The following is a 63,365-nucleotide window of genomic DNA, read 5'->3' on the forward strand; positions in this document are numbered from 1 at the left end:
TAGCAAAAAAAGGGACTATTTCACTTCAACTAAATTATCATGTCAGAGCTGGAGAGATGGCTCAGCATGTAAGAGTACTGGCTGTTCTTCCAGAGGTCCTGAGGTCAATTCTTAGCACTCACATGGCAGCATAAAACCACCTATAGCTATAGTCAAAGGGGACCCAATGCCCTCTTTTAGTGTGCATATGTACATACAGACAAAACACCCATATACAGAAAATCTATAAACTTTAATCAAATCATTGTAATATTTAAAAGTGTTTTCTTAATTTCCAGTTGATGCCTTATACATGCTATAGAGTTGTTAAACTGTAGCAGCAAAGAAAGACATCATAGCCTAAAAGACATAAAGGAAAGTCAGCTTTCCTGAAGAGGTTTGAAACCCCATAAGAACAACAATATTAACCAACCAGACCCCCTAGAGCTCCCAGGGACTAAACCACAAACCAAACATTACACATGGAGGGACCCATGGCTCCAGTTGCATATGTAGCAGAGGATGGCATAATCTGGCATCAATAGGAGGAGAAGCCTTTGGTCCTGTGAAAGCGATTCCCAGTGTAGAAGAATGCCAAGGCGGTGAGGTGGAAGTGGGTGGGTGGAAAGGGGAACAGGGGAAGGGGTACAGGAGAGGGAGGAACTGGGAAATGGAATAACATTTGAAATGTAAATATATAAAATATTCAAATTTTTAAAAGCTCTCAGCAAATTCATTTAACCCATTTTATTGCACTTAAGAATTTTACCAATTACCATTATCAAGAACATACCATCTTTTGCACCTAGTCTATCAATTAAAAGCCTAATCCCTATAGGTTTTTTGCCCCCAAAGAGTTATGGTGCTGGTTAATTTCTCTAGGCATATGTGGGAAGTGTGCTATCCCATGTCGTTCTGTTGACCTCTGTCCTCTGGGTGGTCTTAGAATCATTTTCAGATGGAAAATGTCATGTGAAAAGTGTTATGTGGTCATATGATCTCTGCCGTTTTGTTTAGGCCATTGATGGTCTACAACTGATGAATTAAAAACCACCATACTGCCTACAAAATCAAGAGTTCCTTCCTGAACTGAAAAGGGAGGGTGCCTTGGTCTGTTAGCAGTAACAGGACTCAGACACTTGTCTCTTGATCTGAAGAACCCCACACTAAGCTCTTGGAAGCATGAGTAACCCTTGAGAAGAAGCATGGAAACAGCATTTGATGTCTAATGCTTACGAAAGGGCAAACCAGGCATGTTGACACAGGCCTCCAATCTCAGCGCTCAGGAGGCAGGAGCTGGCAGACCAAGGGCAGCCTAGTCTGCAGAGCCAGAGAGCTACGCAGAGGAGCAGTGTCTCAAAAAGTAAACAGCAACAACAAAAAGTCATGTTAGAGAATCAATCGGAAATAATTAAAATCTTAAACATTAGCCTTTATTGAAAATAGCTGGGCTGGAGAGATGTCTCAGTGGTTAAGAGCACAGACTGCCCTTCCAGAGGTCCTGAGTTCAATTCCCAGCAACCGCATGGTGGCTCACAACCATCTGTAATGAGATCTGATGCCCTCTTCTGGTGTGTCTGAAGACAGCTGCAGTGCACTTATATATAATAAATAAGTAAATCTTTTTTAAAAGAAAAAAAGACAGCTAGAGCCAGGCATGGTGAAAGATTTTCATGTCAGCACTTGAGAGGTAGGGAGATCTGTGAGTTCAAGGACAACAGTTTCTGGACAGAGAGATCCTGTCTCGAACAGTTGGGGGACAGACATACAGACGTACAGAGAGATGGTTCAAGATGTCTATTGAGGAGGGGAAATGGCCCAAGTTCAAAGAACAGATGTAAGATGTATAGTAAATTAACAGAACATAAATACCTTCTCAGTAAGCACAGCTGTCAACTACAGTCTTCCACATTTTAAAAGTATATGTCATTTTAATATATACGTGTGCATAATGAGCCTGGCGATCGCCAAATTTGTATTGGCAAAGAAACCAATGAAAAAGACTGGAAAGAGACAGAAACCAGGATCTGTAGAGGGTGACGGGATGGCAGGGCCAAATCCAGAAAGGAGTCAGTGCAAGGGACAGAAGTGTTTAGGGTCTGGCAGTCAGTCTGGTGGCCTGGGAAAGAACTAGTTCTGTGGATTGTTAGAGGAAAAGGCAGCTTACAGCAGGCCGAGCTGAGGGCTCTACGGGGACCTGTCAGCCATCATGAATCTCGGTGTACCGAGAGGCTGGCTGCATGTTTCCTGGTGGGAAAAGGGAAATTTTTCAACCCTTCCCATCATCGCCAAGTGCTGAGTTTTTGGTGAACAAAAGTGTTCAGTGCTGCAGTGTTTGCGTGTGTGTGTGTGTGTGTGTGTGTGTGTGTGTGTGTGTGTGTGTGTTCATTTCCACTGAACTCCCCATAGCATGTGAATGAGGAGCCCGAGGTCATGTGGACATTTCTGTGGGGTCAAACTGTATTCTTTCGAAATGAAAGTCCTTCCACTTTGAGTGCCGGCTCTGAACTCCACTCGCAATATCTTCCACAACGAAGCTCTCGATTTTTATGACTGGAATCTCAAATGTCTTGTATCTCACGAAGATGCCCCAATCGTGGCTGCAGTTCTTTTTGGCACAGAATATCTTTGCTTTCTTCTCAAAATTATCATAGATCTTTGGTTTAGGGTGTGGCTTACACACAAAGTTCTCCTTAAAAGCATTTCCAAGCACAGTGTAGTGGGATGTCTAGGAGGAAGAGATGGAACACAGTGTTAGAAACAGCGAAAATGACGGAAAAGCCGAGGGTGAGGAATGCGTAGAATCTCATTCAGTTTACAGTTGGCAGAAAGACCGTAGACAGCAGCTCCACGGGCCAATTAGGATTCATTTACCCAGTTTTCCAACTCGGAAACAGAGAATGTCACATACAGAGTGAAAGTTCCCCAGAGGCCAGAAAGGCCAGATCCAAAGCACAGGGTGGAACACCCAAGTGTCACCAGGTGTGTGTGTGGAGAGGCCCAGGAGCCATACTGCCCACAAACCCACCTAGACTTGACTTAAGACACAAATGCAGACCCAGGGTCCACTCCTCCAGGGAAATGGTTTAAAGGGACCACTGTGAACAAGAAGCCATTAAAATTGGAGCTGAAAGGACCTTTTACATCTAAAGAGTCAGAACATAGATGTCTCTCATAATAAGTAATATACCCATCCCCTGACTAGTCCAGCCACCCCCACCCTCCACTGGTAGCAAGAATGACGACAGCAAGATTAGTGTCTGGAGGATTTTTGCCAACCTTTAGGTAAAAGTTTTAAGGGGACCAGGTGTACATGCCTTTATGTCCCAGCACCTGGGAGACAGAGGCAAGGAGATCTCTACATAGTGAGTTTCAAGATACCCAGTGCTATATAGAAAGATCTAGTCTCAAAAAACAAAGCGTTTATCATTTTTACTGGATATTCTTCAATGTATTGACATCTCAAATGTTATCCCCTTTCCCCTCTCTCCCATCCCCCTCCTTTTGCTTCCATGAAGATACTTCTTCTCCCACCTCATTGCCTTAGCATTCCTCTACATTCACAAAATGAGCCTTCAGTGGACCAAAAGCCTTTCCTCCCATTGATGACAGACAACGCTGTCCTCTGCTACATATGCAGCTGGAGCCATGGGTCTCTCCTTGTGTGCTCATTGGTTGGTGTTTTAGTCCCTGGGAACTTTGAGGGGAGGGGTGGTTGATAATGTTGTTCTTCTCATGGGGTTCCTTTCAGCTCCTTCAGTCCTTTCTCTAGTTCATCCATTGGGGTCCCTGTACGCAATTCAATAGTTAGCTGCAGGCATCCACATCTGTATCAGTATGGCTCTGAGCCTCTGAGGAGGCATCCATATCAGGCTCCTGCCAGTAAGTACTTCTTGGCATCAGCAATAGTGTGTGGGTTTGGTGGCTGCATATGGAATGGATCCCCAGGTGAGGTGGTCCTGGATGATCTTTTCTTCAGTCCCTGCTCCACTATTTGTTCCTGTATTTCCTCCCATGAGTATTTTGTTCTCCATTCTAATAAGGACTGAAGCATCCACATTTTGGTGCTCCTTCTTTTGAGCTTCATAAAGTCTGTGAATTGCTTCTTGGGTATTCCAAGCTTTTGGGCTAATATTCAGATATAAGTGAGTGCATACCATGTGTGTTCTTTTGTGGTTGAGTTACCTCACTCAGGATGATAGCTTCTAGCTCCCATCCATTTGTCTAAGAATTTCATGTAGTCATTGTTTTTAATAGCTGAGTAGTACACCATTGTGTAAACATACCACAATTTCTGTATCCATTCCTCAGTTGAAGGACATCTGGGTTCTTTCCAGCTTCTGACTATTGTAAATAAGGCTGCTAATGAACATGGTGGAGCATGTGTCTTGTTATATGTTGGAGCTTCTTTTGGGTATATGCCCAGGAGTGGTATAGCTGGGTCCTCAGTTAGTACTATGTCCAATTTTCTGAAGAACTGCCAGACTGGTTTTGAGATTGGTTGTACCAGCTTGCAATCCCACCAAAAGTGGAGGAGTGTTCCTCTTTCTCCACATCCTCACCAGCATCTACTGTCATCTGAGTTTTTGATCTTAGCCATTCTGATAGGTGTGAAGTGGAATCTCAGAGTTTTTTATTTGAATTTCCCTGATGACCAAGGATATTGGACATTTCTTTAGGTGCTTCTCGATCATTAGGAATTCCTCAGTTGAGAAGTCTTTGTATAGCTCTGTCCCCTATTTTTTAATACTATTATTTGATTCTCTGGAGTCTAACTTCTTGAGTTCTTTGTATATATTAGATATTAGTCCTGTATCAGATGTAGGGTTGGTAAAGATCTTTTCCCAATCTGTTGGTTGCTGGTTTGTCGTATTGACAGTGTCCTTTGCCTTGCAGAAGCTTTGCAATTTCATGTGGTCCCATTTGTTGATTCTTGATCTTAGAGCCTAAGCCATTGATGTTCTGTTCAGAAAATTTCCCCTGTGCCCATGTGTTCAAGGCTCTTTCGCACTTTCTCTATTAGTTTCAGTGTACCTTGTTTTATTCGGAGATCTTTGATCCACTGCCAGTAGATCCAGCAACATTTATTGAAGAGGCTGTCCTTTTCCATTGAATGTTTTCAGCTCCTTTGTCAAAGATCAAGTGACCATAAGTATGTGGGTTCATTTCTGGGTCTTTAATTCTCTTCAGTTGATCTACCTGCCTGTCTCTGTATCAGTACCATGCAGTTTTTATCATGATTGATTTGTTATACAGCTTAAGGTCAGGGATGTTGATCCCCCCAGAAGTTCTGTAATTGTTGAGAATCATTTTAGATATCCTGGATTTTTTGTTATTCCAAAAATTTCTCTTTCTAACTCTACAAAAAATTGAGTTGGAATTTTGATGGGGATGGCTTTGAATCTGTGCATTGCTTTTGGCAAAATGGCCATGTTTACTATATTAATCCTGCCAGTCCATGAGCATGAGAGATCTTTTCATCTTCTGAAATCTTCAATTTTTTTCTTCAGAGACTTGAAGTTCATGTCATATAGATCTTTCACTTGCTTGGTTAGGGCCACACCGATGTATTTTATGTCATTTATGACTATTGTGAAGGGTGTCGTTTCTCTAATTTCTTCTCAGCTTATGAATAGAGGAAGGCTACTGATTTGTTTGTGTTAATGTTATATTCAGCCACTTTGCTGAAGTTGTTTATCAGGTTTAGGAGTTTTATGGTGGAATTTTTGGAGATCCTGGATGGTTTTGTTCAATTCTTTCACATGTTTGGTTGTGTTTTCCTGCAGCTCTTTAAGGGATTTTTGTGTTTCCTCTTTAAAAGTTTCTACTTGTTTACCTGTGTTCTCCTGTATTTATTTAAGGGAGTTATTCTTGTCCTTCTTAAAGTCCTCTATCATCATCATGAGGTATAATTTTAAATGCAAATCTTGCTTTTCAGGTGTGTTGGGACATCCACTACTTGCTGTGGTAGGAGAACTGAGTTCTGATATTTTCTTGGTTTCTGTTGCTTAGGTTCTTGCCCTTGCCTCTTGCCATCTTGTTTTTTGTGATGTTGGTTGGTCTTGCTGTCTGTAATTGGAGCTTGTCCCTCCTGTGGGCCTGTGGGCCTGTGGCCTTAGGGGTGAGAGCGCTCCTGGGTGATCAGCTCTCTGTGGGCAGGTTATGGGTCCTGATAGCAGTGGGACTGCCCTAACTCTGGGCACAGATGGAGACCGGAAGGCAAAAAAAAAAAAAAAAAAAAAACCCCAAAATAAAATAAAAATAAACATTTTAAGGGGGAAAAGTAGAAAGCTAACCTCAAGTGTTGCATTTTTTAAAATGAGCTGTTTTGTTTTTATTATAAATGTGTTCTCTGTTCCAATAAAGATGTTTAGAAAACAAAATAAGAAGAGGGAATTTCACTACCAGAAAATATCATTTTGGTATATTTATAGCCTTTTTTCCCTTTTGACAAAGATGGACCTACACTGGTCATGACAGAGATATCGCTGCTTATGCTGCTGTGTATAGCCATAAGAAAAGCACCTTTATAATTTCATATTGAAGTTATCTTCCCACTTTACCATTAGTTTGCTGGCAGGTTTACACTATACCATGTATGCTTTAAGATCACAGCCTTAACATTTTCTTTGGTATAACCTTTGACAAAGCAAAGTTGCAGAGATGCCTCAAAAGATTTCTGAATGCCAGGTAAGCCAGTTCCATTTTACACACAGTCAAACATTTGTTAAAACTAAGAAATAAATTACAGATTTTTATGCCCAACCCTTATTTGTCCCTGGAAGCAATCATGGCATGGCCCTGTATCTAGCCTTCATTCCCTATACCTGCTTTTGAAGAAAAAAACTATTTCTTTGCAGAGAATGGGTAGCACATATCATTAGTCCCTGAACTGGGGAAGCAGAGACACAAGAGTCACAAGTTAAAGCAACACCTGGTCTACTCAATAAGACTATCTTTCAAAAAACACATAGTAGTCCTCACTTGGTGTGTGCAGTGTGGTAATCTAAGCATGCAGTGATCTCACCAGAGTAATTAGCATTGAAAGCTGCTCAGGCAGAAGGGAATGCTACTTTTCATTTATGAAGCTTGGAATTTCTCTCGTTTAATTCTTTGTAAGAGTTGTAATGAATGAAGGAAGCTGTGAGCAGTACTCAGCCTGCTGCTCTGTGGAACCCTAACCCTTACCCATCCTGCCTGACCATCTGAGGCAGCTGCACCTAGACCTCCCTCAGCAACACTGTTCTGTGTGTACTTCACTAACATCAGCCCTTCCGGCCCACACACAGAAGCAGGATTTTATTTCTTCCTGTAGGACCATGGCAAACCCTCGCAACCTCCACAGAAGAAATGCTGTTCTTGCTACAAACATTTCTCCAGGAGATTTGACTGGTGCCACGCACCTCAACCACTCGGATGTCAGCTGTGTAGCACGCAAACGTCTTGCATTTTCCACAGAGCAGTGTCTTGTTTTCTTTGTCAGGGACGGGTTGTGGTTTGTATTGACTGTCTCTGAGTAATTTCTCATCCAGCTGTATACGGTGAACCTACATGTCAAAAAAAGAGGTTTTTTTGAATGACCATAAATAGCACACAAATATAAGTAAATGCACATGGCCACAACACACACACACACACACACACACATTCACATGAAAATAATTTTCATGAGCACATTTTCATACAGCACCTACTTGTATCGGTTTGCTTGTGAAACTCAAATTTCTGGTTCCATTGGTTCTCCTGAGTCTTTAGTAATCAGTCCTTAAAATGCATCCTACATTAGTCTTTCAGTGGCCGACACAAACATGTCTATAAGAGAGTCACATGAGCTGTGCTTTCTACTTCAGTGGCTTGTGAAACGTTAGCAATCCTTCAAGATAGACTTATCATATGGACACTCCAGGCAGGAGCAAACGGAAGGAATCAAGGGGAGGGATAGTCCTTTCCCTCTGAGTCCTCCCCTCAAGCTCGACATGTACTGCTGAATCCCAGTCCAACACAAAGCCTGCATGATGCAGCTCTATTCTAACTCAAGTGTAGGCTCTGGCCAAGTACAGAAAGAATAGTGCAGTATAGACTAACCAAATAAAATAGTTCAAAGAGAAAGGAGAGGGCAGGCCAGCCAGAAAGAACTACTGGAATAGCGTGCTGGGTTCCCTGGACGTCCTTTACATCTGAAGTGTTCAGACTTGAAGCTAAAGCAGCTCACAGTCAGAAATGCCTATGGGCATAGGGAAAAAATGTCCCTCAGAAAAAGATCAGAAAAGGGGAGCCTAGCAAACAAAATCTTTAGAGCCGATACTTTGCCCTGTGGCCTAGCCTCTCCCTACCTGTGTCAAAGGAAAACTAAGATTTCTACTTTACAAAGTTGTAATTCGGCCCCAGTTATCATTATGCTTTTCACGGTTTTAATAAATTGGATAGGTACTATCACATGCAATGAACCTGATGTGGGTATCTTTTTAAATAAAGTTAAGGCATAGTTTTTCAGTCTTAGGTTAGAATTTATGAGAATTGGGATTTCGGTGTATCACCATTTGATAGGAACAGTGGCAATAAACTGATTGTTGAGTTTAAGATGTTTTTACGCAATGGTCAGAAGATTAGCATAAGGAGAGTATAGGGAACATGTGTTAGGAAATTAGTGTTACTATCAGAACTATTTATACTGGTCAGTTGTTGCAGTATGGGTCTATGTAAACTTGAAACCTCGATCTAGTCTTTGTATCATTTAAAGCAACATGAAGACATTTTGTCTGCAGTACCTAACTGTATACAGTTCAGATCCTGTGAAATGAGGTGTGGCTGTTATAGTCCAAAAGGTCAGCGGAACTGTGGGTAACAGAGTGGAAAACAAAACACTGGTTAAGAGGAAAATGCTCGTTAAGTGATTATTATGAGTTCATCCTTTTCACCTGATAGCTTGATAAAGATCCTTATAAAATAAATATGGAATTATTACTACTACTATTACTACTATACTACTATAGTATACTACTATAAAGCTATTACTAATATAGGTAAAACTTTAAGGCAAACAGTAGCAATTGGTGAAGATGGCCTGCCCCACCTGACTCTACACCTATGGTTGAAAAGAACTACACACACACACACACACACACACACACACACACACGTATGTATGTATGTATGTATGTATGTATGTATGTGTATGTATGTACTTATTTATCAAATAAAATTACCCCAATCAAACAACACAAAGAAAATAGACTGAAACAAAACAAAAGCCCAGACTCTTTGGGATGCATGGCTACTGAATATGTTCTTACAGCTGACATCACATCATCAGAGTCCAGAGGCAAAAGAGCAGGATTTGGAAAGTCAGAGGAATCACTGCTGAACAATTCTGAACTGTGAAGAGCAACACGATCACAGAGTCACAAAAGCCAAACAAGTGTCAAACAAGGTAAAGCAAAGACGTTCACCCAAAGGTGCTTATAATTAAACCTCTGGAAACACTTTCCTTGCAAAGGAAAAGCTGTCTGATAACTGGCCAGTCCCTGGAAGTCACACAGGCCAGAAGGAAGAGGCACATCATTTCCCAAATGCTAAATGAATGAATGGAGGAAAATGAAGGCATTCTCAGAAGAAAGAAAACTGAGGATTTGCTACCATGAATATAGGTTAGAAAACAGTCAGTGTGAGATACTCCTGCCTCCCAACCGCAGACTTTCCCAACTGAGCTTTGCCTTCTCTTTTGGTCTCACAGTGAGTTCCAAACTTACAGAGATCTGCCCCTTTCTTACGTGCTGTGGTTAAAGGCATTTCCTACCAGATTTTCTTGTTTTTGTAAATAAAATGGAGAGAGGACTGGAACTGAGTGTGGACACACAAAGCATCTAGGTCAAGAAGTAGGAGGGTCATTCTCACCTACACAGGGAGTTGAAAGTACCTGGGCTAAATGAGGTTCTATCAAAAAGAAAAGGAAAATAAAGAAAAGTGGGGGTTATGGTCCTGTTTTCAGAAAAAGTTTTCACTCCTGTGAAACCATTCCATGATATATACTTCCTTTTAACTCTATTATTAACTTTGGATGAATTTCTAGAAGAAAATTTAGGATTATATGATATATACATTTCTTTATGAACAATTTAAACTTTAATTTCCCCCTTTTGTTGTTATTTTGTTTTCTTTTTGTTTAAGATTTATTTATTTTATTTATATGAGTATACTGTTGCTGTCCTCAGACACACCAGAAGAGGGTATTGGATCCCATTACAGATGGTTGTGAGCCACCATGTGGTTGCTGGGAATTGAACTCAGGACCTCTGGAAGAGCAGTCAGTGCTCTTAATCTCTGAGTCATCTCTCCATCCTGTTATTTTGTTTTCTTGAGACAGGGTCTCTCCACATAGCCCTGGATAGCCTGGACCTCACTACGTAGACCAGTCCTTCTGCCTCCTCAATGCTGAGATCTAAAGTTATGTGCCACTCTGCCCAGATGTTAACTTCCTTTTTAAAGATACACGCCAAGATGAAAGAAGAATTGATTGCTCACTGGGTAAGAGCATTGGCTGCTCTCACCAGCTTTGATCCTAGCACCTACAGTGAAGCTCATAACCTCTGCAACTCCATATCCACGGGATCCAAAACCCTCCTCTGGCCTCTGAGAGCACTAGACATGAACACGGCACACGGACATGCATGTAGATAAAATGTTCATACATATAAAACATACAGATAGAAGATTAAGAGGTTTAGATCTACTCACTATCTCAGGCTGGCTGGAGCTCGGAGGCGTGTGGTAAAAGGAGTAAATACATAAGTGTCCCCTGGATACTCAATTGTCTTTTCATTGCTTATGTGTAATAGGTTTTCTAAAATTGCATAGTAAGACGTAACTAAATACTACTCGTCTCAGGTATCTTCATGGTACTGTTGGCAATTGTTCTTAATTCCAATGGGTTAAAACCATCATTACTATAGTTAAAACTTTAGGGCAAACAGTAGCTGCTGGTGAAGATGCCACCAAGGCCCTGCCCCACCTGACTCCACACACAGGCAGAATTGGTACCTTCCTCCCATATTGTCGTTTCCAAAGATCAAACTCAAGTCATCAAGCTTGGTAGCAAGCATTCCTATCCACTGAGAGTGGTGACTAAAGTTATTTTAAGTTTAAATTACTGTGCTTAGAAGCTCTATAAAACAGAAATGCCTCTAATCTATAAGCATCACTTGTCCAAGGATAGTTACCTTCCTGAAATACTGGTGGTTGTTGTTCTCATGTGATAGCAAGTCACTTGTTTTAGCTTCTGTGAACGAGCTTGGTTACCTCAAGTGCTCAGGATGTGCTTGATCACACATAGGTGGGATCACATATAGGCAGGAATTAAGTCAGGAGGTATACTTGTCCCCAAATGTATGAAGACAAGAATGTAGCCTGGTAGGCTTTGCCTCTATAAGCCTCTAATGAATGTAATTCAGCACCATATTCTGGAAATCCCAGGCATGGATCTGGCCAGTTCCCATTGTCCTGGACAGTATTTAATAAAGCTTGCTTCAAATTTGGCTTGAATATTTTGCTGATGGTCGCCATCCTCTACCCCTAGCCTCACCCACACAGGTGGAGAGCAGCTGTGCGCTTATACAACATCCTTTATTGAAAAGCAACACTCATGTCCTGTCTTGGCCCCAGGAGGAAGGGAAAACAGAATTCTTCGTGTAATTTCAAATTACACTTTATGACAGTTGCAACTAGAATGGCCCAATAATTTTTACCTCATTTCCTGAGTTACTTTCCTGTCCTGAAGCTATCACCATGGACATGAGTTCTTGGCTTGCCCTGGACTGGACATGTAAACCTATAAGGTAACCAAAGCATTCCCAACTGTTCTAATGATGGCGGACCAAACAACATCAACCTCCCAGCCAAGTGCTCTCAGGCCAGTTTTCAGGCTCAGCCCCAGCCCCAGAGGCCTCATTAAATACTACAAAAGGGAGTCTCATACCAAGAACTTTGGTATCGTTTGGTTTTCTTCCATGGTTTTCACAGAGCTGTCATGCCTTTCAAGTCATACTGCCCTTCTCACTTTGGCTGGTCCTCTCCCTTCTCCAATATGGCCTCCCTTTTATGTTATGTGATTTCCACCACTCTCCCTTTTATTTAATTCCAACCTTTGAGAAGTAGAGACTGGAGGATGAGAAGTTTAAGGTTACCTTCAGGGCCATAACAAGTTCAAGTTCAAGGCTAACCTGAGCTTCTTGGGACCCTCTCAAAAAAACCAACAGACACAGACAGACAGACAGACACACACACACACACTGGACCAACCACAGTCAATTGTTATTTCTAGTCATATGCCAGAAAAGCAACACAGAAAAAGAGACTTACCGTCTTTTCAAATTTCATTTCATCCCATGTCTGCAGTCTTAAAATAGATTCGTTCATTATTTTTTCCTTGACCATGTTCGCCTTTTCTTTTTCAATCACATCAGCACTGCTGGTCAGTAAGAAGCACTTGCTGTCTCGTGCTCTTCCTCTGCCTGCCAAAAAATGTTTTGTGTGTTAATGTGAAATTCTGATGTTCTGTGAAAGCAGATGTCAGCAGTATTTCTAGAATTCAACTTTGATTCACTGCATCCTACATTCACTGCATTTCTAGGGAAGCTGAAGTAGACTCAGAGGCAGGTTCCAGCCTGCATATTCAGCAGACAAATAAACCATGGTGGTTTTCATGCGTTCTCCAAAGACACACTTCTGACTGTACCACCATATGACCAGCAACACTGACTTACAGATAGTCGGTCATGAGCCCTCAGCCATGGCACCATGCATGGCCACCTGACCCTTCTGCAATGCGTGGAGAGGGTCATACCCCTGGAATGCAATTGTCTGTGCTGTGGCAGGGACAGACACAGAGTCACTTGAAGGAATGCTTATTCTAGCTGTCAGAAGTAGGCTATGTGATGGAGAGAACCAAACATGCAGAGGGGCAGTGTGTGAGAAACTGGACGAGCAGTAAACGGAGTCTAGCTGGCTCGGGTTCGAGTACAGGGAGCTACTCACAACAACCACCAAAGGTCTACGTGCCGACAGGCAAGGCTTCAGGCCTAGTGGATATGTTTTCCTGAATATGCCATTGGATGCTGGTCAAGTAAGCAGTACCATTGACGAGAGTCACAAAGGAGTAGAATTGGTAAAACCATAACCACCCAATCCTGACCCAGACTAATGCCAAGGTAAACTGTGCCATCAGCCACATAGTGCGGCTCAGGAAAGGACAAAAGCCAGAGGACAAACACAGCCAGCGGCCACATGAAACAGGAGCGGGGTGGGAGTGATGTCACTGCTGTCACCTCGGGTTTGGATCATCTTGATGACATTGCCCACATACTCATACAGGATGACGAGATTGCACTGAGCAATGTCAATGCCTTCATCAGCGACCGAAGTAGCAATCAGAATATTGTTATCTCCGCTGGCTCGGAATGCCTCCAGCACACACTTCTGTGCAGGGAGCGTCATTCCTGTGTGGGATAACGAGAACACTGTATTAATTATGAACCATTTACAACTGGAAAATATTTTTACAAAAAGGGCTCAGGCTTCCCCATTCATGTTAACCTATGAGCTGGGGACAACTACTATTTATTGTCCCATTTGACAGACAAAGAAAGTGAGGCATCGATGTTACAACATGCTTCACAAACTAGGAAGTAAAAATGCTACAGGTAAGGGAAACTGAAAATGTCCAAACACCAAGCAACCTGTAGCTTTTTGTAAAGGTTCACATTTTCCCCTAGGTTATAAAATGAGAAGGAATCATCCAGAAAACAACAATAGCAGCATCATCTTACCCCATCTATTCATTCATGCCACGCCCAGTCAGCCATTATGGGCTATGGCTGGGCAGAGAAGAGAATACAATGCATAAAGAATACATTTTTCTGTATCTATAAGAATGAGGAGCAGGAAGCCATGGTGGAGGAAGTGGGGAGAGATCTGTAAGATGGAAACATGGAGGGGGAGGGGCACCTCGGGTTTACAGGACAGCGATGGCTGCTCCACAGAAGGCTCTGCGATTGGTCTAACTACATGATGGACAGATGGATGCATGCACTTGTGGATGGCTGGGCGCAGGATGAGCAGACAAACTATCATCCAAGGCTCGATTTGTACGCCAGTAACAAAGTTTGAAAATCAAGTTAGATTCATGTTAGAGAGATGACAAAGAACTTTGAAATCCAGCCACATTCGGTAGTATTAGATGTGAAACCACACATTCAACACTTGAGTCCATTCTATGTTTATGAGATGGGGAAATTCCTCATTGGAGAAGGACAAGAGCAGTGCCTGAGGACAGAGAGCACAGGGGCAGAGACTCGCTCAGTCTAAACAACACCGGCAGGAAGAACAGCGAGGACGTGTCCCACAGTCATGGGGCATGATGTGGGACAAAGCTGTGATGAGAACTCGCCACATAGGGTTCTTCCAGGCGATGATACCTCCTCCCTCCCTAGACCATACCAGCTAGAGTTCAGGAGTACCTGGACTGTTTTTTAAAAACTATAAAATAGGCGGTAGATAGAAAAAAAAATCTACTGTGTAGAGAATAACGGTACAATAGACCCAGAATATTTTTATTTCCGGAATTTGAAGAAGAAAATAGTCTTAAGAAGTGCTGAGAAGGCAGCTCTGGCCTCGTTCCTGTCTGGAAGGAGATCGGGTAGCTGTGGGAATGTACTGGCTTCTGAGGCACTGCATGGCTCAGGTGGGGCTCCAGTTACAGCCGTTCAAGCAGGTGCTGCGTGAATGGAGTATCAGCCATGGTCAGCATGGAGTTAAATGAGGAGCGAGTTCATCTAAGTGGGCCTGACCTAGTCTCATGACCTTTTTGAAAGAGGGTTTGGGCCTTCCCTGAGTTCAGAGAACTAAACAGTCCATGGGTTCTAGTCCCTCTTGGTCTCCTACTCCTGACTAATCCCCTACAGGTTTCAGACTTGCACTCACAGCTTAATGTGTTTCATGTTCAAATCTCTGCTCTATACAGAGCTTGGCATGGTGGCATGCAGACATTTAATCCCAACACTCAGGAATCAGAGGTAGGTAGAGCTCTGTGAGTTGGAGGCCAGCCTGCTCTACAGAGTGAGTTCCAGGACAGCCAGGGCTACACAGAGAAATCTTGTCTCTAAGTACATGAATAAACAAACAATACACATACATACTTACATATATTCCACATATATAATTTAGTATTTACTTTTATTTCTCTGGTTGAGCTCTGACTGATATAAACACTAAAACAATGTAGTGGGCCACACATTTTATTTACTCAGTAAACTAAATCTAATTCACTAAACATAAATACCTGTTGCCTGGTTTGTTTTGCCACGTCCCGTCAATATGCCAGGCTTTAGAAAGCTCAGTGCAGGATTTTCTTCAATCCATTTCTTCAAGGCCTAAAAGTGAAAAGCATCGGCCAGTTGGACGCTTCTTGGAAACTTTAAGCCTTACACCAGTTCGATATGTTGAAGGTGTATGCAGAAAGAGAATTCAACGGCAGACACAGATTTCAGACTGACAAGCTCTAGATTCCAAGCAACAATCAATTCCAGTGATTCTGGCTCAAGGTGGTTTAACTTATAAGACATTTTAAGTGATTTTTAAAAACAAGCTTTAGACATAGAATAAGTGAATTTACCAAGACTTTAAGGGGAATGGTCAATATGTGTAAATTAATTCCACACCACATAGCAGCAGACAGCTGTGATGTGAAGATTTGTGTATTGTGTGGGGGTGTACATAGCTGATCATGTTGGTGAGGAGTGTGCATGTGTGTGCACATTCATGTGGAGGCCTGAGGTCAACCTCAGGTATCATTCCTGAAGAGCCGCCTACCTCAGTTCTGTCTGAATCTGAGTTAACTCCTTGGAACTTGGGCCTTGCCAGTTAGGCTAGGTGGCCTCTTGTCTCTGTCCCCAGGGCTGGAATTATAAGTATGCACTACTGTACTCAGCTTTTTTGCCAGGTTGTTGGAAGCCAGGTCCTGATGCCGGTACTTTAGACACCACTGAGATGTCTTCCCAGCCCATAATGAGAAGTATTTGAAAGAACAATTTCAGAATGACAACTCTAAAACTAATACCTAGGTGTGTATCTAACAAAATGTACACAGTGCCTCTATACCAAAAATGTCAAAATACTAATAAAACAGCAAAGGGGGGTAGAGAGGTGGCTCAGTGGTTAAGAGCTCTTCCAGAGGACCTGAGTTCAATTCTGAGCGCCTACATGGCAACTTACAACTGTATGTTTACTACACTTCCAGGGAAGGCCATCCTCCCTTCTAGACTCTGTGGGCACTGCATGCACATGGTATACAGACATACATGTAGTCAAAACATACGTTAAACCCACATACGCTTTAAAAAATGAAGGCCAGCACAGATCACATGACAAGCAGCCTTTAATGGATTCCACATCCTATGTTCTAAAAAGACTCTGGAGCTCATCTCTGAAATATGGGAGACGTGGTAGGATATCAGTTCCAGGATAGACTTTATAAAATGACAGTGTCTGTCTACTAGGCCCTCTTCGTCTCAGTCTCTCACTGCGCTCACTGTAGACAAGGGCAGCTGCCATGTAGGAAGCACATCTTTACAAGCCTGCCAACAAACCTGCAAAAGGAGCTCACAGGTCAGTCTTGAGTCTTGAGCTGACTGCAGCCTCATGAGATCTTGAGGCATAATTATCTGGTCGTTTCCAGATCCTGACCTATGAATTTCATAAAATATTAAAGCTGGAAATGTTCTGGCTCTGGCTTTGTAGGTCATTTACTACTCAGCAGAAATAACAAAGAAACACTATATAAACAGAGAACTCGGCTATGGCTATAGGCTCACGACTCAATGTTGTTAAGATTTCTTTCTCCCAATAGCCACAGATTCAGTGCAACTTCAAGAAAGACCCCAAGATATATTTCTTATAGATGTGGACAGTATGATTCCAAATATACACAGGACAATAAAATGGGGCTTTAAAAGCTTAGGAAAGAGTTAAAGTATTTACATTTTCCCATTTCAAGTTTATTAGAAAGCTAGAGTACTCATAAATATGGAATGGATTCAAGATTCAAGAATTAATGTTTAGATCAAAGCAACAGATGTATAAATCAATAAGAAATAGGAATAAGTCCATCTAAATATAGTCAAGTGATTTTTCTAGTTAGAAAAGTAACTCAACAAAGGACTGCCTTGTCAACAGCTAATAGGATGTAAAATCCAAAGGAAAAATGAAATCATTCAACTGTACCTCACACTAACATAAAAATTCAAAAACTTCTAGATGACAACAGAGAAAAATTGTGACCTTAAACATGAACCAAAAGAAAGGGCCAAAGCCATACAAATGGGCTTGAAACACTCAGTGCGCAGAGATGCTACTGTGATCATTAAAAAGCAGGCTGCGGGCCATCAGAAAAATACTTCAAATTGCCTGTCTCACACAGGACTATTGTTTGGCCAGCCTGCAAAAAGAAATCTTAAAAACTTAACAATAAGATGGTAGTCTATTTCTACCCAAACTGGGGGTTAAAGTCATGCATGCTAGGCAAGTGCGTGGCCTCTGAGCTGTATCTTCAGCCCACAGCCCAATTTTAAAACTGGTTTTTAAAGTCTGAACAGATAATTTTTAAAAGACGATATCAAAGATAACTTTGATATATATATAATATATCCAGGCACATCAATCATTAATCAAAATCTACAGGATGGCTGGAAGTAGAAGTTTTAAATTCTAAAAATGATGTGGTGGTTACTCTATAGTGCCAAGATTTATAACTGTGGTCAATAAAATATTGACAATTATTGTAATCTGTACACACACACACACACACACACACACACACACACACAGCTTACATCCACAAGTGCCCTTGTCTTCACGAAGAGAATGGTCTTGGTCTCAGGCTTTAAGTGATACTCTTCTTGTAAGATCAAGTACAGGTCTCTTAGTTTAGGATTCTCGTTGTTGGGATCCCTGGAAACTTTTTCTAGTTCCTCCAGTTTTTCTGCAAATAGAGCATTTTGCAAAAGGCTTACAAATGTTAAAGCTTTGGAACAAACTGTGGCTTATTTCTTTTACTTCTTTTTCTACTTCTAAACAGTTAACCCCTCCATTATTAGCCAAAAATCTGAGAACAGTAATTTCAACTAGTTTACCCCTTTAGAAAAGCAGCTTAGCAATATAACACTCACACATTCTTTGACACAGTAATCCACAGCTAGGAATTGGACTCAGTTTTATGTAGAAAACTCTGGAGAAGATTCTAAGGACAGTCAGTATTGAGACTATGAACTAAATCCAAACAAAAACAAAAACAAAAAACAAAACCAACCAAAACACTGAGTACTGGGAAGCAGTTCAACAGATCTCAGGCTACACAGCTGAGTAAATACACTGTTGCCATTAAAATTAAGGAGTTCTATATACCTGCTGATATGAAAACATCACAAACATATATTCTTTATTTGTGTTTGTTTGCATTTTTTTTTTTGACACAGTGTTTGAGTGGCCCTGGCCATCCTAGAACTTGTTCTGTAAACCAGGCTGGCCTTGAACCCAAAGACCTGCCTGCCTCTGTCTCTTGAGTGCTGGGATTAAAGGCATGTATCACCACCACCCAGCTTTCAAAAAGTTATTTTAAGTTAAATATTGAAGCACAGGATATCTTATCTTTAAAAAAAAAAATGTATAGACGGGCCTGGTAAGATTACGCTGTGAGTAACCGAAGAGAAGAGAGAGCTAGGCAGAACATGCGAGAAAGGTGCCCCTGCTGCCCACAATAAGGGTCTGGCCTCTGGCAGAAAGGCTCAGGATCCACCTGGAAAGCCCAAGCTCTCAGACCAATCCCACAAGCCCAGAGTAAGGCACAGGCCCTTGTCAGTGGGAGCCAGGGTTCGCCTGGGAAAGTCAATCCTTGAAGATCAGCTCCACAGGCCCTCAGACACCTGGACCATGGGGAGCCCGGCACATAGGCCCAGGGAAAGCACACCAGGAGTTCTCAGAGAGCAGGAAGTACTGTGCTATCTGTGAAAGGGTCCCTGCCAGTAGTACTCAGGACCTAAGGACAGAGGGCTGAGCTCCCAGAACAGTCTCACAAGAGCTCCCACAACTAAGCCCACAAAGACAGAACTGAGTCACTGCTACCAGAACTCGCTGCTTGCCAATTAAAAGCTGAACACTCAGAAACAGTTTTCTCCCTGAGTCCACAGGCCCTCAGATCCACAGGAGAGACAGGTGCCAGTCACTGACAACAAGACCACATATAATTACAGATAACAAGATGGCAAGAGGAAAACCAAAGAACTTAAGCAATGGAAACCATGACAACCTGGCAACATCAGAACCCAGCTCTCCCACCACAGCAAGCAGTGGATAGTCAAAAACTCCAGAAAAAGAAGATTCAGACCTGAAATCATACCTCACAATGATGATGGAGATCTTCGAGAAGCACATGAATAACTCCCTTAAACAAGCACAGGAGGACTTACATAAACAAATAGAAGCTTTTAAAGAGGAAACACAAAAATCACTCATAGAAATACAGGAAAACACAAACAAACAAATGAAGGAATTGAAAATGGAAATAGAAACAACAAAGAAAACACAAAAAAAAGACAACCCTGGAGATGGAAAACCTAAAAAAGAAATCAGGAGTCACAGATGCAAGCATCACCAACAGACTACAAGAGATGAAAGAGAGAATCTCAGGGGCTGAAGACAACATAGAAAACACAGACAAAACAGTCAGAGAAGATGCAAAAACCAAAAAGCTCCTAACCCAAAACATACAGGAGATACAGGACACAATGAGAAGACCAAACCTAAAGATAATAGGAATAAAAAAGGGAGAGGAATATCAACTAAAAGGCACAGTAAATATCTTCAACAAAATCATAGAAGAAAAATTCCCTACCATTAAGAAAGAGATGACCATAATCACAAAAAAAAAAAAAAAAAAAGCCTACAGAACCCCAAACAGATTGGACCAGAAAATAAACTCTTCCCAACACATAATAATCATACAACAAGTGTTCAAAACAAAGAAAGAATACTAAAAGCAGTAAGGGAAAAAAGACATGTAACATAAAGGAGAGACCAATCAGAATTACACCCGACTTCTCAACAGAGACTATGAAAGCTAGAAGATCCTGGACAGACAGCATACAGACACTAAGAGAACACAAATGTCAGCCCAGGTTACTATATCGAGTAAAACTCTCAATCACCATAGATGGAGAGACCAAGATATTCCAGGACAAAACTAAATTTACACAATATCTGAACACAAATCCAGCCTTACAAAGAACAATTGATGGAAAACCCAATACAAGGAGGGAAACTACATCCTAGAAAAAGCAAGAAAATAACTAAGCAATAAAACCAAAAGAAGAAAGACACACAGACATAATTCTACCTCTAAAAGCAAAAATAGCAGGAAACAGCAATCGCTATTTCTTAATATCTGTTAACATAAATGGACTCAATTCCCCAATAAAGAGACATAGACTATCAGACTGGATACATAAACAGAATCCAGCATTTGGCTGCACACAGGAGACTCATCTCAGAGACAAAGATAGATGCTATCTCAGAGTAAAAGGCTGGGAAATAACCTTCCAAGCAAACAGCCCCAAGAAAAAAACTGGAGTAGCCATTCTAATATCGAATAAAGTAGATGTTCAACCAAAAGATATCAAAAAGATAAGGACACTTTTTACTCATTACAGGGAAAATTTATCAGGATGAATTCTCAATCCTTAACATATATGCTCCAAATAAAAGAGCACCCATATTCATAAAAGAAACCATACTAAAACTCAAAATATACATTGCACCACACACAATAATAGTGGGAAACTTCAACATCCCACTCTCATCAATGGACAGATCATAGAAGCAGAGACTTAAAAAAGATGCAATGAAACTAGCAGAAGTTATGAATCAATTGGAATTAACAGGCATCTACATAACATTTCACCTAAAACAAAAGAATACACCTTCTTCTCAGCTTCTCATGGCATCTTCTCCAAAACTGACCATATAGTCGGTCACAAACCAAGCCTCAATCAATATAAGAAGATTGAAATACTCCCATGCATCCTATCAGATCACCATGTACTAAGGCTGGCCTTTAATAACAACAAAGATAACAAAAAGCCACATACACATGGAAGCTGAACAATGTTCTACTCAACAATACCATGGTCAAAGAAGAAATAAAGAAATAGATTAAGGATTTTCTAGAATTAAATGAAAATGAAAGCACAACATAACCAAACCTATGGGATGCAATGAAAGCAGTACTAAGAGGAAAACTCATAGCTCTGAGTGCCTCCAAAAAGAAACTGGAGAGAGCATACACTAGCAACTTAACAGCATAGTTGAAAGCTCTAGAATAAAAAGAAGCAGATACACCCAAGAAGAGTAGATGGAAAGAGATAATCAAACTCAGAGCAGAAATCAATGAAATAGAAACAAAACGAACCCTTCAAAGAATGAACAAAACCAAGAGCTGGTTCTTTGAGAAAATTAACAAGATTACTAAACCCTTACCCAGACTAACTAGAGAGCAAAGAGAAAGTATCTAAATTAGCAACATCAGAAATGAAAGCGGAGACATAACAACTGAAACTGAGAAAATTCAAGAAATCATCAGATCCTACTACAAATTCTATACTAAACAAAACTGGAAAATCTGACTGAAATGGATAAATTCTTGGACAGATACCAGATACCAAAGTTAAACCAGGACCAGATAAACCATCTAAATAATCCCATAACACCTAAAGAAATAGAAGCAGTCATCAAAAGGCTCCCAACCAAAAAAAGCCCAGGACCAGATGGGTTCAGTGTAGAATTCTATCAGACATTTATTGACGACCTAATAACAATATTCTCCAAACTATTCCACAAAATAGAGTCAAATGGAACACTACCCAACTCATTCTTAAAAGCCACAATAACCCTCATTCCTAAACCACACAAAGACTCTACAAGACCAGTCTCCTTTATGAACTTTGATGCAAAAATACTCAACAAAATTCTTGCAAACCAAGAACACATCAAAACCATCATTCACCATGATCAAGTGGGCTTCATCACTGGGATGCAGGGATTGTTTAATATATGGAAATCCATCAATGTAATCCACCATATAAACAAACTCAAAAAAAAAAAAAAAAAAAAACACATAGTCATCTCACTAGATGCTGAGAAAGCATTTGACAAAATTCAACACCCCTTCATATTAGAAGTCTTGGAAAGAGCATGAATAAAGGCCCATACCTAAACATAATAAAAGCAATATACAGCAAACCAATAGCCAACATCAAACTTAACGGTGAGAAACTTGAAGCAATCCCACTAAAATCAGGGACTAGAGAAGACTGTCCACTCTCCCCCTGCCTATTCAACATAGTACTGGAAGTCCTGGCCAGAGCAATTAGACAGCAAAAGGAAATCAAAGGGATACAAACTGGAGAGGAAGAAGTAAGAATATCACTATTTGCAGATGATGTGATAGTATACTTAAGTGGCCCCTAAAATTCCACCAAAGAACTTTTACAACTGATAAACAGCTTCAACAAAGTGGCTGGATATAAAATTAACTCAAACATATCAGTAGCCTTTCTCAAAAGAAAAACATGATGAGAAAGAAATTGGGGAAAAGATACCCTTCACAATAGTCACAAACAATATGAAATACCTTGTTGTGACTCTAACTAAGCAAGTGAAGAACCTGTATGACAAGAACTTCAAATCTCTGAAGAAGGAAATTAAAGATCTCAAAAGATGGAAAGATCTCCCATGCTCAGGGATCGGAAGGATCAACAATGTAAAAATGGCCAATTTACCAAAAGCAATCTATAGATGCAATGCAATCCCCATCAAAATTCCAACTCAATTCTTCATAGAGTTGTAAGAGCAATTTGCAAATTTATTTGGAATAATAAGAAACCTAGAATATCGAAATCTATTCTCAACAACAAGAAAACATCGGTAGCAATCACCATCTCTGACCTCAAGCTATATTACCACATGGTACTGGTACAGAGATAGGCAGGTAGATCAATGGAACAGAATAGAAGATCCAGGAATGAGCCCTCACACATATGGTCACTTGATCTTTGACAAAGGAACTGAAAACATTCAATGGAAAAAGGACAGCCTCTTCAACAAATGGTGTTGGCTCAACTGGCAATCAGCATGCAGAAGAATGAAAATAGACCCTTTCTTATTTCCTTGTACAAAGCTCAAGTGCAAATGGATCAAAGATCTCCACATTAAACCAGGTACACTGAAACTATTAGAAGAGAAATTAGGGAAAACCTTAGACCACATAGGCACAGGAGAAAATTTCCTGAACAGAACACCAATGGCTCGTGCTCTAAGACCAAGGATTGAAAAATAGGACTTAATTAGATTGCAAAGTTTCTGTAAGGCTAAGAACACTGTCAAGAAAACAAAAACGGCAGCTAACAGATTAGGAAAAGATCTTTACCAATCCCACATCTGATAAAGGTTTAATATCCAATATATACAAAAAACTCAACAAGTTAGACACCAGAGAATCAAACAACCCTATTAAAAAATGGGGTACAAAGTGAAACAAAAAATTCTCAATTGAGGAATATCAAATGGCTGAGAAACATCTAAGGAAGTGCTCGACATCCCTAGTCATCAGGGAAATGCAAATCAAAACAACCCTGAGATTCCACCTCACACCAGTCAAAATGGCTAAGATCAAAAACTCATATGACAGCAGATACTGGCGAGGATTCGGAGAAAGAGGAACACTCCACTACTGCTGGTGGGGTTGTAAGCTGGTACAACCACTCTGGAAATCAGTCTGGTGGTTCCTCAGAAAATTGGACATAGTACTACCTGAAGACCTAGTTCTTCCACTTCTGGGCATATACCCCAGAGATGTTCCAACATACAATAAAGACACATGCACCACTATGTTCATAGCAGCTCTATTTATAATAGCCAGAATCTGGAAAGAACCCAGATGTCCTTCAGTAGATGAATGGATACAAAAATTGTGATATATTTACACAAGGGAGTACTACTCAGCTACTAGTAACAATGACTTTATGAAATCCCTAGGAAAATGGAGGCATGTAGAGAGAATATCATCCTGAGTGAGGTAACCAAGTCACAGAAGAACAGACATAATATGCAGTCACTTATAATTGGATACTTGCCCCAGAAAACTCTGAACACCCCAGAAACAACTCACTCACAGACTATATGAAGCTCAAAAAAAAAAAAAAAAAAAAAAAAAAAAAAAAAAAAAGCCAAAAAGTGAAACCCTCAGTCCTTAGGAAAAAGAAAAAAAAACAAGTATATAGCACCTTCTCAGAGTGTGGTACACCTAGACTTTAAATCATTAATAAATCAAGAGCTAAGAAGATAGCCTTGTAGTGCTCTGCCATCTTGAAGAATCTTCCCTGTAACCGCTGACCAAAGCCATTGAAAGCAGCGAGCGTATCAAAGCTGAGCACAGAGACAGGGATGGCCCCTTTCACCTGCCTCCTGGGCAGAGAGGAAGTGTGTAGGGCCAGAAGGATGGTGCAGTCCTGTTCCGCCTATGGCTGCAAGAACCGGTAAGATAAGGACAAGCCAGTCTACTTCCACAAGTTTCCTCTTACTCCTCCCAGTCTTTGTAAACAGTGGGAGGCGGCTGTTAGGAGGAAAAACTTCAAGCCCACCAAGTACAGCAGTATCTGTTCGGAGCACTTTACTCCAGACTGCTTTAAGAGGGAATGCAACAACAAGTTACTCAAAGAGAATGCTGTGCCCACAATATTTCTTTATATTGAGTCACATGAGAAGAAGGAAGATCTGGAATCCCAAGAATAGCTCCTCTCTCCTTCACCCCCCACTCCCCAGGTTGATGTTGCTATTGGGTTGCTAATGCTTCCTCTCCAGACCCCTGATAACCCCTCAGTTTTCTGTGACCACAATTACACTGTGGAAGACACAATGCAGCAGAAGAAGCGGATCCTTCAGCTGGAGCAGCTGGTGGAAAAGCTCAGGAAGAAACTCAAGACTGCCCAGCAGCGATGCTGCCAGCAGGAGAGACAGCTCGAGAAGCTCAAGGAAGTAGTCCACTTTCAGAGAGAGAAAGAGGACGCCCCAGAGAGGGGCTATGTAATTCTCCCGAGTGACTGCTTTGAAGTGCCAGCATGAACAAAGGAGACGTATTAATGGGACAAGACTGTAGACCTTCTTTTAGCCTACACACAGGAGTTCATTTGAAAAAATAACATTTAATTACTTGTATTAAAAAACAATATTTTTAAAAAATAAATTAGATGTAAACTGTAAAATTGTAATTTTCTGTTTGTAATTTCAGAGTTTCTACATTTAACAAAATATTTTAAAAATTCTTAAACCACCAATATAATGTTGTATATTGGTTTCAAGATGGTAGATTGTTTTTCATTTGAGTATTTATAGAAATAATGTAAAAATAAAAAGTAGAGAGGGTAATAGTGTAGTAAAAATGATTTAAGTTTTAAAAATTAATGCCCTTTATTGAGATAACTTACAATTAAGTCAGAAGTATAAATGAGCGCATAGGACATAGCCTTCCAGAAAATAGAGATGTACATACGTACATTCTGTATTTAAAGTCAGAGCTTCATTTATTTTTTTCAATCACTTCTCAAAAATGAACTGTCAAGCCAAAATTTGAGGAAAACAATATTTTGCTGTTTTCAGAAAAATCATTCCATAGTTAAAAATCTCATAAAGAGTAGAGTTTTAAGAGTAGGTCCTTTATGTCCCTAGCTTTATGAATTTTGAAGTGTGTCTTGGGGAATGGCAGGCCTCAACGTGAAGTGAACACTGCGGTGGGCTGGAGAGAGGTCTCCGTGGGTGAAGATGCCTGCAAACCCAGCCCACTCCACAGCGTTGCCTTCAGGCTCCACACGTGCTGTGACAGCTTTCTAAAGAAATAAAAATTGGGACCTGGCTCTTGATAGGCTGATCCCTCCCTAGCTGAAGGCATCTACTTACGCGGCTGCGGTTAAGTCTGCACTCGGACCTCTGACATTTTGTTAGAGTTGGTTTGTATTACAGTACTTTGGCCCCAAACTTGTTTGATTTTGGTCAAGACATTGTGTAAAAAATACTCTTTGACTCTCAAGTTAGGAATTACTTTCAATTTACTTCATGTGACTTACGTTCAAAAGTAACGTGTCCTGTTTATGTCACCGTTGAGATTTACATATTGCAGTGGCTTGTGTTCTGACTGAGAAAACTTACATATATTTAACATGGAAACATGTTCTGAGTGAGCAAGTGCTGGTAAACTCCCTGGGTTTGGGAGGAGCCTATGTTATATTTCAGAGTCCACTGTAGTTGAGTAGCAGACCTTTCTAGTGGACAGTATTAAAGATTAAGGTTATTCCAGCAAAAAAAAAAAAAGAAGAAGATAGCCTTGTAGCAATTTTTGGTATTCAAAAATCATTATGTTTAATCTATACACACCAAGAAAACTTCGACTGTTTCCTTGTTACATTCTGTTCTACGTGTACTTTATGCTTATGGTAACTAGTAAGATTTCAATGCATACCATCAAACCTTTAAAAGAATCAAGTACTGACAAAAATATATTCATATAATTTTATTCCAAAATGCTTTTAAAAATATGTACATGTATCTCTCTTTTTTAAATAAAGTTGTAAGAAAAAATGTATAAATGTGTACAGGAGCACACACACACACTCACACACACACACACACACACACACACACACACACACACACACACACATACACACAGTAGTGGTATACTAGAACCAGATCAAAAAAGGTTATAATGATCACTTGTTAAGTTCCTTAGACTTGTGGACCTGGTTTTAAATATAACTATTATTAAAAATTCAGTGTTATATCCATGCAGTTCAATGACTTATATTAAAGACAACTCTAACCACAGTTATTAATTTCCTAACTCATTTTATTACAGTTTATATTATTTATGCTCCTGAGTGTGTAGTTATCTGTAGTGTATGTATGGTAGAAATGTTAGTGTATGTTACTGCTCAATTTTACACAATTTCAGTGACATGGTGACAGTTGGAAATTGATGACCCTAGAAATATGCACATCATGGAAGTGAAGATAGCATTAGCTGTGGGTTGATGTTAAGGTGATGTATGATTGGACGGTGGAGAGGTAGGTGGAGAAATGGAAGAGGAGGCCGGATTGACAGAGGAGATGGAAGCAGATGTGTATGTCTCTCTCCACACATCTCTAGCTTGATGAGGTTGTTATGATTATTTCTAAGGGTTTCTATGTGTCTAATTTATCTTTTCTGGATGGGCAGTTTGTATCTTTGTCTACTGGTTATAAGCTTATTGTATAGCGGGTTTGTGGATTGAGAATTTAACATATGAAACTGTTTGATAAGCTAATGTATGTGGAGTCATATTTTTACCGGGCTGTGGAGAATGTGAGCTAAATTCTCAGCTGGGAGAGGAGCAGCTGGGGCAAGTGGTTTCAGCGTGGTGGCCTGAAGCTCCGTGAGGAAACTGGTAGCCAAAGTTCCAGACTAAAAGAGAGACAGCTGAGGGAGGGCCGTGTGGGGACGGTGTGAAAGAGAAGAGACAGGGCCCAAGGTTCCACGCTGGAGTGGCTCCCGCACAGAGACGCTGAGCAGGACTGGTAGGAACAAAACACTTTTTAAATATTAAGCACAACACTAGGTCCATCCTTCACTGTCAGGCTGGACATTGTAAAGTGGTCAGTATATAATGCAGGTTAGACCTAGCTAGCACCTATGCATCATGTAAGATGCAGAAATGCCCCAGCCATGCTTGAAAACTGTTATCTGGCTCAGAAAAAAAAATTGCTCACATCACTGAGAAATGAGCGACATGCCTCTGCTGTTTGTTTCATTCTTACTCCTGGCATTAACAGAAAACAGAACTGACTTTCATTTCAGAACTCCATATTGGGCAGTCCCTGGTTGGCTCTGGACACAGGGTACTGAAAAGACCACCAAAGGCATCCTCTGGAACACAAATGGCTAAAAGAGAAAAATTCCATGTTTATGATTTGTGTGCTGTGTGCAATGCTATCTCCTATATCAGTAAAATTTATAATAAATATATGCACATATATGTGTATACATTTTATCCCAGAAAACAACAATATATTTATCAACACAGCATGTCACACATATATATAGTAAATCATTTAGTATAAACAAAAAGTTATTGCTTCAAGGAAAAGTAATTTGAAAGGAGAAAAAACATTTTTCATTTACTGCCTTCCCATATTTGGAGTATAATAGAAGGGTAAAAGGCATCTTTCTCAGTATTAGAAGTATGCATAAACTGGGCTATGTACCAGACTTTGATCCCAGCACTCTGAAGGCAGAAGCAGACGGATCTCTGAGTTTGAGGCCAGTCTGGTCTACAAGGCGAGTTTCAGCACAGCCAGGGCTCCACAGAGAGACCATGTCTGGAAAAACCAAAAATGAACAAAAGAAAGAAAGAAGGAAAAGAAGAAAGGAAAAGAAAGAAGAAAGGAGGGCTGGAGAGAAGGCTCAGTGGTTAGAGCACTGACTGCTCTTCCAGAGGTCCTGAGTTCAATTTTCAGCAATCACATGGTGGCTCACAGTCATCTATCATGGGATCTGATGCCCTCTTCTGGTGTGTCTGAAGACAGCTACAGTGTTATTCATGTACATTAAATAAATAAATATTTTTAAAAAAAGAAGGAAGGGAGGGAGGGAGGGAGGGAGGGAGGGAGGGAGGAAGAGGACATAAAGCAGTCTTTCTCACATCATCACAGTGCGTGCTGTCTGTGTTATTAAACCTGCTGAACGACAGTTAATTAGAATGGCCCTGCCTGTGGGAAACGCCTTTTCCAAATTCCACTGCTTCTCTTTTCCCAAGTGGAAAGTGGAATAAGCAACAGATCAGGCCACAGGCAGCAGATTTCTCTGAAGCCAAACCCTCCTGCTTTCTTTTAGTTGGCTCTGTCACAGCCCCTGTAAATGTCACCTTAAAGCTAACACAACAGCCTGAGCATCCGCGAATAAAATGCATGCTAACCACAAAGTGCAGACTGCCATCCAAGCCACCCCACCCCAGTGACCTCCGACCTCAGAAGACACCCTTACCTTCAAACCTCCGAGTAAGCTCTTGCTCAGTCTCATCAAATGCTGCTTCTCGGACATCACGAAAGAAGGCTTTGAGGTAATTCAGAGCGTCTTTCATCTGCGCATCCTCACTGATGATGAGAGCGTCGTTGTATTTCTGTTTGAAATGAAAAGTGATCCTCAGTACGTGTTTGAGATTGATGTGTTCACTCCCCTCAAGTTCAACTCGATGTATTTAGCACAAAACTGGTTTGGAGAAAATCTTTTTCATATAGTACAGCTTAGGTTTTAAAGGCAAATGGCCCTTAGTGAGTCTATAATTTAAAAACAAAACAAAACAAAAAAAAAAAAAAAAAAAAAAAAAAAAAAAACCTGAACCAAAAGCTGGTTTCTATTTTTGTCTCAGCTAGAAATTTAAAAGTAGATTCACTTTGCATTATAAAATTCCACTTTGGGAGAGAAGAAACAGCATATTATAAGAAACAATAACAAAAGCAAGTCAACTTTGACATTCTCCTTAAGTTCCAAGTCATTCTTAAAGTGTACACAGGCCGTTCATAACAACGGCCTTTACCAACTGTGCTGCAAGCCCATTATGCCTTAAGATTCCACAAACCCATGGTGTGGAGTAAGTCTTTAAGTAGTTCCCATAGCACAGCAAACAGAGTTGAGGGATCTTAAGACTACTCCTTCCCTCTGTGTTAACCAGAGCTCCCAGGGTTCTAATACGTGGCTTTATAACAAAGTTAAGACCACACAAGTTTCAGGATGTGGCCACAGGAGCCACTTCTTGAGCTCAGTTAGATGGTGTCAGAGGCATGGCATGGACTCTGAGCCTTTGCCCCAGCCTTGGAGACTTGCTGATCAGTTTCAGAAAACAAACGAGGTGGTGATGACTTGGGAAGGCTCCTCATTAAGCTCTTGGGTTCTCCCAGCTGCCACAGTGCAGATCCCAGGAGACGGACGCAGTGATGAAATATGCCATGGGGAGCAGTGCCGTACCCGCAAATGTGACGTGTACAGAAAGAGCACCCTGCAGACCCTGCTCTCTTCCTCTTTGTCTTGCATCCGAAACACTTTGCATGCTTTGTGAACGGCGACAATCCACTGTTCATATTTCTGGGTGCCAAATTCTCTATTTTGAACTTTAAACAACTTGCCTGAAGGGTAAGAACAGAAATAAAGAATTTTGCAAGCACTGTTCTCTGATTTTCTTTCTTACTCATTATAAGGAAGGTGTTTATCCTGAAGTAGACTTGAATCTTCAACTACGTGGGGGGGGGGGTATAAAATAACTATTCACTAAATGACCCAAAATCAAAGCTCATATGCACCTAATTTTTCTAACTTCGTGAGGTCAATATTTCATTTTTAAAAAGGGAAAACGGATTCAGAAAGACAGGAAGGAACTGGAGCGGTGGCTCAGTAGTCAGGCACTCGTAGAGGACCCAAGTTCAGTTCCCTGCACTCATATTGGGTGGCTTCCAACCACCTGTAAATCCAGTTCCCGGGTATTCAACACTCTCTTCTGGCCCCTGGAGGCAACAGCGCTCGTCCCACACATGCACATACACAAATGTTTTAAAGTAAATAAGTCTTCTATAAAAGGAAAACCAAGTGATTTGCCCAATGCCATAATGCTCATATTGTGTGGGTAAGGCATGAATGCAAACCTAGCTCTGTGGGGTCTAAGCTCTACAGGCTTAAGGGGCTGACAGAAATAAAATAATAGAAAACAAAGAAGGGGGAACAAGGAGGAGAAACACACTCTGTCTTTCAAAATGAAGATACCTTTAGATATCAAATCTCAAGAGTGTCATCAGAGACAGTTATATAAAAACGGGAGCATCAGGACCCTTCCCAACCTGCTCTTCTTCGCTACGAGGCCTGAACACCTGATCTCAGAGCAGCGCTCCCAGAACCAACCACAAGGTAAAGCTCAAACATGTTAATCCTGGAACATCTGTGTGGAAGCGAAGCCTCACTGCTTGGTTTAGCTGTGGGATCCGCAGCGATTCAGACTCTGAGGGGAATGTTGATGTGGGGAGGGGCAGAAAGATGAAGTAGGAACAGCCCAGAGGATTAATCTATTATTTAGGGCCCTGGACTCCTTGGGATACGCACAGTACAGTAAAATTCAAAGAAAAGAAATGCATTTATGCGTTCACTGGCTCCCCGAACCCACTCATTTTCAATAACATAATACAGGACGGGTACCAACAAGCAACAGTGGCAGGCTCTTCCCATCTCCGCCCCACGGACAGGAGCTCGGTATGTAGCCTAGGCTGGCCTCAGACTCCGGCCCCCAGCTGCAGGCAGTAGAGATGGGGCCATCATACCCAGCTCACAATGAGAAACTTTCCAAGTTCCAGAAGAAAAGAGGCGGCTATTGACAATTACTCAATGTTAGGAGGTGGAAAGATATTCTAAAGTGTGGATGCCTCGGGAGGCAGAGGCGGGCGGATCTCTGTGGGTTTGGTGCCAGCCTGGTCTACAAAGAGAGATCCAGGATAGCCTGGGCTACACAGAGAGACTGTCTGTTCATCCACTGCTTTAGTCAGACCATGTCATCTTGTCATCGTGTTCCTAGGTGGTCTCTTCCAAAACTCTAGAAGAGAGAGCATGCTCGCTACCCTAGCAGCTTAGGGCCCTAGTGGATTCATTATTCAAACTCCTCTGCAGTGCTGTGTCTTAGCTGCTGTTTAAGCATCTTCTGCCTGCTCTTGTGGCAGAAGGCTGGTCCTCAGTGTGGTGAGGTTAAGAGGACAGTGAAGTGTCAGGCCATTGAGGCACTGCTCTTGGGAGGGATTAATAGCGCTCTAATGGCATCCCAGTGATGATGTACATCTTGTGAGGAGGAGGCAGAGTTCCCGGTTCAAGATCAGCCTGCACTAAATACAGAGATTCTGTCTCAAGAAAAAAAAAAAAGAAGAGAGTAAATTTAGAAGATGATTTAAAGACAGTATTTTTCAGGTATGTGTTTAGCATTTAAAAAGAAAAAAAGGCCAGAGAGAATTAAAGAACTTTTGTCAGGTTCCTAAGTAACCTGGGATGAAGTTTACTTAGTCTAAATCTGGGCTAGGTACGGCGGTGCACGCCAGTGACCCCAGGGCTCAGAAGGCTGAAGCAAGAGCACTCCTGCAAGTTCAAAGCCAGACCCACCTACAGAGACACAGAACGGTTTCAGGCCAGCCAGGGACACAGAAAGAGGCCTTCTCTGAAAAACAACTAGTGAAACGGGGCTGCTCAGTGGTTAAGAGCACCAGCTACCCTTCCAGAGGACATGGGTTCAATTTCCAGCAGATGTGGCAGCTGCAACCATCTGTAAGTACAGTTCCGGGGGATCTGTGATACACATACATACATGTATACAAAACACCTATACATGTCAAATAAAATAAATCTTTGAAAAAGGACTAGAGGGGAAACGGACAGCAAGGAAGAATGAAGAGATAAAGAAGACACACAGAGAGAAAAAAAATGTGTGTGAATAAATGGGAGTAAGTCAGTCCACCTCTAAACTAAAGACAGTAATGAGCAATATACCAATATCTCTAAATGGAAGGGACGAGGAAAACTGAGATTTATCTCTCCATGACTTAGCGCAGGCTTACCAAGTTCCTCACAGACATCCTTTGCCAGCTTCTCTGTCCCCTTCATCAGCTCAGATATGATGCTTTTAAAGGTGTTTGAAGTCCGTGACTCCACTTTCCTGGAAACTAGGGTGAAAGCAATTTAAGCAGTCTGAAGAACACACGCGTCAAATGCAGCCATTTCCAACCCCTTCTCTAAAGTTATCTAAAGCTCCAAGCTCACTAGTGAGGGGCCCAAACCACAGCAGGCGGTCAGAAACCTTGAACCGGCTTCCCATTGCTCCCTTCCCTGAGTCTAACCAGTTTCTTGGTCGAGTTTTCCTGGTGCCTCTATTCTGACAGGTCGGGCAGCCTTCTGGTTTCTGCAAATACCACACCCCAGCACCATTTTCCCAATTTCCGTTGCCCCCAAGCCTTCAAGCCCCTCCACCAGAGCGCCCCGTTGATCTATCATTCACATTTGTGTACTTTTAGCAGAAAAAGCCTGTCACATGTCCTGTTGACAGCGAGTTGAGAGGAACTACCCTGTGCTGCACAGAACAGTTCTTAAAGGAACCGAAGGCACACTCCTAAACTCGCCCATCGGAGTCCTCCAGCAGGTGCAGAGAAGGCCGGCGGCAAGGGAGGGAACCTCCTTCTCTCTGCGGAGGCTGCTGGGAAGACACACAGGAGCAGCTGTGCCCAGACCATCAGGAGGTTTGCAGAGCCGGAGAAAGCAACACAAAATGACTCTGAATAGATGAAACTCCAAGGGCTAAATGACAGAGAAATCCTTTATTGTCGCTAAGGGGCTGACATGGGTGAAACACCTCCTTCCACTCTCCATGGGGGAGTCTCAGAAACGACCAGGGCTGCGCCCCTCCATTGTTGACTCCGCTGTTGCTCAGGCCAAGACACAGCCATGTGTAACTGCGGTACCTCCCTGCATACCTGGGTAGTTAATAAGTAATAGCCATCTGCTAGTGAAGCTCGTTGTAAAACTGTGCTCTGCTCTTTTGACAAGAACTATCTCAACTACAGTGATCAGACACATACAAGAACAAGATGAGGCCACAGCGCCTGCCTCCGCCCGGAGCACAGAGGTCTGACAGCCACTAGCTATTCAAGCTATCAGCGGGTTCGAATCTTCTCACTGGCTCCTTCACTCTGCTGCTGGGGCCTGTGGGTGGGCTTTAGAGACAAAGAGTAGGGATGCTTGTCCCTTTCAGTCTACCTTTGAAACTCATTCGTCAGTAGGGAAAAGAAGTCACTGGGGAAATGTGACTATGTCTGAAGTCTGGAGTTAAAAATGCTTTTCCCGGGCTGGAGAGATGGCTCAGTGGTTAACAGCACTGACTGCTTCCAGAGGTCCTGAGTTCAATTCCCAGCAATCACATGGTGACTCACAACCATCTGTAATGAGATCTGATGCCCTCTTCTGGTGTGTCTGAGGAGAGCTTCAGTGTACTTAATAATAAATAAATAAATAAATAAATAAATAAATAAATAAATAAATAAATAAATCTTTTTAAAAAATGCTTTTACCAAACAAATACAACACCAAACTTTATCCACTGTCTCTGAAGGAGGGGGAACAGAAGGTTACAAACTCCCAAGGCGTGTGCTGTTGAATTCCACTTACTTTTCTGAGGCTTATAAACAACCTGCTCCAGCTCCTCCACGTTGTCTCTGACTGTGGCAATTACTGAGGCATCCAGGGCGGCGCAGAGTCTGCAGATGTGAAGCATGGCCTCCTCCACAGTTTTGGCATCTCCAACGCCAACGGAGGCAGTCAGCCCAATTACCTGTCAGGGGCATCCCAACACTGGCTGACTTTCTCCAGGATGTTTGTGAGCACAAAGGCCCCAGAAGCAACGATCTAATAAATAAATCTTGTCGTCCAGATTCTGATCAGCAGAACTGAGAGGAAATCTTTCCAGGCTGGGCTATTCCTTCCTTTATCCCCGAGCTCTTACTAAGGAAGAAACCATCACAGCAGGAATGAAAAAGAATGGCGAGTCCGTTCCAGTCACACGCATTTTGTGTGCCTGTTTGTGTGCCTGGACAACTACCTTCAACCATCAGTAAGGTTGGAAAATGGCCATTTACAAAAAGAGCTGTGTAGATTCAATATGATGTCCTTCAGCGATTGCTCACCTAAATGATTAGCTCGCCAGTAAGAAATGTTTACTATCACCAACACTTGAGAATAACAAACTGTAGGTCCTATGACCAAATGTCCTTTAACCAGCACGTCCTGCATAGAAAATTGTTGGAGTTAAAGAATTGCATGTAATTCATGGTTTACAGCTTCTTGGGCCCCTGATAGATATAACAGCATCATTCTTTATTGCATCCATCAGTTTTTATCCCCTGAATCAAATCTTCTTCATCCTCTCCAGCCCCCTCTCCCATTTCTAAATTGTTGACTTTCAGCAAAGTGCCTGCCTCTCTTATAATCAAGAGAAAGGAGAATTTATACTCAAGATTCCCTTCCTTCCTATCACATGTAAGAATGACCCTCCGAGGTGACTCTTCTCAGATGACATCAGATAGGAGCTGTTTCCTGTGCTAAGCCATCAACTTGCCCACCAGCGCTGTGCCATCCTGATGTCTCCAGCCATCTGTCATAATGAACAACTTGACTATTGTCCCTGCCTCACACTCTATACTCAAGTGATACAGAGTTTTAAGGTTCTGGGGCATGTCAGGTCCTTCCACGCCTCCAGCCCTAGACACAGCGCCCTCTACTGGAAACTCCTGTTAGCTCCTTTCATTCCGAGGCCTTGCCTTAATAGCCCTTATGTCCTGACAACACTCTTTACCTGTTTCAGCCCGTGCTCTCTCATGATAAGTGTTGACTATTTACAGTCCTTAACTGTATGAGAGCCAAGACTATACCTTCTATATTGCTGTCCCAGAACCTAGAACAATGCCCATGGTATACAGTTGGCTTTCCAAATCCAGAGGTTAGGAATCTCTGATTCCATAAAACTGTGGATCAAAAATCATTTTTAAAACCTCATAAGTACTGAACATGTATGATTTTCCTACCTTTATTCCCTAAACAATGCAGTATAGAACCATTTATATAAAATTTACATCATACTGTACAATACTAGAAATCTAGAACTGGTTTTGTTATCTCATACAAGAGACTTAAGCAGCCTAGATTTTGTTTTCTGTGGAGGGCCTTCACCCTGGACACCAAGGCACAACTGTCAAATGAATGAGCCAACATTGAACACTGAGATGTAACTGACTGAGGCCCTGAGGAAAGCAAGCTCAAATGTTGCTACAAAAGAGCACCGAAGTGGGACTCTGGAAGACTGTGGCTCTCTCACAAGTCACAAGTGGAAATACCTGAGGCAGTGGGTCCGGAGACTGTCCGAGTTTGTGATCGAGGTATCTAAACATGATCTGATTGTACGGGTGGTGTTTGCTGGTGTTATGACACTCGTCAAATATCATCAGCGTGAAGACAGACAACGAGGGGATGTTTCCATTGCTGAGACTGTTCACAAGAATCTGGGGTGTCAGGATGATGATGTCATTGTTTTCAATGATGTGCTGCACTGAGACAGTATCACTTGTTGCCCCCGAAACGCCTGCAACACTGAGCCTGGAAAATGACAGAAATTCCTCATCACCAACCATGCTGTGAACAGGAGCAAAAGTAGAAGTCTAGGTCAGAGCAGCAATTAAGGAAGTGCCCTCAAGCCCAAAAAGCTCAACTGAGGGAACCTTGAGCTTCCTCACAGACCTGACACAAATCGAGGAGTCAGGAAAGGGGTTGTACCCATCAGAGTGGGGTCATTCTTCCAAGTCATTAGGAGATAAATGACTTTTAGAAGAGTAATAGCCAATCAAGTATAAAATCGTTAAGGACTACCAGTTTATCTCCTACAGGTTAAATTTGGCCACCAAGTTAGTAACTGTCAGACAATCCATGAGGGCTTAGCATTTCTGGCAAAAGTTAAACAAAAACAAATGTTATTCTGCAAAAGAATTACTTCTAAAAGTTAAGTCTATGGTAATTTTCTTTTAATCATAGCTTTAAAAACACAGAACAGCGAGGCACAGCCAGTGGGCACTGTAAACTCGGCACTTGAAGGTAGAAGCAAGATCATCTCTTCTAGGCCAACCTCAGCTACATAGTGAGTTGGATGAGAGCTCAGGCTACATGATACCCTATAACAAAACCCCCAAACCAGACAAAGAGGCTAGAAATTTAAAATAAAGCCCCAAAACCAAAGCAATTGGATTCATCGTAGTACATACCCAAATCTTTCAAAATATTTTGAAAACACAGTCGCCTGTTGTTCATAGACAGGAATTTGGTTAGCAAAAAAGGCCACTTTCCCTTTTTGTCCATGTGGGAATTCTTTAAGATGAGATTCACATATAAGAAGTGACACAAAGGTTTTTCCACAGCCTTTTAGTAGGAAACAGAAACAGAAAACCAGCCTTAGCTTCTCTATCACCATTGAAATACAAATGCTAATCCCTCCTCCACACTGACAGTAACAATGTAAAGGACCAAAAGATGGCAAACTAAGGCTTCCTAAGGAACTTGCATTCAAGTAGCAAGAGCCAAAAGCAACTGAAAGGAGGGCACTTCTCTCCCTTTTCCTTACAAAATGCAGTGAGATCACCGATAGGACAGCGCTCCCAATGGCAAATACCGCTGCACTCAAAAGGAAAAGGAACCGGGAAAGCAAAGAGAAAGTTCTGTGAGTTACAGCAACTGACTCACCAGTAGGAGCACATATTATTGTATTCTTCCCTTTCTTGGCAGGCAGGGCAAGCTCCAGTTGGTAATTTCTTGGTTTCAATGGGCTATGCAAATTTTCAGGAGATGCTTCTGTAATATAGAGGGACAAAGTTATCGAAAGACTCATGCCATTCAGCGACAATGGCCATTTGAGGAGGTTTGGGATCTGAAGGACATTCTTGTCCCTCAATAACAAAGCATCAACAGCAAGGAGGCAGGGGAAAGGCCAAAGTTCCTCTTTTCCATCTCCCTCCCTCCCTCCCTTTCTTAAGATTTTTAAAAATTATTTATTTTATGTATATGAGTACACTTTCTTCAGACACACCAGAAAAGGGCACCAGATCACATTACAAATAGTTGTGAGCCACAATGTGGTTGCTGGGAATTGAACTCAGGACCTCTGGAAGAGCAGTCAGTGTTCTTAACCACTGAGTCATCTCTCCAACCCCGTGAATTCTTTCTTAATCGTGGAAACTTTATTTAAAGAAAGAAAGAAAGAGAGAGAGAGAGAGAGAGAGAGAGAGAGGAAGAAGGAGGAGGAGGAGGAGGAAGAGGAGGTGGAGGGAGGGAGGGAGGGAGGGAGGGAGGAGGTGGAGGGAGGGAGGGAAGGAGGGAGGGAGGGAGGGAGGGAGGAGGTGGAGGGAGGGAGGGAGGGAGGGAGGGAGGGAGAGAGGGATAGAGGAAGTGGAGGGAGGGAGGGAGGGAGGAGGTGGAGGGAAGGAGGGAGGGAGGGAGAGAGGGAGGGAGGAGGTGGAGGGAAGGAGGGAGGGAGGGAGAAACGGAAGAAGGAAGGAAGGAAGGAACAGATGGATGAACTAAAGAAAGGCCTAATCCAGAACAAAGCTACAGAACAAAGGACAGATGATCAAAAGCAGCCAATGAAAACCAGCTGTTAGCACCCGATTCTCAAAGCAATGGCTTAGAAAGTAGGAACCGTGCTGTGTGCTCCTCAGAAACCCCCAGTGCTATTGCCACTCAGCACAACCAGGTCAGCATACAAAATGTCAAGAGACAGAAAAGTCTGAAACCACCTTCCCACTGTAAAGAAAGACTTTGTAGGTGAAAAAAAATGCCTTTGTTTAAAACACATGTGTGGATCACTGTGTGTGTGAAACATTTAAACCAACCCATACTGTTTATCCCTAGGATGACAGAAACCTGTGTTATTCAGTTGCTGACATCATCTGTGAGGTATCTTTATATACATATATTGTTCTAAAAAAATCACACCTTTTAACAGTATTCATCATTAATCTTATCTCCTTACTGGTATATTTTTACAAATATTTTGTTATGGCACGTCTTACAACTTTCTGTTCTCTTTATAATAAAGATTATTATAAAGGAGCATTAGGGCCTTGCCCAACCACAGGTAACTAAACAGCACTTTGTGTATGAGAAGTTACTGTGAGCCCCCACACAGGGGCTACACGTGCACACAGTGCACTGTACGGCAGCCCTGATATCCTGGGAAGAGACTGAGCCAGTAGCTCAGAAACAGGAGTATTCTTTAGAGAGAAAGGCTGCTTCGGGATGTCTCGGACACTGAAGTTCTGGGGTCACTATACAAATGAAGACACGCATACTCAGGGGTTGAAGGCCATAAAAGCAACAGACTGTGGAAGACAGGAACAGGGACTCCAACTGTGAAGTCTCTATTGCCCCAAAAATTCTCTTTCTTTTCTTAATCATCCTTAAAAAGATTTTTAGAAAGGCTTCAAAGTGCTGTGGAAACACCATCATGAATGAGAACAGAAGATGCTTGGTACCTGAAGGAGGCCCGGTGTTCTGACTGAGATTCTGACATTCTGGCTCTTCCTGAATGAAAATCTGTATGCTGGACACCTCTGTCCCATCATCCTCAACAGCCTTAGATTCAACCCTTTTTAAACCTTTGATAAACAAACAAATAAATAAACATAAGTCACAGCTTAGAATCTTAATGCAATGTGATTATGGTTTGGTTGAGGAAACCCTGAAAGTCCTAACACTAACAAAGATCTAAATTTCTGTTGAGCTCTTACATCCGTGGCCTGGTACTTTCTCAACATTTCATTTACTTTTGAAATGGATTTGTTTATTGTGTGTGTCACACATGACACTGTGAGTGTGTGAAGGGCAGAGGACACTGTTTGGGGTTTGGTTCTATCACAGAGGCCCTAGACGCCGAACTGGGTTCTTCGGGCTCAGTGGCAGGCTTAAACAACTGCAGGAATCCTTTTGAGTTTGAAGCTCAGTTTCTTGTTTGAATTTCAGTGTCACCTGGAACTGCATGATTCCGAGTGTGGACCTTGCCGCTATTAGCAATTTGTGTCAGGAGCCTCTCCCCACTCTGTAGCTCCCGTCAATAACGCAGGAGTCATTCCTGAGCAACTAAAGGGACGATCATGATGTCATCTCTGACCAATGATACAGTTTCTGGAATAACTGATGGTCTAAGAAAATCTAGTTGAAAACTAAAATTAGAAACTCAGGTATTTATCAAGGTTTGGTTTAAAGCAAGCAGTGAGTTTCTGGAAGCCAAATGAGGTTGGCTAAATCACGGCAAATCTTTGTTTCCTCCTGCTCTGTTCAGGTCCAGATGGCTTCCAGGCAAGAGAAACAGTCACTAGCTACCCCTGCAGCATCCACTCTGATAACGACATAGGCTTTAGGTCTGGAATTCTCCCGCCATTTCTCTGATAACTTAGATTTCAGCAGGAAGCTTTTATTCTTCCTTCCCCAAATTCTTTGAGCTGGGTGGGTTAATTCCATGACTCACAGCTCATCTTCCCACTACTTGTATCCTAGGGATACAGCTTTAGGTATCTGATGTGAACAGCACCTCTGATGGAGAGTCAGGGAGAACTGCGGGGCACAGCAGTCCAGAGTTTTCGAGCAACCCACCTTTATCAAGAATCCACAGTTCACTAAACTTGCTGTTGTCTTTCTCCAGAGCAAGCTGCAAAACCTTTGGCCAGTTCTCTTTATCGGATCTGAGAAGACACTGGACCATCTTTTCCGCACCTGCCATCCTCCCTTTAGTGAAGCAGATCTGGGGAAGACAAACGCATCACACACTGATTGGTCAGCCCAGACATTCCTCTTACAAGCTTTGCTAAAGAAACACCTACTCAAGCAGAATCTGGTTGAAATCACTGTGCGGTAGAGTTGAGTAGGTCTTAGCATCAGTTTTGCCCTACCCAGCACTGGCTTTTAAGATATTCTTTCCTTCACCTTTGTCCTCTATAATGTGCTATCAATATGTCAAGGCAAATGTTATTATCTTCTGAATCCTCATATCCATTACCAACAACAATCTCAGGGCAAAAAGTTAACCATGACGACAATCATTCACCTTAAGGATCTATCAGCAAACTGAGGCATTTAGAAATGCCTAACAACACAGCAGCAGGTTTTTTTCAAAGCGGGTATTCTATGACTTTTATTTCTAACAATAACTAAAAGGTATGGTGTATATATTACTATGAATCAAGCTGACATATACACTCTGCATAATATCTCACTTCACCCTAAGAACATGCTAAGGAGGTATATTTTTCTTACTTTAGGTATGAATAAAACAGATGCTTAGAGAAGCTAAATGGGTTGCCAAGTGCCACATCATTAGTTAAGTGACAGGGAGATTGCAGTAAGCGTCCAAGAGTCTGGCATATTTTTTCTTTTTATTTGTCGTGCTGTTTGATGTGATTCATGTGTGCATAAAACACTATTCAAAAAAAAGTAAGGGGCAACTTTAACTGAAAATCAGTTAATTTTCCAATAGTCTAGCAAAAAAAAAAAAAAAATACCCCATTCGCTTTAAAAATTCTATTCTAGTCATTATGTCCTCTAAATGAGAGCTTTTTGGGGTTTCGATTATCCTTGGGCCTAAAATGAGACACAAGATGGGCATCTTCAACGTCTCAGCACTTTTCTGTAAATTTAGTACCTGGCATTGGTTTACCTGTCTGATTTCTTCACATTCCTGATTAATCAAACATTCAGATATTTCAGAAAGGATATCTGTTGGGTTAACTGTGGCCTTAAATTCTGGCTCTAAACGTCTTAAAAGTAATCTGTGCTCCTCTAACTTTTCAAGTTTTTGAAAGTCCCAACTTTCGATGGCTTCATAAAGTCCACAGTAACCTGAAAAGAAAGAAAAATGAGGATTTCTTAAAGCAAACCCAACATAAAAATGCTTTGACATCGAAATGATAGGAATTCTGTTTGAATATACGGCAAGGGAACTCAAGGCCGTCTGCATCTGGCCTCAGTCACTGGACAGTCGGGGAGCCAGACCTGAGGCTAACAGGTTGCAGACTTGGACCCCAACTGTTGGTGGTCTTTAGAGGGTGACCTCACCATGCAGGTCCTGGCACCGTAAGACTCAAAGTGAGTCTTAACTCCCAGGAAACCCCCTAAGTGAGACATGAGAATGGAATTCAATACAAACGCAAGAGGTTCATGTGGGTCAACCCTCAATCAGCTCCTCATAACTAGTGACTAGAAGGTGACCCAGAATGGTTATAACAAGCAGTTTTTATATGTTTTAGAGGTACAGGTTACATCAGCAAGGTTACAGTTTAAACTTACTGGCTAAGCATATTGACCTTTGAATCTATTGCCTAGCAAGCATTTGACAGGCATTCAAACTCTACCTGGGACCAGTGGTAGATGGAGAATGGAACTTGGCCTAGCTTTGACCGGAGGGTAGAAGCTGATACTTTGCCTAGTCTTGACCTGAGGCAGTGGGTGTAAGACTGGCAAAAGCCCCTAGGGCTCCTTATTTTGAAACTAGGAAGTAAAAGTCTTCTAAGTTTCGAAGTGTGTTTTTCTTTTCAATATTTTGACCACATGGAGTATATTGAGATTGCATATGAGTTTTAGAGTAAAATTTTCTATTCCTATTCAATAAACAATCCTCCCACCACATTTGGCATTTAGAAAAGTTTTACTGTGCTTACTCTGGGTAATACTGGCATCTTCATTTTTATCTTCGGTATGTTTTCCTGTATGTACACCGTAGGCCTGCAATGCCGAGGAGGCTGGCATCAAGCCCCTTAGAACTGGAGTTATCAATGACTGTGATCCACTGTGTGGCAGCCAAGAAATGAACTGGTGTCCTCTGGAGGAGCAGCCAGTGCTCTTAGCTGCTGAGCTACTTCAGCAATGCAAACGTTTACATCTTAGCAGTAAGTCCAGTGTCTAACCCATGAGTGTAAGATGTCATTCATGTTTTCATCCTATGGTTCATTTCAGAAGTGCTTTATGGTCTTCAGGTCACAGGTCTTTCCCATTTCATTTATATGATACAGATGGCTGTGAGCCACCATGTGGTTGCTGGGACTTGAACTCAAGACCTCTGGAAGAGTAGCCAGTGCTCCGTCCAGCCGAGCTGTGCATATTTTTAACTTTACTTAAAGTTCTCAGTGCTGTTATAAAAGTAATCACCTTATTAAAATTGTTTCACATTGTTTGTTAATATATAAACTGGCAACCTATTTGAGGATACTGATTTTATGTTCTGAGCCTTTTCTGAATTAATTAGACAGCTACAGTGTACTCATCAATAAAATAAAATAAAATATAAATACAATATAAAATAAAAAGAAAGATCAAGGCAGAAATAGAAACAATAAATCAACTACTAATCCTGGAAATAGGAGAAAACACCACGTTTTATAATAAATGGCATTTAAACCCTTTTACCTAATTAAAAAGGGGAAAAAAGCATTAGTTTTTATACAACTGCTGCCATCACACACAGTGGACTGCCAGAGGGACAGCAGCAACTCGCTTGCTTTAAGAATGTTCTGTTAATTCAAAACACCTGTGTTAGAATGTGACGATTCTGTCTTTAGTGGAGAGGCCAGCTATGACTGGTGGAGCGCACAGGGATCTGCCCCTCTGCCTCCCCAGAGCTGGGAGTAAAGGTCTGGTGCTCACAGCCAGCTGACAAATCCTGCCTGTTAAACATCCCCACAATGGGAACAATAGGAGCCTGTTGCTTTCTTTTTTTTTTTCCTTAGTGCTCCTGCCATACACTGGGCCTGATTCTTCCCATTTTCTCACTCACTGTTTGGAATACTGGGAAAAAGTATTCTTCTTTCACCAGTGAGTAAGCTGAGCAGCAGAGAGGCAAGAACTGGAACCACCTAAGTGTTAGGGTCCAGGAACTGTCTCAGAACCCACAGGACACTGGTCTCAGTCAGACAGGCAGAGTTTATTGAGCATGTACCACAGGACTGATTGTGGAGAGCTCTGGGGGCTGTTTGGCAGGAATTTAACACTGGGCCAGGGCTTTGTTTATGGCCTTGTTTGTTCCCTGACTGTTTGAGGTCATTGTTTGCTTTTTCCTTAACCTAGAACCGACCTTATCACTTGCATGGAATTAAATGGTATAAAAGCAGACTGGGAAAAAATAAACCCGCCTCGGTCTAGAACTGGCTGTGGTCATGCTACGCTGTTGTCTAATTGTATTTCTCTTTTTTAATCCTCGATCCTGCCCTGGAGAACCTGTTAACTGAACTGGCTTGGTCAACTAACTGGCCAATCAGGGCCACTGTCCAGATTCCGGGACTAAACAATGACCCCGAGTTAAGGTCATACAGGTTTTTTAAGCTCCAAATCCAAAACATTTCCTTGAACAATAAGACATGAGTCGCACACACACAGATGACACAGAACAAATCACTTTTCACCCTCAGCATTCTGATGCAGCAGTGTGAAGAACTCTGACTGGGGAGGAAGAAGGACCAACCTGCATGGTACAGGGCATCCAAGAAGGCCCGGAACCAGCCCTCTGTCTGCAGCTCAAGCAAATATTGAAGGAACAGTGAGGAGGCCTCTGTTGGGCCCTTGTTGTTCTTCTCAGCCTGAATGCACTGGACCTCATCTGCAAACAGAAGCAAAGACAACTGAGCAGCCTGCAGAAGCAGTCGGCAGTCACTGAGAGGTGACACCGACCACACCTCCCGGGGTAGGGCAGAAACAAAGGAACTTAGGAGAAGCAGCAGACTCCTCTCATCCATCTAAGGTCACTTCCATCCTCCCCTCCTTCACCTACTCACACTCCCACCCCCCCACCTTCACCTACTCACACTCCCACCCTCCTCTCCTTCATCTACTCACACTCCCACCCTCCTCTCCTTCATCTACTCACACCCCCCCTCCACTCCTTCATCTACTCACACTAACACCTCTCCTTCATCTACTCACACTCCTGTCTTCTACACAAGTTGGGCACAGAGTCGGAGAATGCTTGTTATGACTGAAGTCACTACTTCAAGGTATCTGGGGAAGAAAAAGCTCCCACAGTAAGCAGGAGAAAGGCTTCCTCCTGGACTAAGAGGGTGAGGGTGGGAATGAAGCCCCATGACAACAGTAAGGAGTATAGGAGACACCGTAAGCACTTTGGATAACAAGTACATTGTCGCCTTTCGTTCCAAGTTTTGCTAAGAGAGAAAGAGAAACAGCAGAAAAGTAGAACAGGGAACTAAAGAGACTAGTGAGACCAGGAGACAGGAAACGCTACCAACTGCTCCTTCCAAAGTGGTATTCACTTTAAATGTACATGCTGGCTCTGTGCCTGGGGTCTTAACCCACTGTCCTCCTGTAGGCTCTTATTTCCTGCTTTTCCACAGCAGATGGACTACAAATCCCCAAAGAGAAAGCCAGTTACCAGTGTGTTTTCAGCATATTCTTAGAGATTAGGAGACCTGGCCCAGAACACTTAATGAAAGATTATGGAAGAATTAAAAGAGGGAGAACTTTTTACCTTAGCTCTCAGTTAGGAATCTCTATCGATGGTGAATCTACTGATTACAGTCTAACTTTTCAAGTAATAAGCTTGAAGGAATTTCAAGTTGTGATCCATTTCATTTACTACTGAATTGTAATAAAATGAAACTGTTTACCCATTTAGCAATCACTCTTCCCCACTCCCCTTCATGCTAGACGGCTACTAACCAACTTCACAGCTTGTACTAATCAGAGTGTTTCAGGACTTGGCAAGCAAAGTGCTCTACCATGGAGCTGCAGCCCCTGCTCTCTAGACAGTCAGGAGAATGATTCCAGGTAGCATGTGGTCTTTGCAGCTGGCTTCTTCCACTTAACACGTTTTAAAATTCATTCGTTTTGTACATTGTGGTGGTTTGAATATGTGTGACCCAGGGAGTGACACTAGTAAAAGGCGTGGCCTTGTTGGAGGAAGTGTGTCACCCTGGGGGTGGGCTTGGAGACACTCCTCCTAGCTGCCTGAGGATGCTCCGTCTGTTCCTGGCTTCCTTTGGATGAAGATGTAGAACTCACGGATCCTCCTGCACCAGGCCTCCCTGGACACCGCCATGATAATGGACTGAACCTCTGAACCTATGAGCCAGCCCCAATTAAATGTTGTCACTTATGATTTGCTTTGGCCATGGTGTCTGTTCACAGCAGTAAACCCTAACTAAGACAGGTACCTTGGCAAATCTCAGATCCAGATCCAGTATTTTAATTTTAGCATCTGGACATGTGCTGTTTTCTCCTGTGTGCTACAATTGCATGCTTCTTTGTTTTGTGAAAACAGGACCATACTAGATTGCCCTAAAGACCATATTTTAACTTGGTTTTATCCACATACATCCCTTTCTAGAATAAGCTCCCTTTGTGAGGTTCAAGGTTTGAATATCAACTGCTTCTATGGGGAAGTCCAGGAGGATTCAGTTCACTCTGTGATTTAAAGTATCTGTTTGCCATAGCAAGGATCTTCTGAATCTCTTCAACAGCTTCTGTAGCAACATGGCTTTGGTTTGCCATGGGATGGCCTGCATTACTCATGAGATGTAACCCATGCCCATAGTGATATATGCAGTTTGTAGAGGGGATTAAATAAAAAGAAGGGACGTAGAGTGTGCAGTAAATTCCCTATCTTCTAATAAAGAAAAAAATGCAAGTCAAATTTTTATACCCAGCCGTAGAGCCTATTAATGTCCCAGGTCCCTCTCTGAATCCTTACTGAGTATACATTTGATAATGAAGGAATTCTATTCCCAATAAAACTCAGAGCCTCTATAGGAGCCAGTGCAGGGAAGAGAAGGGAAGAGAAGGAACAGAAAGTATTGTCAAGGTAGCAGAAAATTGAAGAAGGGGAAAACAAAATATTTGTGGATAAATATAATCAATTATAAAAACATAACCAAACAAGACACAACCAACTTTTTTTTTAAACTCAGAGTTTCACATAGCCTAGACAAGAGCTTTACCACTGAGCTATGCTTCCAGCCTCATACAACCAAGTTTGTATCCCAATCTTCTGATGGGAAGGAGAAAGGGAAAGATGAAAAACCTCCAGTGTACCTCTAATAAACAGGGTTTAGAAAATTATACAGTGTTTGACTTTTTATCTTATCTGATGTATTTTTACCATGGCTGTAGAATACCTATGAACTAACCTGGGGAGAACTAACACATCCACAAACAGACATTCTAATGTAGCCTTTATCAGTAATTCATAAATGTGGTTTTCCTTGATGACCTGAAATTTGCTGAACCCTAATAATCTTTGCAAAGCAGAGACAAAAACCAATCAAAAATCATTTTTTTCAATAATTTGTTTCCTCTTTTTATCATAGTATTTTAAAGATTTTTGTTTTACAATTATATTAGGGTTCTCTGGAGTCACAGAACTTATGGGTAGTCTCTCTATAGTAGGGGAATTTATAGTAAGGACTTACAATCTGCAGTTCAACTAACCCAACAATGGTCAGATGTAAACAAGAAGTCCAAAAATCTAGTAGTTGCTCAGACTCATAAGGCTAGTCACTTCAGCTGGTCTTCTGTATAAGCTAGAATCCCAACAGATGTGCTGGCAAGTCAGTGCAAACAGGCAAAGAAGCCTTCCTTTTCCCACTGTCCTATGTAGGCCTCCAGAAAAAGATATGGCCCAAATTACACATGTGTACTACCATGCTCCAATTTGGAACTTACTCTGTCCCAAGCTGGCCTTGAACTCAGCGATCTGCTTGCCTCTGTCTCCTAGGAGTTAAGGAGTGTACTACCTTGCATGGGCCTAAACTTTTATGGCCACTATGCCTCAAGATCTAGGTCAAAAGTGTGTGTAATCCCATGTCAAGATCCCGGTCAGAAATCTGTGTCTTCCAGCCTCAAGATCTGGATTTCAGGTGTACCCTCCATTTCTGGATTGTTGTTCATTCCAGATATAGTCAAGTTGACAACCAGGAATAGCCATCACAACGGTGTGTATATTTAGTATTTGTGTATGGTTGTGAGCATAGGGAGAGGGTGTCTGATGCCCTGGAACTGGAGTTATAGGCAGCCTGATTTGGGTTCCGGTACACTAACTTTCTCACCTGCTGAACCCTCTCTCTAGCCTTTCTCATCACATGTTTTAAACTAAATCTCCTGTTACATCCCCCACACTCTCTTTTGAAGGAGTTGTTAATTTTTTTTAATTCAACTTGTAAGAAACCTTTGTGTCTTAGGAAAAGGCTGATTTTCTATTTTCTGGAATATAAAAACATTAGGCACTTTTTTTTTTTTTTTTTTTTTGCAGTAAAACTGCAGGGACCCTATTAGCCCCGTCCTTAGAGGGGCATTTTTAAATTTTGGTTCTTTATTTTAGCTGATTTGCTCTCTTTGGGATTTTTTGGCTCTTACTGTTTCTGGTTGCTGACATCTTTTGTTTGTGGTGTTTTGTCTTATAATAGTCAATTTCACTAATGCCTAAGTTTCATTCTTTTGAGTTACCAATTAATCCACTTGTACTGGCTGGTTTTGTGTCAACTTAACACAAGCTGGAGTTATCATAGAGAAAGGAGCCTCAATTGAGGAAATGCCTCCATGAGATCCAGTTGTAAGGCATTTTCTCAACCAGTGATCAAGGGGGGAGGGCCCAGCCCATTGTGGGTGGTGCCATCCCTGGGCTGGTAGACCTGGGTTCTATAAGAAAGCAGGCTGAGCAAGCCAGGGGAAGCAAGCCAGTAAGTAACATCCCTCCATGGCCTCTGCATCAGCTCCTGCTTCCTGACCTGCTTGAGTTCCAGTCCTGACTTCCTTTTTTGATGAACAGCGATATGGAAGTGTAAGCTGAATAAACCCTTTCCTCCCCAACTTGCTTCTTGGTTATGATGTTTGTGCAGGAATAGAAACCCTGACTAAGACACCACTTAAGCTGCAATTTTCTTCTGTTTAGAGGCTTTGCTATTATCTTAACTGTGTAATTATTTAGTTGATTGGCAGCTTTACTATAAAAGTGACTAGCATTGCTTTGACTTTCTTTTAGTTAAGAGTTACTTAAAAGTGCTATTTTATTATTACCCTTTATTTGCTTCTTGGAGTGTGTGTGTGTGTGCACGTACATGCAAATACGTGTGTCTACTGCATCTGTGTGGCATGGCAGATGTTTGAAGAAGTCAGAGAACAATTTGCAGAAGTTGGTTCTCTCCTTCCACTTTGTGGGTCCTTAGCATCAAACTCAGGTTGTTAGGCTTGGTAGAAAGTGCTTTTGTCTATTAGGCCTTCCTTTGGTCACAAAATATGATGCTTTGAAATTATAAAAATAATTTTTTAAAGTTCCATGACTAATTCCGGGGACATAGAATACTGTTACTACTTTAGTGCTGTGGACATTTGTTCTCGGTGTCACTGCTACACCGTATAGTTGTAGAAACTGGAAGAATTAAAGCACTTCCTGGGGTCCTGAGCCTGTGAATAAAAGGACAAATTTATCTAAGCTGTGCTATATAGCATGTGCTAAGAATTTGTGTAGTGTAGCATCTGAGAAAGCTTACAAATTGAGAAGGGACAGGTTGATAAGTACGCGCTCTTTCTCTCTCTGAGACATGGTTTCTCTGTGTAGCTCTGGCTAGCCTCAAACTCAAGAGATCCTCCTGGCTCTGTCTCCCAAGTGCTAGGATTAAAGGCGTGTGCCACCACTGCCAGGCAATGGACTCTCATTTTATAGGGTACAAACTTGTATATGTGGCCTCTCACAATGTAGTGATTCTTACTACATTGGAAAATGTCTATATCTTTTTTAACACTGATGAACTAATTTAACAATATTGATGAAATGCCTGGAAATACCCTTTCAAGTTTTACCCAGCAAAGCTGCATTGTGAATTAGCTACCTCTGAAATTTAAGCTTTGTGTCTGTGAAATATGTTTTAGTACTAAGACTATGTCTCTAGCTTTCTTGTCTATATTTATTTAATATGTCTGTCTCATTTCATTCTACTTTTGATTTTCTTCTTTAGATGGGTGTCTTACTCCTGTTCCATTGTGGTGATGAGACAACAAGACCAAGGCAACTCTTACAAAAGAAAGTAACTGATTGAGGGCTTGCTCACAGTTTCAGATGCTTAGTCCAGTATCATCATGGTGGGGAGTTTAGCAGCACATACATCCTGGTCTACAGGTCGAGAGAGAGAGAGAGAGAGAGAGAGAGAGAGAGAGAGAGAGAGAGAGAGAGAGAGAGAGAGAGGTGACACAGGCCTGGCTTGGGCTTTTGAAACCTCAAAGGCTACCTGTGCACAGTGACACACTCTGTCCAACAAAGCCGCACCTCCAAATCCTTCCAATAGTGTCACTCCCTGGTTACTAACCACTCAAAATATATGAACCTCTGGGGGGCCGTTCTTATTCAAACCACCACGATGGATCTCAGGAAGAGCCGGATTCTACCTGTGGACTCGTCTTGAAAGAGGAGTTTGACCAGAATAGACATAACCAGCCCTCCTCAAATCATCTTATACTTTCATTTTCTGTTTCCTAGTTAAAGTTAATAAACATGTTTCTCTCCCATTCTAGAAAATGAGACCAGTATAATCACCTTTAAAGTTGTGGGTTATGATCTTTAGCTTCTGGATAGCATTTTAAAACCACAGACATAACATGATATGCTTTCTGCCTCCTCATTTCTGAGGTGAGGAATTTCACATACATTTACTACTCTTTCCCTCAGCACTTCACTGATTTATTCTTTAATTCAAATTAATCCCTAGCTAAAGTAACAAAAAGAGAAAAGCCCACATAACAAAATTAGAAAGGAAAAAAATGGGGTGGGAGGGATTACCACAGATTTCTCTAAAATGCACAGAACATTAGGAAGTACTCTGAAATATATACTTAAAGCAAACTAGAGAAAATGGAGAAACTCCTAGACACCTACTACCTATCAAAATTTAATGAAGAAGAAATAAAACAGATTTATAACAAGAAGTGAGGTTGAAATAGTAATAAAAAGTCTCCCAACAAAAATACAGCCTGGAATTCGAAGGATTCACTGCAGAATTTGCCTAAACCTTTAAAGAAAAGCTAAACCAAATATTCATCAGCATGTTCCATAAAATAGAAGGGGAAGGGACATCACTAAATGCACTGTACAAAGCTAGCGCTACTCTGATACCAAAATTAGATTAGTTCATGACAGAAGGAAAAAAGGTAGGAAGGGAGAGAGAAAGGCAAGGAGGGGGGGAGAGAGGAAGAGAGGGAAGGAAGGGAGGGATATAAAACAATTTCACAATGAACATACAAACTAGCTTTCCAATATGCCATTAGCAAACTTGGCAAGAAAGCAATCACAAAAGCTCTTCCTGTTCACAATAGCCACAAACAACAACAAACCTTACCCACAGAGGTAAGAAAGCCTTACCATAAGAAGAAAAACAAACCAAAAACCCCAGAAACTAATAGCTTTTTTCTTAAGAGAATAAGATAAAGTTTATTTCGGAGCAATCTTGAGTGGCCACAGCTCAGTAATACAGATTTAGGTTAGCCCAAATCTGTTCCAACTGGAAACAGTTTTATGAAGTGTTTTGTTATTGTTTTTCAAGACACGGTTTCTCCATGTAGCCCTTTGGGTCTGTCCTGTTCTCTGTATAGAATACACTGGCCTTGCACTCAGAGATCTGCCTGCCTCTGCCTCTCCAGTGCTAGGGTTAAAAGTGTGTGCCAGCAGCTCACTTTTATACATTCATCCATTGGTGGACAGCTGTCTCCTCCCCCAAGCTAGCCCCACCTTCCATGGTCCTATTTTCTTGTTTCTCCTTGCTATTTTCTCTGCTCCTACGTCTGCTTCTGTGTCCCTCTGTTCTGGACTCTTCCAGATACCTCTGCTTGCTTGTTCTCTGTTGTATCTACAAAAAAGCCTTCCCCCTGGTCAGGAGGTAGTGGCACATGCCTTTATCCAGGCCAGCCTGGTCTACAGAGTCGATTCCAGGACAGTCAAGGCTATGGACAGAAACTGGATCTTGGAAAAAAAAAAAAAAAAAAAGCCACAGAACTGTCTCAGTGGTTTTTACTGTGCCCTCAATTACATGAATAAACTCAGCAACAAACACTGGTGTGTAAGTGTTTTCACAGTATGTTGGAGTTTGAGTTCCTTGAGACTATGTCTGAGACTAGTGTATGGCTGTGTTATGTGGTAATGCCGTTTGCAGGTTTGATTTAGAAACCTTCATACTGATTTCTATAGCAGCCACACATCCTCCGTGTTCCTGCAAACACTGGTAGTTACTGGAGTGCACTGTCCTTTCTGTCAGTGGTGGCCTTAGTTAGTTGGTCTGTTATGCTTCCTTATGATTCTTGTTTATTTGTTTTTGCATAGTCAATGGCAAACCTGCAGACAACATTTTACTGGAAACGGAGAATGTTTCCTCGACGGTCTGGGATAGGACAGTGTGCCTGTTCCTCCCACTCTTAGTCAAGACGGTGCTTGAAGTCTCGGTTACAACAGTAAGACAAGAGACACAAACAAGAGTGAGGCACCCAGGGAAGGAATAAGTCGAGTATTTCCTACGTGATCCTTATAAAGACCCCCAAAGACTCCCACAAGCTCCCAGTCCTCAAACTCAAAACGAGAGGCAGGGTTCAAAATAAACATACTGAAACCAGAAGCTTCCGTACATACCAAAACAACCTGGCCAAAGACAGAGACAAGGGGAAGGAGGAGGTTGTACTCACAACAGCCTCAAACAAACAAACAAACATGCCAATAGTAACAAATCCTAACTCAAGAGGTGAACATCACTACAATCAAAACTTCTAAGAGGAGGAAAAAAATTCTTGAAGATACTAGAAGTTGGAAAGATCTCCCAAGATGGGGAGAATTAATACAATGCAAAGGGCTCTAGTACCAAGAACAGTCAAATTCAACATAATCCATTTTTTTAAAAAAATCTCAATATCCACAGACTCACAAAGCTAAAAAACAAACCGCTAAAATTCATGAAACTAAAACAGGTATCCTGAGAGGGAAAGATGGCTGGGCGAGGGAGAGTGATGAAATGCATGTTGTAAGAAAGCAGAAGAGGCCATCACTTTCAGGAGGGAGGGAAACCATGGAGACCGGCAGGTGAGGAGGTGGAAGAGCAACAGAGACGGGAATAAGCAAGAACAAAGCAATAACAGGAATGCGCGGACTCTCAGTACAGGAACTAGTTACTTTGCATGCTAAAGTAAATGACTAACGACCAGATTAAAGGACCGGAAGTCACTGCCCCAGGTGCTAAGAGACGCCTTGGGTAGGTTTCCTCTCTTCAACCCCCCCCCCCAACACACACACTCCAGTTATTTGAGGTTTTGGGTTCTTTTGTTTTTTGTTTCTGTTTTTGGTTTTGTTTTTTTTTTTTTTTTTTTTTTTTTTTTTTCCTGCTTCTCTGGATCTCAATGGGCATGGGGACCCCTGGGTAGTATTCTTTTACTCCACCCTACATAGTGTGTTAGGCTTCGGAACAAAAGAGCATTAGAATTAACCTGCAGTTTCCACCGGAGTCCAACACCAGGAAAGACATGTAGGCTTTAACTTGCAAAACCGATAGTAGCTGCCAGACGTCCTTTGTCACCCCTTCAAACATCCTCTCCCTTCTCTCTGGGGTGTGGGGAGTCTTTTTATTCAGATGGAAGCACCCAGTGCAACTTACAAAGAGTCTATGTTCCACCAACAAAGTCCCCAAAGCTAGTTGTGAACAGCTGTGCTGAACTGATGGAGTCTGCGGAAAGATTTTCTCCACGGACTTCCCGTTAGCAACATTTCGACAGAATTGTGCCATTCCTCTAGCTTCATGCTGCCCTCACCTCCACCTCTGGCCCTGGCCCAAAGCCTCGCTTTGCTCTGTACCGGAGTCTAAGGAGGGGAGGGTGCATTCTTATTTTTCAATCTCTCGTGCCAGGACTGTGGGAGGAACATAGCAGTCTAGACCATGTAAATGAGAGAAACAGACTATTTCCCCAGCTTTGAAAGTAAAACAGTGGCATCCTTATGCAAATTACTACACCCTGCAGGCATTTTGTTCCTGACCATCAAATCTGGACTCTGTCTACACTAATACGGCCTGGGAGTCTCATATACACCCGCTGTTCCTAGGTCAGTTACCCTAATTGGCTTAAAGAAAGAGGGGGTGGGGTGGGGTGGGGGATAGGGCAGAGACTCCAACTGTTTTTTGATCTAAGTGATTTTTCCCTCCCTAAGGTGGTGGGCCTGAGGCCCCAGGCTCAGAACCACTCACCATCTTGGAGCCAGGAACACATGTAGCTGAGGATGTAGGTGGGGTCCAGAATCTTCTTGATATAGTCTCTGAATGCTTGCAGATTCTGCCTCTGCTCAGCTGTCATTCTGTGGCTCCCTGCGATCAATGAGCGCCCTGGCTCCCCAAAATCTGCCCCAGATGAGCACGGTTGAGACTTCCCAGGAAGTCCCGCTGAAAAAGGCCGCCTGGCTGGCTGCAGCTGAGAAATCGAAACTGCCTCGGGCCCCTGGGGGGCGGGGATCCAGTTTCGTTTCTGATCCTAGAGAGCCACAGATCCGTACGGACTGGACTCAAAAGTACTTTGGGAATTGCCTTGAAGTCTGGGCGCAGCTTTTCGAGTGGCGGGTTTATATTTGTAAAGTGCGCACAATTGAAGTGCGCAGTTCGATAAGTTTCGAAAAACAGAAACACCCGTTACCCGTTACCTCTTCCACAGATCAGCTGAGTCCTGCAGTAATCTTTAACCTTTCTTTTTCTCCCTTCGGGCAGGGTTTCTCTGTATCTGGGACTGTCCTGGAAGTCCATCTATAAGACCGGGCTGGCGTCAAACTCACAGAGCTCCCATCCCCCTGCTGGGACTAAAGACCTGGCAGTACCACCTCCACAGCACCCCCAGGCCTTATACAAGAGCTGTGGGAACTTGTGGGTCCCCAATGGGATAGGAACTCCATGGAAAGCCAACAGAGTCAAGGAACTAGGATCCTTAGGGCTCTCAGAGACTGGACCTCCAACCAAAGAGCGTCCACCAGCTCTTGCCTGTCTGTGGGATATGATCTAGCTGGGCTGCCTTGTCTGGCCTCAGTGAGAGATGTTGCACCAAGCCCTTCAGAGACTCCATATGCCGGGGTGGGGGGATCCAAACGCTCAGAGGAGTAGGGGAGGGGGCATGAGGTGACCGGGAGGGGGGCAGTGAGTGGGATGTAAAGTAAATGCGTTAAAAAAATATAATAAAAATTTTATAAAGAAAGTGCCCAACAGGACTGCCTACAGGTCAGTCATGATTTTCTTGAGGGTCCCTCCTCTCTGATGACTTAAGCTTGTGTCAAGTTGACCTAAAAGTCTCCAGTACACCAGCTCTGAAAGTTATTCAATGCTTCTTTTAGAGTGTTTTTACTTAGTTTTACTCTTGGTTCTGTTATTTCAAATTAACTTTTTGCTTTAGCTCAGAAGACTAAACCAACTTTATCCAGGTTTCTAACTGCATTGTCACATATGCTGAAAACCTGTCCTTCCTCCCCTGCATAGCCTTTGGACCATTATCAGGGGGAAAAAAAGACAAACTGACTTTACATGTGTAGATCCATTTCTGACTCTCTTCCGTTTCTATTTCCTGACACGTCTAACCATATCTACCACTTTCCCTGGGTTGCTGTAGATTTCAAATGAATCTTGAAATCAGGTAGTATAGAGCCCCCCAAACTTGTTTCTCATTTTAAAGAGTATATTGACCATGCTGGGTTTTTTACATTTCCATACCCAATACAAATCAACAGATCAACTGAAAAACAAAAACTACCAACTGGGTTTTTATCAGGACTGCACTGAGTCTGCAGATGGAATCAGAAGACTAATCTTCATCATGAACACAGCATTTTACATTCTTTAGGTCTTTGATTTCTCCCAGCCACACCTTACAGCTTTAAGGGTACACATCTTTTTTTTTTTTTTTTTTTTTTTTTTTTTAAGATTTATTTATTATATATAAGTACACTGTCACTGTCTTTCAGACACACCAGAAGAGGGCATCAGATCTCATTACAGATGGTTGTGAGCCACCATGTGGTTGCTGGGAATCGAACTCAGGACATCTGGAAGAGCAGTCAATTTTCTTAGCTACTGAGCCATCTCTCCAGCCCTGGGTACAAATCTTTTATATGTCACATTAACTTTATTTTTTCTTTAATACCCATGTAAATGGAATTGTTCTTGAACTTTTATTTTCAAGTTGTTGCCACCCTACAGAAACACAAATGGGCTTTGATTGTTGACTCTGTATCATGATGCACTGCTAAATTCACTTAGATCTAGTAACGTCTGTAGATTTCTTAAGCTTTTCTGATAGCGATCGTTTCATCTGTGAATAGTCTTCCTGCCAAGATGTTATGACTTTTATTAATTTCTATTCCTCATAGTTTTCCTGGTCTTTATGCCCTTTGTTTCCTCACCTCCCTAACACCTCTAATAGAAAACAAAATGAAAAGGTGACGAGAATCGACAAACTTCATCACTGATCTTGGTGGGAAACGATCAATGGTTCCATTTAACTGTGATATCAGATGTGGGTGTGGCTTGCTTTCTGTTGCCACGGTAGAACACTGAGTTTATTTGGCCTCCAGTTTTCAAGTCTACTATCAGGGGAGGCCAAGGCAGGAAAAACTCAAGGCTTTAGATCCACCTATCTCTGCCTCCTGAGTGCTGGGATTAAGATCTGCAACAGGACTGTCCTGCCCCTGCCAGACACTTGTAAAGTGCAGAGACTTAAAGTAATGTAACAACAGCTTCTGAACAACAGTGTAGCCCCTGTTTTGGTTTCACACTTGCTCAGCCCAGGACATCCTGGCTATATAGTCGTGCTTGAAGTGTGATGGGCACCTCCCATGGCTAAGACAGGCACAGAGACCAGTCAGCAGAGGTCAGTCAGTCTAGGTTTCTGTCAAGTTGACAAAAGCTGACATTTGCTCTCTCTCAGATTAATGGTACTCTTTTTTTTTTTCTTTCTACTTTTTAAGGTTCTTCCTCTTCTTTTTCTTCTTTTTCATGAATGGGTGTTGAATTTTTTTTTTCAAATGCCTTTTTCCACATCTGTTGCAGTGATCATATATTTTGTTAACATGCCAAATTAGATAGATTGATTTTGTTTTGTCTTGTTTGGGACAGGATCCTATGTAGCCTAAGCTGACCTGGAACTCAGTCTGTAGTCAAGGATGACTCTTGAACTGTTCCTCCTGCTTCTTCCTCTAGACTGATGGATTACATGGCTGTGCTAACATGCTTGTTTCCTTGGTTGACTTGTTAAGGCTAAACTGACCTAAAATGGCTGCAATGAATCTCTTGGTGATGATGTATCATCCTTTTTATATACTTCTGGATTCAATTTACTAGTACTTTAAAAAAAAAACATTTACTTATTATATATAAGTACATTGTAGCTGTCTTCAGACACACCAGAAGAAGGCATCAGATCTCATTACAGATGGTTGTGAGCTATCATATGGCTGCTGGGATTTAAACTTAGGACTTATGGAAGAGCAGTCAGAGCTCTTAACTGCTGAGCTAATACTTTCATACAACTGGTTATTTTGAAGGGGAGGGGTTCTATACTCAAAGATTATTGGCTTTCAATTTTCTTGTACTGCTTTTTGTGCTAGTATTATAATAATCTATTGTTGTGGTAAATATGAAAAACTGGCTTAACCTTTTATCCTGCGCTCTGCCAGCTCCCTTGCGGGGCCATCTGGCACTACGGGGATCTCTAACTTGGTGGCCTTACACTGCCTCGCTGAACTCAGTCGCAGTTCACTCCACCGCCCCTGCTGCTTCTGTCCCCGGTGGATATGACCTCACTGTCGTGTTGTTTTCACTCACTTCCCCTTGGCGTGTTGTTGCCAAGCCTTAGACACACACACCTCAGCACTGTGGCTGGCTTTACACATTCTACCATCACACCCTTTGAACTAAATTAAGTAGTCACATCAAAGAACTCATCAAACTACTCTGATCCAATAGGTATAATATAAATCGCTAACCTTTATAAGTAAAATATTCTTGTACAATTCCATCCCCCATAAAACATTCATAACAACCTTATTTATGAAGAGATGAGCTGAGAGAAACATAAACATCCGCCTCCATCTTCATTCCTCTCGGAATCCCTCTCCATCAATCTCTGCCTCCTAATTCCTCTTCCACCTTCCTAGACCTTTTCCTGCCGACCTCTCTCCTCTCCAATCATGTATCACCTTAACATAAACCTAGTCTACGTACCGGTAGCATCTTTTCTCTTTAAATATTAACAGAATTTACCAACAGACTATTTGAGCTGTGGATCATGTTAGTCATATTTGTTTGGATTCAATGTCTGTTAGACCGACATGGCCCACGTTCGGAGTGTCCACTCCCACAGAGACACAGATAGGCTGAGACAGATGCCATAGGCAAGAGGTTTAATTCTTTTGGTCCAGTACACTGGGATTGTTCTGCAAGTGGGACAGAGATGACCCTGAGGTTTCAAAGTACACAATTTTTATACAGTTCTGAGGGCAACAGTATGGGGTGGTGGCATCTCATTGGTGGGTTACAGTGACCCTTGGAGTCATTGGATGAGGGTTTAGGCTGCTGCTGTTGCATATTTGGACTTTTCTACGAGACCTTATGGCTATCAGCCAGTAAGTTCTGTTCTTGTTTTGTTTTTCACAACTGGGTGTTTTGAAAAAGTCTCAGAACAGGGGCAACTTAACCTGGCTAAGAGCCTCACAACATTCTTGGGTATTTTGGAAAGTCCCAGGGAGGAGGGCAACTGCAGCTTGTCCCTAGGTGGCCTGGTCAAGAGCCTCACATGTCTTTACTACATACAAGGCTATTCAGATTTTTTTAAAAACTTCATCTTGAATGGATGTTGTGAAATTGTTAGTTTTTTCAAATGCTAAAATAACTAAATGAGAATCTATTAGACTAGGGCAATTCTAAGACCCAGAAAAGAAACCATCAAACAAAGAAGACAAGCCCAGCCAGTCCCGGGCAGCCACTGAGCATTCTTTACTTGAACTGCTCACCAGGTGTCTTATTCAGGGTTTCTATTTTTGCATAAAACATCATGACCAAGAAGTAAGTTGGGGAGGAAAGGAATTATTCAGCTTACACTTCCACACTGCTCTTCATCACCAAAGGAAGTCAGGACTGGAACTCAAGTAAGTCAGGAAGCAGGAGCTGATGCAGAGGCCAAGGAGGGATGTTACTTACTGGCTTGCTTGAGTAAGTAAGTGTATTGCTGTGATAGGCCTGACCATGCTTTTGTTTGAAAGGATGTGGATTTGGGGATTTTGGATTTGGACAGAAGTAGAAGCTTTAAATGGGGCTTAATGGGCTGTCCTAGTATGAATATGGAAGACTTTGAAGAATTTCAACATGTAACCTAGAGACTGTTTTTGTGATATTTTGGTAAAGAATGTGGCTACTTTTGCCCATGTCTGAAGAGTCTGCCTGAGGTTAAGGTGAAAAGACTCAGATTAATTTTATTGTCAAAGGGAGTCTCAGATACATCCATCACAGACTTTGTTCTCTGGGTAAGTCTTATGAAGAACATTTTAAACAAGTGTAGCAAACTGACAAAGGAAAAAACATGAAACATATGGTTCCAGTATTAAAGGGGCACCAGGAAGTGAAACGAAACCTAATTCTGTGCTCAAGGATATTAAATTGAATTAAAGGAGTAATTGCCTTGGAGCAAGATCCCATCCAGCTAAGTTTAGCTCCAGGCAATTTAGCACAAACCTTTAATATCAGGAGGCAAAGACAAGCAGATCTCTGAGTTCAAGGCTAGTTTCAAACACAGCAAATTCTAGGTGAAGAAAAACATCCAGGCTTGATGGACCACACCTTCAATCCCAGTGCTTAGGAGACAGGCATGCAGGCCTCTGAGTTCACAGTCAGTCTACAGAACAAGTTCTAGGACAGCCAAGCTTTTGCAGTGAAGGGGTCAGAAAACAGAAAGACGGTGATAATATAATAGAACAAGGGACCACGTTCCAGTTCCTTCAAGTAACAGAACAGCTTTGGCCATGTGGCTCTGGCTTTAAAACACAGAATAAAAGGGATGACTGCGAAATTTGATGCTGGTCAGCTGGAGCTAAGACATTAGTGGTGATTAAGAAGAGATCAGCATCACTGAGGGAAATCTTCTGGGAACTGTTTCCTGAGAGCACAAAGAAGCTGTGTTCCAGAGATAGCCAAGGTTGTACCTCATCTGCAGCTGTACTGGTAATGTGTAAGAGTCACCCAGGTGGTACTGGTTTTGAAGGCATGAAGAGGTCATGAAGAGCAGCTGAGGCTCAGCCCTGTGAGAGGTCAGGGAAGGACACTGATAAAGGTGCAGCCTTATTTGCAGTTGATGGCCCAGGACTGAAGGGGTCATACAAAGGAATAGAGGCGTGGCACCATGAAGAGAGCCTGAGAGGCTATTGGTGAAGCCTAGTTGCCATGGAAGACTCCAGTGTATTGGAGATGCCAGTACCATGAGAAGATCACCAAGAGCAGCAGCAGTGGAGTGGGTCAGCCTGAGCTTAGAGTGCACAGAGGGCAGAGCTGGAGAGGTGGTGCCAGCCCTTTGGAGGAGCCCAGAGCGTGTGTGGATCCCAGACACTGAAACAAGAAGCTGTAACAGTGATGTTGCCTTGGAGGCCCTAAGATATTCAAAATGCCAGAGCTGTGGGCTATCTCCAGAAGCTGCTAATAGGGATTGGAAACCAGGGAGAAGTTTCTTACAGTCAATAAAGATAAAAAAGGAGTTGGAGATCTGAAGATTGCACTGATATCAGCCATGGAGATTCAGAGTTTGGAGTTTGCCTGGCTGGTTGCCTGTCTTACTGTGGGGATTGCAGTTAAGTGATTGGATGAATCTCAGAAGAAACTTTAAACTCTGGACTTTTAACACTGTTGAGACTGCTATAGACTGTGAAGACTTTTGTAATTAGACTAAGTGTATTTTTGTATTATGCTATTTTTAGGTATGGATCCCATAGACTCATGTTTGGACAAGCCTATGGGGGCCAGGAGTTGAATGTGGTGGTTTGTATATGCCTGGCCCAGGGAGTGACACTATTTGGAGGTGTGACCTTGTTGCCGTGGGTGTGCTGCTGTGGGCTTGGGCTTTAAAACTTAATTCTTGTTGTCTGGAACTGAGTCTTCCACTAGCAGTCTTCAGATAGAGATGTAGAACTCTCAGCTCTGCCTACACCATCCCTGCCTGGATACTATCATGTTCCTGCCTTGATGATAATGGACTAAACCTCTGAACCTGTAAGCCAGCCCCAATTAAATGTGGTCTTTATAAGAATTGCCTTGGTTGGGCTGGAGAGATGGCTCAGTGGTTAAGAGCACTGACTGTTCTTTCAGAGGTCCTGAGTTCAATTCACAGCAACTACATAGTGGCTCACAACCATCTGTAATGGGATCCAATGCCTCCTTTGGTGTGTCTGAAGACAGTGACAATGTATTTACTACTTATATACATAAAATAAATAAATCTTTAAAAAAGAGGAACAAAAGAAAGAGAGGATCCTTGCTGTCAGAGAGGATTAGATGTTTGGAGCACTTCCATCAGTCTTTTCCTTAAAAAAAAAAAAAAAAAGAGTTGCCTTGGTCATGGTGTCTCTTTACAGCAGTAAAACCCTAACTAAGACACCAGGAAAGTCCAGGTAAGATCATGCCCCAAACTGCAACTGATCAGACAAATTTGCTTCCCTTCTGGATTCAACTACAAAAGCAAAACAAAACAAATCAAAAACAGAAAAACAAAAACCAAAAAAAAAAAAAAAAAAAAAAAAACAAAACAAAACAAAAAAAAAAAAACAAAAGCAAACAACAAACTACCAACACCTGGACAAACTCTGAAGCATTTCTAGTTTGGAGATAGCCAATTCATGACTGGCCATCAGCTGAAATAACCCTGTTAAAAATGTAACAAGTTCCGGGAATCTCTCAGCACAATACATCTGTTTCTTCTAAATTGCTAAAATAGCGGCATAACTTGTTCATGGCATTCCTTCCTTCATTCTCTTTAAAACCTTTAAAGAAAAGCATCCTTGCTAGACATTTACCAATGTTACTTTTTTGTTTCAGAGAACCAGTTTTTACTGATACATTTCTTCATCATTCCCTTTTCTATTTTATTGATTTCTGCTGTCAACAACTTGCTCAGAAGATCAGAATGGCCTCAACCTCAGAGATCCACCCGCCTTTGCCTGCAGAGCACTCTTGTACTCACTTCTTAAAATAGGATTCCGGATTACTTACTTTATTAAGTTGCCCCTGTATAAAAGTGAGTCACCGTTTCCTTTCCCCTTTTCAGATGAGAATCTGGAACATTCCACAAATCTTGATGTTATTTTCATGACATTCCACTTGCAAGTTTCTAGTATTCTTGTGACTCTTTGACCTCTGAATGAGTATGCTAGGAATCTTCCTAAATAGCTTTGAGATATTGACTTCTCATTCTGACTTGCTGTGGTGTCAGACACTGCAATACTTCCTTTTGAAATTTAGTGAAACTTGTTTAGAGCCTGAGCATATAAAATATTTGGAAGTACATCCCAGAGACAGTTAAGCTTAAAAGAACCAGGCCTTGGGAATATGGCTCGGTAGTAAAGTGTTTGCCATACATGCTTGAGGACCGGAATTTACTCTGAACCCACATAAAAATGTTAGGTAATAACACACATTTGTAAACACAGCATTGTGGAGGCAGACAGGAAGATTTCTGCAGCTCTCTGTTCATCCCATCTGTCCTCAGGGACATGAGACGATGTTCCTGAGAATGACACTGTTGGGCACTATATGCATGAACACATCCTTTACCTGCACAGCATAAGCATAAAAGAAAAGAGCAGGGACTGTGTAGCTTTAAGGTATATCGTTCTGAATATCAGTTAAACCACTACTGTGTCTATAAAGCCTTCATCTACTATAGTCTTAATACCCTGTCTCCTGGCTCTATCTATCAAATACGAAAAGAAGAATGTCAAAATCTCTATTACTGCTTTTTTCATGGGTCCCATTGTTGAATCACTGTTTACAAACACTGAAATTGTTACTAAACATTTCCACATTTAGGACTACTACCTGGTTCTGATAAATTATGTTTCATGTCATTTGAAAAGGTCTTACAGGGCAGGAGAGATGGCTCAATGGTTAAAAGCACTGACTGCTCTTCCAGAGGTTCTGAGTTCAAATCCCAGCAACCACATGGTAGCTCAAAAACCATCTGTAATGATATCCAATGTCCTCTTCTGGTGTGCCTGAAGACAGCTACTTATATATAATAAATAAATGTTTTTTTAAAAGGTCTTACATTAAAATCTGCATTATGTGATTTCGTATAGCCACACCAGCTCTGTGCTTGTTTTCTGCATCTCTCTACCCTATTTGTTTCCTTCCTCTGCTCACTGGAAAGGTGTTGGCCTAGTTATATACACAGTTGGGCATTACTTCTCAATCACTGTAACCTTTGCCATTTAATTCAAATAGTAAACCCAAATAATTACTGATATGGGTTTAAAATTTTGATTTTGCCATTTGTTGTACCTGATTTTAGTCTTCATTTCTTTGATTTGGATTACTCAAATATAATTTTACCTTTCACCTTCTAGTCATATGTCCCTTTTCACACA

The 63,365-nt window shown here is 41.9% G+C and overlaps 1 protein-coding gene and 1 pseudogene across 2 annotated transcripts; one reads left to right on the plus strand and one right to left on the minus strand.

Annotated features, from left to right (window-relative positions):
• Window positions 1-406: 406 nt before the first annotated feature.
• Window positions 407-54,083, minus strand: RIGI (RNA sensor RIG-I). The gene is made up of 18 exons (XM_080938564.1): window positions 53,962-54,083; window positions 44,214-44,348; window positions 41,418-41,599; window positions 40,358-40,505; window positions 39,241-39,363; window positions 37,454-37,561; window positions 36,979-37,132; window positions 36,061-36,319; window positions 34,340-34,502; window positions 32,740-32,844; window positions 30,128-30,285; window positions 29,147-29,282; window positions 17,859-18,007; window positions 15,311-15,401; window positions 13,299-13,469; window positions 12,334-12,485; window positions 7,383-7,526; window positions 407-2,707 (listed from the first exon to the last, which is right to left on the minus strand). The coding sequence occupies exons 1-18, from the start codon at window positions 54,065-54,067 to the stop codon at window positions 2,411-2,413; spliced, it is 2,781 nt and encodes a 926-aa protein (XP_080794690.1). The 5' UTR covers window positions 54,068-54,083; the 3' UTR covers window positions 407-2,410.
• On the plus strand, window positions 24,574-25,197 carry LOC308437485 (THAP domain-containing protein 1-like; annotated as a pseudogene). The gene has a single exon. The product of its transcript is annotated as a THAP domain-containing protein 1-like (transcript).
• Window positions 54,084-63,365: the final 9,282 nt, after the last annotated feature.

Source organism: Micromys minutus, assembly GCF_963924665.1.
Source record: "Micromys minutus genome assembly, chromosome: 26".
Classification (NCBI taxonomy): Eukaryota; Metazoa; Chordata; class Mammalia; order Rodentia; family Muridae; genus Micromys; species Micromys minutus.

Excerpts from the sequence above, each read along its gene's own strand:
- RIGI (XM_080938564.1), bottom strand. The coding sequence starts at position 54,067 with ATGACAGCTGAGCAGAGGCAGAATCTGCAAGCATTCAGAGACTATATC. Across the intron at positions 41,600-44,213 it reads GGATGCCCTGTACCATGCAG|GTTACTGTGGACTTTATGAA; the intron begins GTTGGTCCTTCT and ends CTTTCTTTTCAG. Across the intron at positions 12,486-13,298 it reads CAAGATGATCCAAACCCGAG|GCAGAGGAAGAGCACGAGAC; the intron begins GTGACAGCAGTG and ends ATTTTTTGGCAG.